At 46.5% G+C, this 51,237-nt stretch overlaps 1 protein-coding gene across 2 annotated transcripts; it reads right to left on the reverse strand.

Annotated features, from left to right (window-relative positions):
- Nucleotides 1–2,252: 2,252 nt before the first annotated feature.
- IGF2BP1 (insulin like growth factor 2 mRNA binding protein 1) lies at nucleotides 2,253–38,908 on the reverse strand. 2 transcript variants are annotated; one of them, XM_057715830.1, is made up of 15 exons: nucleotides 38,734–38,908; nucleotides 37,484–37,544; nucleotides 15,759–15,807; nucleotides 15,190–15,241; nucleotides 12,040–12,103; nucleotides 10,486–10,767; nucleotides 9,216–9,350; nucleotides 8,599–8,721; nucleotides 7,690–7,825; nucleotides 6,911–7,033; nucleotides 6,433–6,552; nucleotides 5,540–5,614; nucleotides 4,663–4,794; nucleotides 4,264–4,377; nucleotides 2,253–2,691 (listed from the first exon to the last, which is right to left on the reverse strand). In XM_057715830.1, the coding sequence occupies exons 1-15, from the start codon at nucleotides 38,906–38,908 to the stop codon at nucleotides 2,599–2,601; spliced, it is 1,734 nt and encodes a 577-aa protein (XP_057571813.1). In that variant the 3' UTR covers nucleotides 2,253–2,598. The 2 variants fall into 2 exon arrangements, with proteins under 2 accessions (XP_057571813.1, XP_057571814.1); XM_057715831.1 differs by lacking the exons at nucleotides 9,216–9,350; nucleotides 10,486–10,767 and having other exon boundaries at nucleotides 2,599–2,691.
- Between the last annotated feature and the right edge of the window lie 12,329 nt (nucleotides 38,909–51,237).

A 51,237-nucleotide genomic window follows, 5' to 3' on the forward strand; every position in this document is an offset into this window, starting at 1 on the left:
TGGGGGCTATAAAGGAATGTCATGGGGAGAAAGTGACAAGACACGAATGAGGCAGGAACCTATCCCCAGTCACATTCCCGAATCCCTGCCCCTCCTTGCCACCCAGCACCCTACATCAAGAAGTTGGTAAGTTTGGGTCCACTGTTAGGATCTATCAGATCAATCGAAAGCAGATGGGGAGGTGGGGGGGGGGGGCAGTTCTCTGTTTGCCCCTTGGTCTATTGATAAAGACCAACAATAGCAAGATGGGACCGAAACAAAAACAAAAGATGAAAAGCACCGCGACGACAAACCAGGCGGACCTCTCTGCGGGTGAGAGGATGGCTTTGTCTCTTCCACTAATGGAATCTTGGCTCCCATATTTTTACAGAGAAGTACAGACTTTTTTAAAGGGTATGTTTTTTTAGTTATTATTTCTCTCCTCGATAAAACGGAGGCAATATTTTACAATATCTCAACAGCACCACTGGCGGGAAAAACTGACTGGGATGCCCTTTACCCAAAGTGGGGACGGGGACCCACAGGCCAGCTGCTGGAGGCTGGTGCTCCCCTCCCGGGGCCACAGCTCTGCTGGGCCTGCTGATCTCATCAGGCAGGATCTTCCTGGGAGAGGCTGGTGGCTTAGAGATCAGAGCCTGGCCCTGGGCCTTCCCACACAGCCCAGCCTCCCTCCAAGGAGCAGCTCCAGCTGCCTTTCCCACAGGGCCTGTTCTCCATAGAGAGTTCCTAAAGGGTTACACTGGCTCATGTTGTAAGAAATTATGAAACATAACTTTCTCGTTTTTTTCTTTTCATTAAAAAAATAAAATATTCAAGACTATCAGCTTCTCTTTTGCTTTGCTTTTCTTTTTTATATAAAATATCAGCAAGCCGCAAAGAAAAAAAGATTAAAAAAAAAAGAGGTGGGGGGAACAAAAAGGAAAGTAATTGCTGAGGTAACTTCATACCTTGAGGTAGTTTACTTCGCGCACAGCATTACCTGACTGACTCCACCCACATGTCATGGTTGCCTGGTTGTTACTGTTGTTGTTGCAATGTCGGAAGGAGGGGAGTCCGAGCATGGGCTTTTCCACATGCAGAGAGGCCTTCCTCCCTTCCCAGCACACTTGATAGCATTGTCCAAGGTAGCTAAAGTGCACCACCTGGCTAATATGCACTGACACTCAGTACATCAGGAGGGGAGGCCTAACCTCATTTAACTGATGGCTGATGTCTTCCACAAGGGCTGAACTTAAAACGGGATCTTACTGAGCCTGGAAAATTAATAAATTAAGCTTGTTTACCCCTTTGTGCATAACGCTGCTGGTATTTTGAATTTTGTTTCTTTAGGCACACATAACATCATGCCAATGACTCGTGGAGGCAGAAGCCCTCAGTTAAAGATGCCTCTAGGATAAAAACAGAAGCAAATACTCTCTCCAATTTACTGAATAGCCATAACAGATGCCAAATGATGGACTTCAGCTTTATCAGGAGCTCAGGGTCGGGTTCCACGTCCCACCGCCACCAAGGGAACAGTGCCGTGGGGAGGGAGTGCCCCGCAACCCCTGCTTCTGGGAACCAGCCCTTATGGGAGCACATGGGCCGGGGTGAGGGCACAGTGGCAGCCTTTGGGACCACTCAAGTCCTCCATGGAACTGAGACTTTATCAAGGGGAGTTAGTGTCCCCTTCCCAGTGCTCGTATCCAATCATTAAAATAGACTTTAAAAAAATATAAAATCTGCCTGAGAATGACAGGAATCAGGGACAGTACAGTGGTCAGCCCCCATCCTGCTGAGCAGTCAGTACCACCCATGTACACCTGGACATGACGTGGGACTTACGTGGTTAGAGGGACATGAACGGGGCAGGAATCCTGGTGGGGAAGCCCCAACAGAGCGGGAAATTTGAACTGTGCCAATTTTTCAAGGTGGTGATCTGGAATCGATCAGCCACAAGGGCACTCCTTTTAAACGTGGATTACTATGTATTTTAATCATCTTTCCCTCCCATTCTTTATCCCTTGCTGTTCCTATTGGTTGGTTAGGAAGGGATTGGAATTAATCTACAGATGCCAATGTGTCTTCTCCCTTCGAATTAATAACGTAAGCAAAGCAATGCACTGGATAATCAGTGTGGATACAGGAAGTGGCTAAGTCAGGGCACAAGGATAGAGGTATTTTAATCAATAAACCAAGTAGGAGAAGGCTGGAAGGATTTTAGGGTCAAGAAGTAAACCATCCTTTGAGGTTGATCAAAACACCCCTCTGCATGTTTTAAAAACCTGAAGGAAATTTTATTTCTCTTCCCACTGGGGTCTGACCCACCGTGTCGGTGGGACCTGGAGAACTTAAACAATCCACGTTTAAAAGCACCCTGAGCAAGAATTTCCATGGTGACACCCTCAGGGGTGGGCAGTGTTGGGCCAATTGGTTGGGTGTTTGGGGCTGAGAGATCAGGGTTCCTCACTGGAACAATGTCCTCAAGCAAGTGGGCAAACCTGATCTACATCCCGGCCCAAGTGTCCCTGATTCCCACTCATTCTCAGGCCTGCTGGGGAGAACGTGCTCTTGATTTCGGCCTGTTGTCCTCGAGCCGACATGGTGGGAAGGGGCCGGTCACTTCCTCCGGGCCTGGGCCTGGTTACTCTGTCCCTTTTGGTGCAGCTGTTTGACTTGGGCCAAGATGTCTCGTATCTTCCGCTGAGCCATCTGCAGAAAGAACAGGTGAGAATGAGAATCTCCAAAGACCAGGAGAGAGAGCCCTATGTGGGGAGAGGAGCCATCGGGGTCTGGACACCACGGGCAACAAACAGGTCATGTTGGACTTAGAAGAAAGGTAAGAGAAGACTGAGGCTTGGAGTCACCATAAGTTTCTTTGCCTCCGAGCAGAGCCTGAGCGCTCACTGGATTCGTACAGAGGAAGGGAGGAGACACAGCATAAACTCACTCAATCAGAACTTAAAACATGACCAAGGTGACACACCTTACTGAACTCAAGATGGAAACTCCCCGAGTTTCCAGGAGCATGTGTTGTCAGAAGCTCAAAAATCAGCAGACCTCGTCACCAATCACAACTGCACTATGCGTGTAAATATCCCGGGAGAGGGGGTGAACTGGGATAACCAAAAGGCAGGGAAAGAAGCTCTACTGCGAAAGTGGACAAAACACCAAAGGACTGGTATCTTTACTCTTTCCTTCTTAAAAGTTTCTTCCCTATGAACAAAGTTTCATAAGGAAAGTCAACTGCAGGATGTGATTCACTTGACAGAAATTTACCAGAATGCTCCGCAGCATGTGGGATCTTCCTGGACCAGGGCTCAAACCTGTGTCCCCTGCGCCACCAGGTAAGTCCCCCCACTTTGGTATTTAACACACCCTGGATCTCTGCATCCCTGGATGTATCCTTTACCCTCTTAAACCTCACGTTCCTCATCTGCACAATGAGGATTACATGAGTTATTAGCGACCGCACAGAATAATGCTTGATGTAGCAGAAGCACCCATAAATCTTAAATATTTTTGTGGCTATTGATGGCTCCCAAAGGGCTGCCAAGAGAAAGCTGCCACGCTACGCTGGGGTCTGGGTTCCTGTTTTGCCCTTGACTGCGTGAGCAATCTCAGGTGGGCCACAAGCCTGCTGTGACACGCTTATCACCTTGAAGGGGCTGATTCCAAGAGTCTCCACATCCTTTCCAGCTCCAACCCTAGGGGGTTTTAGGAAAACCCACTAGCTTCCAATCATCCTATAATTTGAACGTGATACCTGCCCTCCTTTCTAGACCCTGGGGTCGTCCCGATGCTGGGCACTGCTAACTGGCTCACTGGAGGCAGTGTGCAGGGACGGATGGGCAGTTTCAGCATGAGAACAGGAGGGTGGAAGAACTGGAAGCAAGGATGGAGCACTGGTTCTGGGAAAGGTGAAGGAACTGCACTGGAAAAGACAACCCGGACGTTATTCCATGAACAAGGCTGGGTGGTGGACAAGACCCACTTCTCTTATCCAGTGCAAAAGAGAAGGCCTAAGGCTCAACGACAGGAATGGCTACTAACATGTATCACACAATATATAATAGTTACTATACATAATATATACTATCTACGAAAACTGTCAAATCCCTGTCTCTATAGCCTTAAGAGGGAATAAAACATCGACGCATCACACCCCAACACCTCGAAGAGAAGGATCACCCAGCCCGGAGGCAGGCAGAGTGCACGGCACTTGCGGACGTCACGCTTCTGGAGTCCTGCCGCCTTCCCATCATGGGGCAGTGACATATGTACCTGGCTGGCATAAAAATGCCCAATGATCTTGACGATGACCTGGTCGTTCTCATCAGGGGTCTGGTCTCTTGGCACCACCACCTCAGCAGCTGTCAGATTCTGCAGCTCATTCACCTGGGGGCGGGGCGGGGGCGGGGAGGACAGTTCAGAGAGGAGCGCGGGGTGCTGCTGATGTGGAGCAGGGAAGGGACCGGAGGGGCAAGGGGCTGGTCACCGGCAGGCAGAAACTGCAGGGGTCGGGAGCTGGGCTTGGCAAGCAGAGTCAAGTCAACGGGCAAACTGGGAGCACCAAGGCTGAGCCGGGTGGGGGCAGCTGGGGGCCAGGGAAGAGCTGCTGGGCCCGGGGACCCCATGAAAGCTCTTATGGCCAGAGCTTCCAACCCGACCCTCACGGCTCACCGTTTTGCCACCTTTGCCAATGACCCGGCCAGCTGCCGACGCCGGCACCCGAATATGGGTCTCCAGCTTTACTTCCTCCTTGGGACCAAAGAAGTTCTCCTCCTTGAGTTTTCCATAAATTCTTCCCTGAGCCTGAGAAGAGAAAGTCATTGTTAAATCAGTGGGCCACGTGCATGTGACAAAGGGAAGCTCCCCAAGCTCCACCCCCTCCTCCTCTGGTCCGCAGGCCCACCCCCGCTTGGGGCTGGATCACCATCTGGGTCAGGTGATATGAAAGGGCCACAGGACTGACCCGCCAACACCCCTTCTACTCACCTGTAACACTGGGGAGACTGGGCAGAGCAACTGAATATGAATACGTAACTCCCCAAAGGAATATAGTCCCTAAGCTACAAACCAGACCTATGGAGTCTGGGATGCTTGCAGGGACTTGGACAAGCTGTGGCTGGCAAGCCAAGGCCCTGCGTGGCAGCTGGTGGTGTCACCCACTCAGAGGGCAGGCTCTTGGTCACTACACACAGCCTAGAGAGCTGTCCCCGTTCCCCATCGCCCCCTAGGTCACAATAAGCTGTTATATTAGCTCTTTGCCCGCCCAGCAGTTCGAGAACCTGGGCACGTAGTAGGGACATAAAGGGTCTTCCTTGGTCACTAAGGCAGAGGGTAAGGAAGGAGCCCTCAGACTGCCTTCCTTCCCATGTGCCTAGTCACTCTCAGGAAGCAAAGAGGGAAAGCGACAGAACTTCAATTTGATGCCAATTTGAAAGCAGACTCGCAGCCCTGCATTTTTCAGGGAATCTTAAAAACGTGATGCAGATTTGCACTCCCACCCAAACTTGACCCCTGGGGTCCTACTTGGAAAAACAATGAAGATCAGCACCTTGAACTGGGCCTCTGGGGGGCCAGTGATGATGACCATACGAACTTTGGAGTCCGGAGTCTCGGGAGGAGCGATCTACGAAGCGAACACGGGTCACAGAGCGCCCTCTACCTCCACCTTCTCCAGACCCCGGCCGCCACCCTGCTTCCACCCCCCACTTCCGACGGCCAGGGGAGTGAAGAACAAAGACCCCAAACCCCAAGGCTATTGCCCCTGCACCCAAACTCTTGCGAGGGCATGGGTGCGTTCGTTTCTTGACATCTTCTAAGCAGGGGCCTCCTACCTACATCCCATCTCCCCCCGCCCCCCCGGGAGGTTTCAGTAGAACTCTGCCAAGAGGGAGGGGCAGAGGCAGATGACTAGTGGCGGGAGGGCAGTGACCTCCCAGAGAATCTCCCATGCACTGTATCTGATCAAAACCCTTCAAACCACTGAAGCCAATGGCTTGAGACTTGTGACATTTAACCAAACATTTGTTCACTGTGACAGGTTCTCCCTGGCCAGGGAAGGCAGAAAGACTGCTAACATTTATTGAGCAAACACGGTGCACCTGGCACTGAGCCAGCGGCTGTGGCTGCATCACTTCAGAGTATTATCATCCCTACTGTACTGACGAGGAGTCGAAGGCATGGGTCCTACACCTGAGAAGGTGAGATCTGAACCCAGTCGGTCTTGCCTGAACTGAAGCTCTCCTTCTGTGCTACAAGACTACCTCCTCCCTTAGCCTGAAAGCCCAGGAGCCTGGAAGGCACCCCACGGAGGACCAAGAGGTCAAAAGCAAAGTATCTGCCCAACACTGGGCAGACGGGGTGTCTGAAAACAAAAGCAGAGGGTGATGGGAGCAGGGCACCTGTCCCCCCACCCCTGGAACCGGAAGGAGACAGAACGGTCACCTTGATGGAGGCGCTGGCGAAGCGGGAGAGCTGTTTGATGTGCTGGCCCTTCTTTCCGATGATAGCGCCCACTGCCTGGGCAGGAATGAACACCTGCACCATCTCCTGCTCTGGAGCCTGCTGCCAAGACAGGACATGTTGTTAATGCAGGTCAAGGGACACAGCCCAGAAGCCCTCCATGGCCTTGTCCTGCATCTTCAAGGAGGAAGGGGTGCAGGCACCCAGCGGCCACCCTGGGCTACGCGCCCTGTAGCTCTCCCAATGCCCAGCAGGGACAAATGGGACAAATGGAAGAAGCCAGGCAAGACAAAGAGGAAGAGTGCCGCCAGCATCCGAGGCTGTGTGCACAGGGCTGGTGCTCTGGAGGGCTGGCGCCAGTGGCTGGGAGCCCTTCTCTCTCCCTGCAAATTCCCAAGCATCAGGCTGCCACAAAGAGTTGGTGGCCCAGGGGTCCCCGGTAATAAGACCTTGCACCTACCATAAAGGAGCTGTAGGGAGCAGCTCCAGTGACGCTGCTGGGAGGTGGTGGGACTGCACTGGAGGAGGCTGGAAAAAGACCTACAGCAGCCAAGTTCAGGCCAGGGATGAGATGAGACTGCAGCTGGGGAAGGAAGGTGAAGAGAAAGAGCTCAGCTCATTCTGATAGGACTTGATGGCCCTTGTATGCGGCCCCGGCTGAACAGGAGGGTGAATGGGCCAAAAGAGGAGAATGACATGCTTTTGCCCCGTGACAGGGCCATGGAGGGCCTGGTTTTCACACACACTCACATGTACACTGAGGGTTCTCACTGGACTAAGAATCGGCATCTCGGAAAAGAAGGGCAAGCGTTATACCCTCAGATGTCCTTCCTCTCTAGTGGTTTACTCCACTCTGACACAGAGACGTACCTCGGACTCAGCCCATGACAAGGAAAGGGGGACAGATCTCTGATTTCTAGGATTCGCCTTTTTGGTCATGTGCCCCACATCCTCACTCCCCTTTAAAAACCAGATAAAAATCATGGACCCTCTCCCCACTAAAGTGCACACAAACACAAATTTTACAGGGGGATCACAGACCTCAAAGCCCAAGACTGGACCCCATTTGTACCCAGGAATCAAATGAAGAATCCCTATTCATTTAATTTAAAAAGGATTCTGATGAATCGAGCTCCAAGAGCAAAGTAAATGCTCCAAGGCCCCCCAGCCTGTGAGTGCCCACTCCACATGGAGACCCACTTCCGCCATGGCTCAGCCTCAGAGGTGCCCAGCACTCACACTCATGGCCGCCACGTCGTTCTCGTAGGCTTCCCGGACTTTCTTCATGATCTCCTGCTCGGCCCTGCAGCAGTTCTCGATGGCGCCCTTCACAGTGATGGTCCTCTCGGGGTTATACAGGGTGAGGTCCTGCAGGCTGCGGCGGGGAGCAGAGCAGCGTCAACCTTCCACGGACAGGCCAGGACCAGGAAACAGGCCCTGGCTGGGGCCGAGGCACAGCAATGCCATTTCTGCAGGCTGTTTAGTTTGGGGCAAAGAGCTCTCTTTCCCTGGCCTTTGGTTTGTAACCAGAGCAGGAATTCTCTACAGGGAGGGGAGGATACTCAGCACAGACTGGTAAAGCAAGGAGGATGCTCGTTACTGGAAGCTGCTCCCCAGTGGTGCCAGGCAATCCATGTCCTGTGCCCTTTAGGAACAGAGCAGTGACTCTGCCCACTGGCAAGTCTCTGACAGAACCAAGAGGCACAGCGCTCACAGAGGTGCTGGCACAGCCACGCAACTTTGGTTCCCCCAGCAAGGCAAGCCCCCACACAGAACACGCGGCTCGGGGCTCAGACAAGGATCTAGGTCCATCCACTCCCCATGCCCTGGCAAATGCTCCCCCCAAAGCCCTGGCTCCTGGACACAGGTTCTCTCCTGCAGATGCAGAGCAAGAGAGGGGCTGTGGCAGCAGAGGACTGAAGAGGCAGCACACTGACAACAGCTCTCCAGCCCACGGCAGTGATGGGAGCTATGATGAACGCTCCAGCCCGTACAGGTAAATGCTCTCTACCGCTTCTTGGATTATTCTGCGATAAGCAGAAATTGCATCCAACTTACGGGGCAAGTATGAAGGCTCAGTAATGAAATACTGCCACCCTAGGGAACACTGCCATCCCACTAGTAGAGGGAGATGAGAGAGCGCCTTACGAGGAGATGGTGATTTTCGTTTCTGTGTCCTGCTCCACCTTCTTCAGGTTGCGCCCCTCCTTGCCAATGAGACGCCCCACGAAGTTATTATGGGCCAGGATCTTCAGGGGAACCTCATCGGCCCTGGGGAAGAAGTGAGGGACGAGAGCTTCTCAGATGGCCGGCCACCACAGATGGGGGGTTTCCAGGACAAACCCCAGGACAAAATAACGTTTTCAAAGAAAACCAGCAGATCGGTAGTTGTTTAGGGAGAGAAATGGGAAGTAGGGACGGGTGGCCAAGGGGGCAAGCTCAATTAGGGTGATGTTCTTCATGCTAACTGTGATGATGCTTTTACACGTATACTCACAGAGGGAGAAAAGCCAAGGAGAGAACAGCATGCTCACTATGATCCTATCTGTGCTGAAATACACCCACAGGCCCACGCGCACACACCTGCGAGGGCCCAGCATGGCTAAGATATATGGCGCGGTATTTACAAGAAGGAGGATTCATTTCTCAGTTTATATCCTTTTGTACAACTTTTGTGTCTCCTATTTTCTCTATTCTTGCTTTAAAACAGTGTTAGAGTCGAGGAGGCGGCAGTCCCCACGTGCCCACAGAAGCTGAAGCCTTACGTCTTGGTGTCCTTTGCCTCCTTGTGCATAATCTCCAAGATCATCTTGCAGGCAGAGGAGCAGCCCTCTGGGGTTGAGTGGACGCTGATGGCCTTCTCAGCAGCACCTGCGTTCTCCTTCCGGTGCACGTCGATCCTAAGGACCCAAGCACCCGGGTGGTTAGCTGTCCCTCATGAAACTCAGCCAAAGCTGCAGACCTGCACCTCTTGGAACAAGGCCAAGTGCAGAATTGAGATGGGCAGAGAAAGGGCCAGCCTGGTGGTACGGACTCTGTCTCAGTCAGGAGGTGGGAATACAGCGTTGGGGATCACCAGCCCTCAGCTCTGAAGCTGCATTTTCCTGTGAATTCTGGATTTCCCCCTTGAAACAACTATAAGGAGAAGGCACATTGTTCCAAATTAAAAGTAGATAATAAAAGGATGCATTAAGAGTAAGGACACAACGTGACCTGTTCTTTTCCACAGAGCACACACTGATCAGCTATAAAAATTAGAGAAGAGGAATGGCTGTGGTGGAATGGGAGACGGGGCAGAACTATGACCTCTAACTGAGGTCCCTGACTGGCGTGTCCTGTTGCCACCAATAAGCGGTGCTGAAATCACAGAGCATTGAAGAGTGGCTGCCTTACCGAGACTAGGTTTGCTCAAAGAGACTTTCTATAAGAAATAGAGAACTTCCGAGGTGGCACAGTGGGTAAGAATCTGCCTGCCAACGCAGGGGACACGGGTTCGATCCCTGCCCCAGGAAGACACCACATGCCGTGGAGCAACTAAGCCCGTGAGCCACAACTATTGAGCCTGTGCTCTAGAGCCTGTGAACCACAACTACTGAGCCCATGTGCCGCAACTGCTGACGCCCACGCGCCTGGAGCCCGTGCTCTGCAACAAGAGAGGCCACCGCAACGAGAAGCCCGTGCACCACAAGGAAGAGTAGCCCCCGCTCGCTGCAACTAGAGAAGGTCCGTGTGCAGCAACGAAGACCCAACACAGCCAATAAAATAAATATAAATTTAAAAAAACCAAGGCTTAGAGTATAAAAAAAAAAAAAGAAAGAAAGAAAGAAAGAGATAGAACCCTTCTTACCACTGAAGGTGCGAGGCCCACCACTGCCACCAAACGGCACACTCCAGGCCTAGTCTACCTCCCCGACATTTCCTAAGAGATGAGTTGAGTTGAGGCCCCTGAGTGTGCTTCTGGAAGGGGCCTCACCTCCTGGGCACTGACCACTGTTTCCCGGCCCCCCCTCCACTCTCCCTGCAGTTGAGACTCACTTGGACTGGGTCTGTTTTGTGATGTTGCGGATGGTGGCACCCTCCTTGCCAATGATGGCGCCCACATACTGGGTGGGCACCAGGAGCCGCAGGGGGATGTCCACTTGCTGCTGCTTGGCTGGGGCCCCCGCTGCCACAGGGGAGCCCTGCCGGGGCTGACCCCGAGAGCCAAAGCCTCCACGACGCCCGTTCTCAGGACCCTGTGTTATCTGCTCGTCAGGAATATAGGAGACCTTCAAGGCGTGGTTCTCCAACTGGTGGCCATTCAGCTTCATGATGGCTCTGAGGACAGAGGGAGAATCTACCGGTCACTCCAATCCATGTCAATCACACTAAATGCCCTCCAGGTGTAAAGCACTCGGCTGGGTTACAACATGGAACATGCCAGAAAAAAAGGAGATGACCACCTGCCCACCCCTCCCACCTCCATCTTAGAGAACCTTCCAGTCTAAATGGCATAAGACATCAAATAAGGTATTACAACACAAATAAGTTATTTCCATTGAATTTTGGGATTGACTTGTTAATTTTGACCAGAACTATCTGCCATATAGGATTCACGTGAGAATCACGTGAGTCACAATAAGTGAATAATAAATAAAACGTGTGAGAACAAGAAATCTGTTGTTTTTGCACCTATTGAGAGTGATACCGTCTGTGTTTAAGCAAACGCCACGGAAACAGAGGTAAGAGGTGGAGACAGAATGGCTTGCAGGACTTTGTCTATCTGGAAAGTCTGAAAACGGGACTGATGGACGCTGGGGGGGGGGGGGGGGGGGGGCGGATGAGCACCGTCCATTCCCGAGGCTGGTTAGCAACGTTAACCAGGCAACAGTTTGCAGCAGGAAGTAAGCAAGTGTTGACTTAAAGCCAGGTTAAGGCCCAGAGATTGGCCACAGGGACCTCCAGAAAATTCTGAGTCCGGCAGGCCTCTAAAAGAAAACTGAATGGTTTGAGAAAGTGATGGGATTTTACACCAGGTTGGAGGAAACAAACGAGATAGAGGCAATGTGTTGAAGGAACAAGGAAGCCATCAAAAGAGAAATGTGGCAAAAGGCCTATAGAAGAATATAAAGGAGTACACAGAATTGACAGGTCTGTCAGTACCAGTGGGTGGAGAAGTGTGACTCAACCAAACAGGCTGAGGAGCCAGAAACTGTGGGTGTGATGAGATAAAATGTCTGCCTCCACCACATCACAACATATCCTTTAGGTCTTAGTTCCCTCTCAGCACCACTAGATGGCTCCATCGACACAGCAAAGGACCCTAAGGGTTCTCTCGCAACCTGAGACAGATTAAAAGCCAGTATTTCTTCCCAAAGAGGATTTCCCACCTTCCAAAGGTCTTTGAATCCCTCCCTGCAGAGTATTTACTATCAATTCTGGTGAGGTTTCTGAACCTTTGGGATTCCTGAACCAAAAGACAAGAGTCTGGAGTTGGCTGCAACCAAATCAGAGGCTAGGCCCACCTAGACCCCATCCCTGCTCAAGCAGGGGCACCTAGCTCCCAACACCCACAAAGACCCTCCCTGCCCCATTTTTGGGTCCACTCACTGCCTGGTCTGTTCCCGGTTGGAATAGGTGACATTCACCACTGCCGTCTCACTCTCGGTGTTCACTGGGGACGCAAAAGAGAGGTCAGGGTTAGAGGGGGGAGCTCTGGAGGTGGCACCAATGATGTTTAAGAAGCTCATCTGTGCCAATTATGAGGTCAAGAAGGAAATACTTGAACGACAAAGCAGAGCATTTCCCCTATAGACCCCTTTCACCATAACTCCTGGAAAATTCAAATTAGCCTAGCATTTTCCTTTATATGCCTTCCTTTGATTTCCCTACTAGCCCTCAAGAGAGCCAGGCATACAAAAAGGTGTGCAGTCAACATATTCAGCAGTTATGCAGCAGGGAGCAAACAAACACACACACGTGCGCGCACACACGCACACGCACCACCACCCCCCCCCCCAACCTGGAGATAAATTTATTCTTAGAAAGAAATTTAGACTAGTTAAAAATCACACACTTAGTGAGACTGGACCAAGAAATGGTCTTAAGGACTTGGCTGAAGAGATCTGGGGATACACTGATCAAATATAAGTGTATCATGACCTAGCTAAATGAGCTGACAAGAGTGGCTGCCATGGAGTCTGGCGGGGAAGGATCTGGGAATGGACTTTGGTTGGACATTAGAATTCCAGGCGATCTGGGCACATACTTCTCCGCCTTTTTGAATTGATAAAATTAACCTCTGTCTTATGCATCATTGTCTTGTGATTTGGGGTCCCCTAGGCCTGCTCGGCCCTGGCCTGGGGGACTTAGACAAAAAAAAAAAAAAAAAATCAAGCTGCTGCCCCCACAACACTGAAGGCACTTAGCCACAGAACTGCAATGCAGACCAGTCACAGCCCTCTGGCCTCATTAGTAGAGCTCTCCCACCTCAGGAGAGAGGAAGATTCTGCAAGAATGATCTACCAATTAAATGGAAATACAGGAGTGAATGAAACCAACAAAACCTCTGCCTTCATGGAGCTTACAGTCTAGTAGGAAGAGACAGCAATAAGCACAAATAAGCAAATTCTAAAGGATATTAAAAGACAGTGAGACAATGGGCTATTATATTACTCAGCTATAAGAAAGCATGAAATTCTGCCATTTGCAGGAATGTGGATGGACCTAAAGAATATTAGGCTTAGTGAAATGTCAAAGACAAATACTGTGTGGTATCACCTATATGGGGAATCTAAAAAATACAAATGAATGTATGTGCAAAACAGAAACAGAAACACAGATACAGAAGGCAAACTAGTGGTTACCGAAGAGGAGGGTGGGGGAGAATATTAAGGGTATGAGGGTATGAGATTGACAGACACAAGCTACTATGTATAAAATAGACAAGTGCTGGGAATTCCCTGGAGGTCCAATGGTTAGGACTCTGCACTTTCACTGCTATGGGCCTGGGTTTGTTGGATTCCTGGTCAGGGAACTAAGATCCCACAATCCATGTGGTGCAGCCAAAAAAACAAAACAAAACAAAAAACAAAGAAAACTTTTAATAAAATAGACAAGTGACAAAGATATATTGCACAGGGAATTCATAGACATTATCTTGTAATGACTCTGAATGGAGTATAATCATTAAAACTACTATGCTGTATAACTGAAACTAATATATCATAAATCAACTATCCTTCAATAAAAAAATAAATAAAAAATAAAGTCTCTCTCCCTGAAAAAAGTAAAAGGGTGGACAGAGAGGACTTTGCTTAAAAAGTGGCATCTGAGCAGACTAGAAGACTATTGTTAAAAAATCAAACACTTCCCACTCTGTTCTCTCCAAGCAGCAGGTACTGCCCCCAGATCTGGTGTGTTAGAGCTCCCTGGTGAGCCTTTTAACCAGCGGTGACTCCTGCTGGGCACCCCCAGTGAGGCTCTCCCACGTGCACCCAAGCCACTGCTGTCTGTCTGTCCAGGAGTAAGGGAGTCATCAGCCTAAGCTGTGGGCAGGACTGGGTGATGGTTATCAGTGCTTCCAGCTGTGTCCTGGTGTTTATGATAAAAGGCAAGCTTTGGGGTCAGCAGGAGAGAACCTGTTTGATTGATTCAGCACTTCATACCTTTGTGCAGGCAAATATTTTAATCATTTATAATGATTTTCACCCTGCCCCTTTCCACAAAGAATTTGGAGATGAATATTTAAGTCTTGTCTCTGTTTCTTAAAGATCTGCAAACTCAAACTGTTTATTCTGGCTACCTAATGACCAAGCTCTACTTTATGGCCAACCCAAATCACTTCAAATTTTATTTTAGCTTATTTTCTCTGAATAATCTTAAGCAATGGAGAAACTTCAAAAATCGTAGCAAACTTTTTATGATCTACAATTCTTTTTTTATTATTTCTCCTTCTGTGGGCTTTAAAGCTCTTTATTGGAATAATTGCTTTACACTGTTATGCCAATTTTTGAGGTACACCAAAGTGAATCACCTGTATTTATTTATACATATATCCCCAAATCCTCTCCCTTCCGCGACTCCCTCCCACCCTCCCTATCCTGGCCCTCTAAGTCATCACCCATCATGAAGGGTGTCTCCCTATGTTATGCAGGAACTTCCCACAAGTTATCTATTTTATATTTGATAGTGTATATATGTCAATGGGCCCACTCTTGAAAGATTCTGTCTACCCATCAATATGTACAAAAATCTTGTTTTTTTTTAATTGACCAAAGACATGTAGCTGACAATCAGAGATTCTACCAAAATACAAAACAAAACAAAAACAAACAAAAACCAAAAAACAACCTGCTGATTATTCCAGACAAAAACAAAGAATTGTGATGCTTTTAAAGTAAAAGGGCTACAGCTTTACTCGCGCTACATGCACAATTTCCATTCTCAATCCGTTCCTAAAACCTTGGGACCTCTATTTCTACCTTGGTTGGCCCCAAGAGCCTGGGGACCCCGTACTGAGAATGACTGATTTTATTGATTCTCTCATGAAACAGAGGAGAAACCTTCCACAGAAGCAAGAAAGCCGAAGCTGGGACCACACATCCCAAACCCCAGCTCCAGTGTACCTCCCTCCACACCACACTCTGGCTGTCTTCTTTTGGTGCTCCAGAGTTCCACTTCTCCCCGCCCCCGCCCCCCTCGACTCTTCCAGCACCCACCCCCCTACCCCGCTGCCCCGCCTCCTTCGCCCACTCTTACCTTGCTCGCAGTTCTCCACTGTACCATACTGAGCCAGCAAGCTGTCCAGTACCTGGGAGCAGGGAGGAGGGAATACGGCTGCTCTGAGCATCCCAGGAACTCAGCAAGCCATCACTGGACATCGCTTGCCCCCAAGCACTGGGGTGCAGGCAAAGTCTTTGGTGGGGACTGAGCATGTTACCTGCTCACTTTGCCCTTGCTCAGCTACTAATAACTGGCGGTAACCTGTCGGGGTTTCTTTACGGAAGGTACTTGAGCTCAAAACAGGCATTTAAGGGCCTTTTTGGAAGCAGACCTGTGCCACCTGGGTCCCTAGCTTATCCTCTGTCATCACTAAGTTTGGGGTTCAGGAAATACGCTTCCATCCTCCCTAATGCCTCTCACCGTAGGGACAGCCCAAAGGACTAACACTGGAAGTCGGGTTAAGGCTGTGCCCTCAGCACCAGCATCTCTGGCCCAGCCCCAAACCCCCAGGACACCTCCCAGTCATCTCAGCCAACTCAGGCTGACCCAGACTTCTTTCCCAATCTCCACAACCTTATGCCAGAGAGTTTCCCCCAATCACTTACTTCCCATCGAAGCTGGGGTGGAATATTTCGGATCTGTATCTTTCGACTCCTGAAATTAGAGAGAACAGTGTCAGTGACAGCTCTGGAAACTTTGGGGGCCTGTGACCTTGCAGTTTTTAGTCCTTGTTCCAATCTATCTTTCCTACCCCTGCTCAACACCAAAGCCTTAGAGTCTAATAATGATAACCTTTGGGAATGGAAATTTGGCCTCATTTTCAAAAGCAAAATACAGTGCTACCACAGATAGGAAAGCCAAAATCAGATGCCCTAAGCACTAGGATAATGTAATTCCCCCCCAGTCACATCTGCTTTGTTTATCTCTCTTAGGTTCCTCACTAGTTGTCTTACTCAGTAACCATCTATTACCACCCACTGGGTTTTTAGGATTTTTAATAGGTGTTTCAGAATTTTTAATCAGTGTCGACTTCAAGCTGGACTTTGTTCTACAGGCTGGGGATAAACAAAACAAAGTGCCTGGCCTCAAGGTGCTCACAATTTATTAGGAGAAACATATACACAAACAAATGACAGCAGGATAAACGGCAGCAGCCAAGCTCTTTCTTTGTACAGATGTGGATTTAAACCAGTGCTCCACTTAACAGCACTGATCTTTAAAAGGTTATTTAATTTCTTTGAGGCTCCGTTTTCTCCTTTGTAAAACGGGGATAATACCTATTCACAGGGAGGTATAAAGTGACCTTAGATGATATTATCAAGAGCTTAGCAAAGGGCTTAAAATGTAATAATAGACGCACGTGTGGATACTGAGGTGGAGTGATTAACACACACACAACCCAGCATCATGACCCACCCCCCCTTCCCTCCTCCCAGCTCACTAGGGTTTCTCCTTTCTATCTTTCAAATACCTCTTAAAAACAATTTTCCCTGAGGAAGGCTTGCAGGTTCAAGGTTGACTCCCAGGGCGATTAACTGCTCCACCACCCAAATCAATGTCCTAATCTCTGGGCTTAAAACATTTCAATTGACTTGATCTGCATTGGTCAATTGTCACTTCAGTCTTTGTATATCCTTGATCACATACTCTTAGTTCAGGGACATGGTCCAACAAAATGCTAGTGGCACAGAGGGAAAAGGAAACTAGGAAGCAAGAAAGTCCAGTTCTAGCCCTTAAACTGCCCCTGATAGGCTGTTCTGACTAAGCCACTCAAGCTTCAGGCCCCATATTCCTGGTTGACATGCAACAGGGCCCAAGTCAGCTCCTGCCAAGCTAGGGGGAAGGGGTACTCAAAACACACAAGGGCAAGGGAAGGGATGCTAAGCTCTAACTGTAAATGTTTTCATCTTGGCTCTGTCCTCAGCCAGGTCACTCATTTCACCCCTGTGATCAAGTGACTTGAGATGTAAAATGGAAACAGAAGAGTTTTTAAGATCCGTCCTAGCTCTGCAGCTTTGAGGATAGAAAGTCTTTATCAATGAAATACATTAATGAAATCTCTTCCCGGGTTGAAATAATTTAAGGGAAATGCAGCGTAAGTGTTGGAGAATCTATGTCCACAGTTCTCTACTTTGGTTGGTTCGTGAACCTGATCTAAGGAAGTTAGACTATAGCAGGACAAGAGAACGAGGGTCAGAAACAAGTCCAGTTCCAGGTCCTTGTATCCCACACCAGGCCAGCTTCTTGGGATCCAATTCACTGGCCAAGAGGGAGCCTCATGGCATCTGCATCACACGGCACATAGCATTTCCAATACATGATTCATTTCGCGATGAACGGGCAAAGAAAATGCAGGGACCCTCACAAACTCTTGGCGAACTGAAGAGATGATTACACCACTGGAAGACTGAGAACACTGGTCTACCTTAATGCTAGTGACAGGGGTCACCCAAGTGGAGGGACAACCTCCTTCAAGCAAAAGCTCCTGGAAGGACTGCAAGGAGACAGGCAGTGCCTGTCTGGGAGTTCAAACCAGTAAGAGCTTAAAGCAGCCCCCTGAAAAAGTTTGGTCTGAAGGCACTCTTTCAAGATGGTCCCCTACTATAATCTCAAGTCAAGGGTCAAAAATACCCTCTTCCTACTTCAAACTCCAAGTTTTAGGGGCTTTCCTTTCAGAGTAGTGAGGAGGTGGGAGGGGATGGGGAGGTGAAATCAAATCTCAGTTTGGGATGTTAATCCATATCCTGAAAGCAATGGCAGTCTGGAATGTCTGGAATGTTCCAGGAGGAGGGGGAGGAGGGCAGGGACACCCAACCAATGAAAGAAAAGACATCCTGGCAGTCCTCCCCCACCCCCACCAGGCAGGGACTCACCCACCCCTCCAGGGCACACACAGCCAATCGTGGAAACCCAGGCCAGGCCCCTTCAGGCCTCCAAACCTGGCCAGCAAAGGCCCCAACCCTGACAAAAGCACAGAGACCAAGAAGAACCTCTGTCTTTTAAGCTCTTGGCCTGGTTTGTATTAAGTATGGTGCTACCTAATTTCTTTCTGGCCCAAAGCACATGGGGCCATGTTGAGAACTGGGCCCAGTACCCCCTTCCAGGAACCCATGGGTAGCTCATTCACCCTACTGGTATTTCCGGATGCCCAGTGTGAGCTGGTCCAGGGCAGCATACTGAGGGCTTGGGGGATCAGGATGGGAGCTAAAAGACTTCAACTGCTCACTCCTTTGCTCAGTATCTTAGTTTCCTCCTGTGCAAAATTGATAGGGCTTTTGTGAGGACTTCAAGCAGGCGGGGTGCCTGCGTGGCATGGTGCTCAGTCTCAGTCCCCAGGAGCCTGCAGGTGTCCAGACCAGCATGGGAAGAGGCTGCGGGGCTGACAGGGAGCCGCTACCTGTGATAGTAAAATAGTTAGGCTTCTGCACTGATGGGGAAATAGTGGGAAATACCAGAGCCTAGAGTCCCACCCCCGCACCCTCACCTCCCAGTGACAACCACAGGGCCCCACTCCAGCACTCCTGTTGACTGGCTTCCACTAGGCAACAGGGCACTGTGCTCTGAGCAGGACCCTAAATTCCAACACCCATTGTCCAGAAAAGCAAGAGAACTCCCAGAGGTTCAGGAGCTGATAAACCTGTTGAGTGAAAGAATGAAGCCTCCAGCCGCTTGCAGTGAAGGCGATGGTTACACCAGTCAAATTATTTCCCTGGATGCTAAAATCCTGTGGCTTCTGACCCCCTCTGCCTGCCCTGACCAGCAGGGCAGTTACCAGGCCCTGGGGCGGCTCCCCAGATACAGAGCAATCACAGGGGATGCTCCTTTCTAATGCTGCTGGGGACAAGCTGGGGACACGAGGGCCACAGTGACCAAGTGAGCTTTCAAGCCTGGGGAGAGTCCAGGGGACCAGAGGGAGAGAGCATCTGGGCAACAGCATAAGGAGTTAAGTAGGAAAACAAGAGATTCAGGAAGCACAGGAGCTAGGTCCCCAGAGGAAGTATGGCTGGGAGTTCTCCCTGGGCAGGAAGCTCTCATCCTTTTCACCTTTTTAGAGAAGTGTCATTGACTTAGACTGAATGGGAAGGAAAACAGTTAAGGAAGAATCTAACATTTGAGAAGTGCTTACCAGGCTCAGATTCAGCACCTCCTATAAGCCTTCCACTACCCTTGACCATGGTAACCATAGCTCCACCTTACAAGGCTCCACCTTACAAACCGGGGCCCTGAGACTGAGGGGTTGAGTGTCTGCCAAGTCACATAGGTTCTAAGAGCCAGAGCCAGCATTTGAACCCAAAGACTGTCTGGTTTGGGGCTCTCTGCACTGTCCCCTGTGCTGCCTTTTCGATGGCAGAAAGGAAACAAAAGCCTTTGCCAAAATACAGTCAAGTTTTGGCTTGAGGACAAATTTAAAATCCTCAGAGTTCACACAACAGAGTGAACAGCGGGCCTGCTGAGTGGGTGCTGCTCTCCAAGAAACTGAAATATCCCACCTGTAACTCCTTAAGACGCTTATTTCCACAGTTAGTTGAAAAGTGATTCTATGGTTATTGAACACTGACTAGACAGATAATATTGTTAATATTTTAAAATCAGGGAATTCTCTGGCAGTCCAGTGGTTAGACTCTACGCTCTCATAGCTGAGGGTGCGGATTCAATCCCTGGTTGGGGAAGTAAGAGCCCACAAGCCGCGCAGCACAGCCAAAAAAAAATAAAATAAAAAATAAAATAAAATCATACTGATTTTTAGAAATACATACTGAAATAGTTACAGATAAAATATGTCTAGGATTTGCTTTAAAGTAATCAGGGGGAAATTAATACAGATTGGATATGATTTGGTAATTTTTAAAGGTAGGTGATGGGTACATGGGAGAATAATTCTCCTTTCCACATTTCAAAGTTTTTTTTTCCATAACAAAAAACCTAAAAAGATAATTCCAGCTCACCCAATTTTAAAGTCGTCACAGATTCAAAATTAATGGGTCTAAGCCAATGAGATTTTCCCTTATTTAATTTTTCAATATTTATTTATTTATTTATTTAGGCTGTGCCAAGTCTCAGCTGCGGCACACGGGATCTTCGTTGTGGCATGCATGCGGGATCTAGTTCCCCGACCTGGGTTCAAACCTGGGCCCCCTGCATTAGCAGTAAGGAGTCTTACCCACTGGACCACCAGGGAAGTCGCTCCTCTTTTATTTTTATTAGCAAGAATCCAGGCCCTGGTGAGAAGCCTGCTGGAGGCAGGGAGGATGGGCCTGAGGTCTAGCAGAGAGGGGAGCAGATGCACAGATAGGACATTTTTCAGAAGGGGGCCTCTCCAGACGCACACCCAGACAGAATGCACCCTGGGAACAGTCTCCAGGTCTTCTGGAAGACAGTTAAAACTGCCCCAGGGAGTGCTTTTTTTCTAACCCTTTGCAAACCAGCTCCTTCCTCTTTCCACCCCCATTCCCAGAGGGTAGGTGCCATCTTCACTCATGCTGGTGGCCTCACCCTGCCCTAAAGGGAAGAATTCCTTTAAACCAGGGCGGAGCAAGCCAGTTGTGGGGAGGGAGGCAATAGTAGGTTTTGGAAGTCTTTTCAGACTTGGGGCCCCAACCTCCAGAGGCCCCTATCAGAGGCAAACCTGGACTTTCATCTCTCCAGAGAACTAGGATTAAGTCAGGATCTCCAGATTAGACTCTTCACTTCACCCCTCCCCTAGGCTGTGATTCTCTGACTAGCAGGCTGCTTGCTCTTGGGCAAGTCAGGCTTTCTACTCTAGAGTTTAGATTCTCACATCAGGGAAACAAGGATTAGGATTAGTCCATTTTACTGGATCTTGTGTCCCCAGACCGAAATCAACCCTGTCCACCTATAGAAATACACTTTCTTAATCAGAGTGATTTTCTGTGCCTTAATGGTCTGCATAAGTGGTTTTTAACCCTTTTCTCCCCCTGGAGACTAGGTTTCCATTAGGAAATATGATACAAGGTAAGAACACTCTCCACCAGAAAAATCCAAACATTTTGCACACAATTTCAAGATTTCAAGGGTTAATGAAGGCTTTGGAATCCATCCACAGCCCAAACTTAAGACACTGTCCCACACATCCACACATAACTTCATCCCCAGTGATGTCCAAATTCACTCCAGCCTGCAGGCATCTCCTCAGAAAGGTGGGAAGAAGCTAGCCCAAGGCAATGAGAAAACTAAACTTGACTGGGGATGGGGTTGGGGTTATTACTTGGCAATTTTAAGAGGCAGCAATAAAGATTTTTCAAACTTGCAGTAACACCATGCTCTTTTAATTCTAATCAGCAATCAAGAAGGTCTACCACTTCCCCAAGGTTTCCGGTGTCCAGCTGCTGGAGTCATTCCAGATCTTCTTGGCATCTACTATGCACGGGGCCTGTGCTGTCCACACTACAGTAGCCATTAGTCTACATGTGGCTACTGAGCACTTCAAATCAGCAACTGAATTTTTCTTAAAATTAAAGTGTTTATATAATTTAACTTTTTCTAATGTAAATTTTATGAACTCTAAATACAGATTAAATGTTTCCAATGAAAATTTAGCATATGAGTTGAACAGGCTTCTAATAGTAAAATAAAATACACACTGGGTTCCTAAGACTTAGCCCCCCCAAAGTAAACGATCTTATTGTTTATACTGACTGCATATTGAACTAGTAATCTTTTGAATTAACTTTAAAAATAATTTTTGAATTAATCTTTACATTAATTTCACTATTGTGAAAATTAATGTGGCTATTAGAAAATTTACACTTACATATGTGTACCTCACATTTCTACTGAACAGTGCAAGGCACTGAGCTGCAGTAGAGAGCAAGGAGGGGGACGAAGAAGCCAGGCAAGCCTCCTGCCCTCCAGAGTTTATAGTCCAGCAGGGGACCTCAGTTTGGTTTGGTGTTTTGTTTTTTGGGCTTTGGGGTTTGTTTGGGTTTTTTTGGCCATACTGTGGGGCTTGCTCCTGCAAGGATCTTAATTCCCTCAACAGGGATCGAACCCATGCCCCCTGCAGTGGAAGTGCAGAGTCCTAACCACTGGGCTGCCAGGGAATTCCCCCCAGTTTGGCTTGGGATGCGAGAAGGCAATGGACAAGGTTAACTGGGTTGGGGAGGTGGGCTGGCCACTGTGTCCTTTCAGAAGCAGGTGATCCTGGGACTTCCCTGGCATTCCAGTGGTTAAGATTCTGTGCTTCCACTGCAGGGGGTGTGAGTTCAATTCCTGGTCGGGGAAGTTCCACGAGCCGGCAAAAAAAAAAAAAAAAAGTGGGTGATCCTGTTGATTCCGCAACAAGAGTCCCATGTGGCTGACACCAGAGAATAAGCACCACCCCCCCAAGCTGGCTCCCATCCCAGTTGTTTTTCCCAGCTGGAAATCAGACATAAAAGATGTCCTAACGTGCCAACCTCTGCCCTTTCCATAAGATCACCACTGACCTAGTCCTTCCCTCCCCACCCTGCCTCCTTATCCCTGTAGAGTGGAGAGTTGGAGGAAAAAATAATTGTCTAGGAAAGCTTCTGAAAGGGGCGGACCTGGCACACTCCAAGCATGGCAGTAGCTGAGAAAGGGGGCGGGGCTGGGGAGGGGAGGAGAAGCTGGCCCAATGCCCAGGGCTCCGTGCCAGGCCGATCCAGAGGCAGGGCTGCCAGACAGGCGGGCAGTCGGGTGGGCTGACCGGCAGGGTAAGGGCTGGAAAGGAAAACACTGACCTACTGGAAGGTGCAGGACCAAGCAGAGCAGATGCCACCACCAAAGGGTCAAAATATGGGGTAGGGGGTGGCGGCTGGAAAGCAGGGACACCACTGAAATGTACCTGTGGTCCCGTGAACATGGTCTTTTAAAGGTATGCAGCACACACGCACTGTCCCAAATGTGCTCCTGAACTGATGCTGAGGACAGGTAGGAAAAGCAAATCTCGGGGAGAAGCTCTGGGATGAACCATATTCCCTCTTTGGAAGGCTCTTGTACTATGTTTAATGTGCTCCCGGCCTACCTGGAGTCAAAGAAGAGGGGGATTCACTAGGCTTCTTACACGACCAAGGACACACACACACACATACCATTAACCTGGCAATCGGAAGTTCCAGTTGAAGGAAATCAGATTCCTACATTGAGGAAATCAGATTCATACACTGAGGTCTGAGAGAGTCCCCCTCATTTTACAGATGGAGAAACTGAGGCTCAGGAAAAGGAAAGAGACTTGGCAACTTTGAGGCAGGACTAGAACGCAGCTGGTTTATGCTGAGTTCTAGTCCTATCTGGTTTACGGTGAGTATAGTAAACCAGTCTCCTCCCAGGCTGGTTTACACTCATCTCACCAAACTTCACTTCTTTCTCTCTGACAAGAAGTGTTAACACAGCAGAAGCCTGTATAGCCCCGATGTCAGCAGCAGGAAAAATGCCCATATTCTGTATGGCTAAGTACATGCCAACTGGCTTTTACTACATGCGGCTCCAATTTGGGCACAGGATTTAACTTGCAGAAGAGCTAACTACACTATAATACCGCTGGATGACTGTCAGAGAGATTTGCTAGCAGGGAAAAAGTGCAGTCACCAAATATTCTTCTTGCAAAATTTCATCTCAGTTTGGGATAGGCAGGGGTGCAAAGGGAAAAGGCAGGTGGGGAGGTGCTGCCCTGTGTTAGAGGGCAAGCAAAAGAGGAATAAATCCTTTGCTCAACTCACTCATCTCAAAAAATACATGGTTTGACTAGAGAGCCCACGTTTTTCTTTTCTTGCCCATCTGGGCAGCGCCAGAGAAAGCCAAAACAGAAGCTGAGACAGTGCAGCTCTTTCCAGACAAATTCCAAGTCAGCCTGGACCAACCACCCCTCCTTCCCTCCACTGTGCTCACTCTGCCTAGAATCAGTGCTCTTTCATCTGAGGGGTTCCTAGAGCCAGAGCCAGCCTCCTGAGCCCTACAATGTGAACTGCGAGGTGTGAAGAAGCCACTAGACCAAATCTAACGCATGGAGACAAACAGGAGAGGTGACTCAGTGTGAGCAGCGCAATCCTGCTGGTGGAGGCAGCGATGGTGTGGGTAAGAAATTCACCGTTGGGGGACACGACTCACCTTTCTTCTCCGGCCAGCAATGGGAAGCGTTTCCAGAATCTTCCCTTGGGGGTGGGGGTGGGGGGTAATTTGCTCTGACAGAGGGAAAGGTGGAGGGGGACTAGAAAGACCATTTCCTGCCCCAGCTTCACAGGAGAGGTTGGTTTAGCTCCCCCACCCCCCGTGGAGATGTCAGCATCTCTCCAGAAAGCTTAAGAGCCAAAAGGCCTGGCACTCTGGGGCCCAGAGACCTGACTGAGGGTGGAGCTGACGTTCCGTGGAAAGCACTAGGGGGCATGCCTCGGAAATGGAGCAAGGTGGAGAGTCTCTCCTCAGGAGGGATGGCAAGCTTGGAAGCACAGCTCCAGGCCAGGATTTTGAGGTGGAGAAGCAAAGAAAAGGAAACTAGACCAGACTCAAGAGAAATCAGCCTTCCACAGCTTAAATCTGCACTGAGAGAGACCGTAGTCGAGTTTGGGTACTTCTTGGAATTCACCCTTTTAGCAGAAAGGCGCTCTGGTTGTGTCCCTCCAACAGGAGGTTAACAACCTCAAGGAATTCTTGTCTCCCTTCCAGCTGCCAACACAGACCTGTTGGTGGCTGAAAACTTCAAGAAGCTGCTGTACGTTTCTTTCTAGTGGGTAGTTCCTCATCAGAACACCTCTCCTCTGACATGCACACCTACCCCGAGTTCTGCCCTGGCTTGTGCAGCAAGAAAATGCCCTCCCTGCAGAGGCCTTTCTCCCGAGCCCCAGCCTCTGCCGGGGCGTCCCAACAGCGCCATGCGGGATGATTCTCTGCCATCCTGGGCCAGGAGCAGGGGCAAGGTCTCTAACAGCCTTTCAGGAGGACGGCGGAAAGCAGGCGCGGGCAGAGCAATTGAGAAAGAGGTGCCTGGGAAGGGCGGCAGCAGCTGAGGGTGGGGGAGGGCTGGCAGCAGCTGGGGGGGAGGAGGGGAGCCCTCATGAACGGGCGATTGAGAAGCGCCGAGCAGCTGAGCGGCCGGGTCGGCGTCGCCGGGCCTGTGCCCCACGTGGGCCGGCCCCTTCCCCCAGCCCCTCTCACCTCACCCAGGGGAAGCTGAGCGTTCAGCCTCTCACCCCGGCCGGGTGGGCCGAGTCGGCAGAGCACACGGAGGGGCACAGAGGATGTCCCTGGGGGCCCCTTCGGCTGCAGGGCCCGGCGGTCTAGAACGTTCTGCCGCCAGAACCCCTCGGCATCCCGACTCTCCCCAGCCGGTCCCACCCGGCCCGGGGGGCCCTGGGCTACCCGCGCAGGGCCCGGAGGGGGAGGGGACACGCGCCAGGGGCTGCCGGGTGGGGGTGGGGACCAGGACTTTGCCCTTTGTCTCTCTCTCCAGAGCCACCGGCCGAAACCCGACCCCATCAGCGAGCCAGGCAGCCAGCGAGGGGCAGGCTCCCCCTCCGGGGTCCTTTAGTAAATCCAGACCCGACCTCCCTGTGGTCAGGGCTGTGACTGAGGTGGTCCTGTGGGGGAGGGGGCTTCCCGCCTGCACACAGGCCTGCAAGCGTTTAAGTGGGAACCGGTTGGGGGGAGGGGGCTGGGAGGGGGCTGGAAGTGGGGCCGCAGAAGCAGGAGGGGAGAAAATGGCCCGGGAGGCGGCATTCCTTAGAGACCTCGGCTGGGCTGTGGGAGGAGGCAGGACCCGGGCCGCGAGGCCTCCCACTGAGAAGGCAGGAACTGAGGCCTTGGGAGTGGGGTGGGTTGGGGGCGCGGAACCAAGAGGCCTTCCGGGCCTCCAAAAAAAGATCCTCCTCCTAGGGCGTTCTGGAAGCCACTACAGAAAATTTATAATCGAAGAGTCACACCTCCAAGCGGAGCAGGGCATTTGTCTCAGGGTGCGAATGACCTTTTGTCCGCCCTCTTGGGGTGTCAATTAATGATAGTCATTAAAAACCTACGTTTACACAGTACTTTAGGGTTTACAATCTACACTCTCCTATGAGCCTAGAACACAAGAGCCTGGTTTGAGCCTCTAAACCACAGAAGATCGAGAATATTTTTATTTCCATTCTGCAATTCAAAAAGAGGCTCAGAGAGGTTAAGTGCCTAGTCCCAAGTTGACACTAGCCAGCAAATGTCACCATACCATGAAGCCTGCTCATCAGGAAGACATAACTGGGTTCCCGCTCCTCAAAAACATGTATAAGCTATGAATTATGATTCTATAGGCTTGAAACAAAGGTCAACTCTTTGTCCCTTCCTGCTAGGAGGAGGGGGGATGGGAGGGGAAGCCACTCGATCCCTGCCCTTCCCCCCAACCTCCCACACTTTCCCCAAGTTTGAACCCAAACAAAAGGAAAGGGGAAGGGAAAAAAAAAAACAACAGTCAGCCCAAAGCCCCAGCCATGGCACCTACACGAATGCCAAAGGATGGAAGCTCTGAGAACTCAAAATACCTACCCAGCTTATTTTGCGGGGTTCATGGAGATGGCGAGGTTTCAGATGAGGATATGAGGCCCAGGGAGATACTGACCCCAGATCCCAGTGTGCACACATCTGGCAGAAGAGCAAGCTGAGATTGACACCTGAATCCTAAACCACTCAAAGTCCTCCTCCACCTCATTCAGCTCCATTTCCATGGTTTTTCATTAGGAGCAGAATCCCCATTTCCCATCACAGCTGCCTAGACAAGGGGAGAATGTTCTTAGTTTTCTTCAGCCACTCAAGATTGCCTAAAAATCCCAATGGTGAGAGGAAAATACAATGCAAAGCAAGTATGAACACCCATGGAGGAAGGAGGCTCAGAGCAGAGAGAGATTACTGTTGGGCATGTTTTTATTTGCTAGCCTTATGCTCTCCCCCACCAAAACACTCAGCTTCTCTGAATGTTAGAGGATCAGCTAATCCCACCTTCTAAGAGAGCTCAGCCTTGAAGGTAGAAAGGCCTGGGTTTGAATACCACCACTACTATTCAAGGTATGACCCTAGCTAAGCTACACTCAGAGCCTCAGCTTCTTTTGTGGAATGAAGGGCTAATGCTAGCAGGGTTCTTAGGATTCAATGAAGGAATAGTATCTAGCTCTGAGTAGATACTCAATAAAGATTCCATATTATTGCAGAAGGAACTCATCTTTTGACCCACAACACGTTACACAGAAGTCTGGAGCAAAGAAGATGGTCAATAAGGGAAGTACCAGACATCTGCCATAGCTGGGGGCCTCTCTCCGCTAGGATGCCACCCCTCTCTTCCAGAAGAGTTGTCTCCCCACAGACATCTCCCTGCCTGTACACAGTGCTCTCCTGAATCCACTGCTATTTTTTTGTCTAACCTCCAAAACACAGCTTAAGCTCACTCAAAGCCTACCTCCTGTCCCTGTTCCTACCAACCTAGTTCCTGAGGTTGTGTGCCTCTCATTGCAGCCTCTCAGCCTCTGCTGTCCCACAACTTTTCCTGCATCTAAAGTGAAGATGCTGGAGGGCAGGAACTTTACCTTGTACCTCTTTTGTGCAGCTCCTTCTCCCAATGTCTCCCTTCCCTGGCCTGAAACAGACCCAGTAATGCTAAATAAAAACCCAACAAATAATCAAATGTTTAATGCAGGAGAGGGGTCAGGCAAAGACTCCCGTTTTATATAGAATGAGGAGGTGACCACCATGTGAGAAAATCAAAACTGCCAGACACTTTAAATATGGCCAGAGGGAGGCGGGGATGGGGTGTTACTGTTTGCTGGGTACAGTTTCAATCTTGCAAGATGAAAAGAATGGAGAGGATGGTTGCACACCAGTGTGAATGTTCTTAATACACCTGAACTGTACACTTAAAAATGGTAAGTTTTACGTTGTGCATATTTTACTACAGAAAAGTAGTTTAATAATTTCATACTAATTTTAATTTTTAACATAAAAATTTAATTTAATTAAAATTTTTAATTTAAATTTAAAACTTTTTTTGGTTAAGCTGTGCCACACAGCTTAACCAAAAAAAAAAAAAAAGGAGGCAAGGATAGACAGGGAAACCTAAAAGCTCCTGGAGAAAAGTGACCTGATAAATTATATTTCTCTGCCATCTCCACTTTAAAGACCAAGGTCTTTTGCTTGTTCTTCATTGTATTTCTAGTACCTGGCAGAGGGCATGTCAATAGTAGACTCTGAATAGATAAAAATAAGTGTATGCATGAATGCCTGACTAGAAGTACCAAGCTTTGGAGCAACATGAAAGCTATCAGGTGTCTATACCATGTTAAATATTTTCTTATATGATTTAGTTGTAAGTATGTATTTTTAAAATTACACCCCACTCCATTCTCCCAAAATGGCTAGTGACTGAGTGGCAAGTCCCCCACACACCCAGGCTACAGTGGCTGACCATGTGACGGTTTGAAGAGAAGAACAAAGGAACTTGGGCCTAGATAGGCATCTTAGTTAGAAGTTTAGGGAACTCCTGGCAGTCCAGTGGTTAGGACTCGGCACTTCCACTGCAAGGGGCAGGGGTTCCATATGTGGTCAGGGCACTAGATTCCACATGCCCTGCAGCACAGCCAAAAACAAAAAAAAAGTTTAAAGGAAACCAGCTACTCAAGATGGTCAGGGGCAAGGGTGGGAAAGTGAAAGAAGGATGATCTGAGAGATCTGTGAGGTTACGAGGTTTGTGGAGATCATTTCATTCCACCTCTTGCCTCCCACAGCTTATTCTGGACAGATATCACTCCACTCTATTCTCAAAAGTCAGCAGAAGCAGCTTTGAATCAAATGCTAATAAACACTGAGAGGAAACCCCTCTGTATAAAATAACTTCAGTCAGCTATTTTTTCCCTTCTTCTACATTAAATAACAAGTTGCTGGAGTGGACACTCTAGAAAAGAAGTTGAAGAGACTGTTCTTTCGAACCCCGCTGTCTCCCCAGCCAACATCCTATTCACATCTAGTGCTCGCTCAGAACACACTGGCTGCAGCCACCAACAGCCACGTCTGTGAAGGATCATCTCTGCCCTGTAATTTAGGGTTCCGTCTCCAAATCCTGCCAAAGCAACTGCTCCCTATTACAGTTGGACTTCTCCTCTTAGAGACTGGAGCAACTTAGAGACTGGAGGAGGAAGCGACATAAATACGTCTAACTCAACAGGTAGGTATCCTCAACGAGTTTACTCCACCCAACAGCCCCCCCTTTCGTTCCTGTCTCCCCTTATTTTCTCCTCCTCAGAGTAAGTACCTAATGGAAAGTTGATGAGCCCCAAGCAATCCCAAATGCCACTCCAGAAAAGAGGCAACACACATCGCTCCACATAAACTAATTGTAAAACCCTTTATAGTAACTGATTAAAGTCACAAGCCTGTTAAATGGCCTAAAACCACATCCGGATTGGAAACCCTTCCCCTCCCCACCCCACTAAAAGAAGAGTCAATCCTTATTCCCTGGACTGAGATGTGGAAAGGGGCTGTACGTGTGTGGGTTTGTGGGTTTGTACCTTTCCAGCAGGGAGGGCTGAAGAAAGGAAGTAGACATGAAGGTGGGTACTGAGCACACCTTTGAGGACTGTTTCCAGACCAGGGAGAGAAACTGAGATCACTGTAGCTTTGCCATCTAAGAGGGCACAGGAAGAGGAGCCATGTATGCAATCACTTCCTCCGCATCCAAGGGTCCCCAACTCCTGAATGCCTACTTTGTTAGCTTAAGCAAGAGCATAACTTCAAGACAAACATGCCCATCTCCTACCAGGTAGGGGAAGCTGCTCATTTCTTCCTTCCTCAGATCTCCAAAAGGACTTACACAGTCCCCTTCATCCTGAATTCTTACAACACCTCATCTGCAGAATTAGGATAGTTCTCCTCTCATCCATGTCCCTACTCTATACGCACCTTTGATAGTAGCAACAAAGTGTGAAGTTTCAGCGAGGAACCTGGCCCAGGTTGAGGGCATCAACAATGGAATATATGCTCCATTCTCCTAAGAGGATGTCCTCCATGTCCTAAGAGGGTAGGGTCCATATTTAGGGGCTCTTGGGGACTGCCCTGATGAGCTTCATCTCCCTCTCCCAAAAGATGGCCTTTCCTTTCAGCACACAGGTTATCAAAAACATCCTACACATAAATCCCCTTCAATATGCCTATCCATCAGTGTTCCACATAAAATACATGCCATATTCACCGAAGTGTACTTGAACACCGTACTTACTGCCTTAGATACATGGGCAAGCCGTTACACACAGTCCAAAGACAGGAGGCACAGGCCTATATTGAAAACAAAGACTAATTATAGCTAATGTGTAATAGCACCAGTTTACAGTTAAAGCAATGGAGGCTCAAGGAGGTTAAGTAACTTCTGGTTTCCCAGTCATTGCCGGATTCCAAAACTCTTGTTTTTGAGCACTGAGCTCTCCTGGAGAGACCTTTCCTCCACACTCCTGTGGGACTGAGTGAGGGACCTAGGGTAGGTCATGAGACTCTGACCTAATAATAGAGCCTCCTCCCTCTTGATCCTTAAGAATTCTGAAAATGATTCCTGTCCTCCCTGCTCCTGTTGCCAAAGAGCTCAGACTCCACAAACAACCTTTACACAAAACAATTTTTTTTTTAATTTCTAAATTCTCTGATTTCGCCTCTTAAAGATTCTAACTATATCCAATCAACTAAATTAAACTATCCAATCAAACTTCACTCAGACTTAACATTTTCCATTTCAAGTGGCCAAAACATCTGGATGAAGGACTAATTTTTTAACTGAAACTAACTCAAAATGAATAAGAATTGAAGCCTTCCTTAACCCACTTTTCCTAAGGAAATGTTGAAAGGATTGACTAGAATCCACAAAATAGATATGCTGGAGAGGGAAAGAGAAAATGAAGAGATCCTCCACTTCTCCTGTTTCCTCTCTAACAGAGATTTTCTCCACAAACCTCCTCCTAAACTATGACCAAAATTCCCACCCACCCTGTTGGGTCACTTACATGCCTTTAGCCACCAAAATCCAACTTGTCTAATAATCAGACTTGTCCTAGGGGTCTTGAAAATATCTGGACAATCTAGTCAAAAATTCTTTTACTCATCCAGCTGTTTACTCTGTATTTCATACAAAAGTAGTTTACTGGTGGCTTGCCATGCTCTCTGCTCTCTGCCACACGACCAGAACATCAAATCCTGGAAGCCTGGACTTCTGCACTAGGACTGCATTTCTGGTGGTGTTTGTTCTGTATACAGTTACATTTCAGTGTTTCGCAATCAGATTTTCTCCAACTATATTAAAATGATGAGGTCCAGACCAACTTTTCTCTCCTGTGATTTACCCATAATCAATACACATTTTATTTCAACAGTCTGCATTTAGGGTGAAAGCTTGTTCCAGCCTGTTGTTCCTTCATTCCATGACTATTGCAAACCTACTGGCTGCAAAGAAGCAAGTCTTACAAACCTGGTTCTGCTTGTTCAATACTAGGATGACCCCTTGGACCCACTAAAAAGTACAGAGCCTCCTCTGAACAAACTCCAAGCTCTTCTACTAAAATGCAGTTAACCACCTGGGGACTGGACATCTCCCTGCTGGCGATGCGCCCTTGAAATGGTTTGTGTTATCACAGGCACTCTCCTGGATGATCACTTTCTAGCTAAACCAAACTTTTATCAGTAACCAAAAAGCATACATTTTGATTCCACGCTTTTTGAGGAGAGACTTTTTCTTACCTGTTTTGACAGACATTTAAAAAGGTGTGAACTGGGCCCAGGTGGAAATGATATTACGCAAATTGGACATTAACATGGAGCCAAACACTGGCTGAGACCCTGAGAAAGATCTTCAAAGCCCCACCAGTGGCCAGCTGGAAGACCTGTTGTCAGTCTTTTACAACATAAATAAAACCCATCATAGAACCTCTGGTTACTATTACTCCCTTTGTTATTGTTTCAGTCAGCCTTTGGGACACAGAGACACACAGTCCATCTACTAAAAATTACAGATTATGCAACGCTGTTAACTCTCCAAGGTTCTATGCCCCATGGCCAAGGGGCCTCAGCTCCTGGGAGAGGGCAACCGTTACATGCACTTCCATTTTCTCTCCATCTCTCTCATCCTCTTACTTTCCCCTGACCCGTCTTTTCCCCTCTCCTCTGCCTCTTCGCTCCACTTTCACCCACCAGCTTTTAGCTTTTGCCTTAGAATGCAAAGGTCTTGAGCCAGCGAGGGCGCTGGAAGGTCTACACCGCGGGGCCTGGGACCTCTCCGGGTGGAGAAGGCCGGGGAAGCCGCGGCGAGGTTTGGGATCTGGGGGCTCCCAGGACGAAGGCGAGGCTGTTGGCCGGCGTTGCCGCAGCCAGGGGTCTCAGCGACCCTGGGAAAGGAAGCCCTCCTCGGAGACCCAGGCCTGAGGATGTTCCCAGGCAGAGGCCGGTTCAAAGGCAGGCGAGGGCCCCTGCACGGAGCGGCAGATTGCGAGGCCGGTGGCGGGCTGGGGCTGCGGCGGGCGGGGAAGGGTTAGGGCGGCGGGGCCCGCGCGGACTCTCCAGGAAGCGCCTCCAGCGCCGCCGCGACTTTCTCTGCTTTTTGAAAAAGCGAAGGGAAGGCAGGCAACTCCGAAAGTAAAAATCGCCTTGCCCTGGGCTGAATTTACACACCCGTCTTCTAAAAGTGGTGTCTGCGACCCCCTCTCCCGTGGGTCGCTGTGCGCCCGCAGCCGCTCCTCTTTAAAAGGGAAGCGGGCAATCCACCCCAACCCCCATCTCTCTTTCTCGCTCTTTTTTTTCCCCCGTCTGGAATTTCCAACCCAGGACTAACTTGTCTGATTTTTCCAGTCTCCCCTGCTGCTTTTTCCTCCCCTTTTCTCTCCCAAACACTTCCATCCCAAAATCTAAGCTGCACTTTCTGGAAGGTATTAGCCACATTTTAAGAATCTTTTAAGAGGATGGGGAGCGAACAAGACTGAATTTAAATTCTAACAGCTGGCAAAATGTCTGTTCTTCAAATGCTTTTGCTTCATACATTTATTCTAATGACAACATCGCCAACACTACGCCCCCCCCCCCACACACACACACAAATCAACACAGGTACAACCAACACATATCTCTTCAACACAAAAACCCTTAAACTTCTACAGATAGCACTTAGGTCTCCCTCTTTTCACTTTAAACCAGATCTGAAAAAAATTTTTCAATCTTTTAAATTTATACTCACTAACCTATCTCAATAGTATCTTTGTCAACTGATTGTGACACATTATAGAATAAGCTCAAAAAATAAAGCTTAAATGTACCCAAACACATAAAATATGATTCAAATGACATATATTAAGGTAATTTTAAAAGATTAGACGCTCCGAACCTTTGAATCAAGAGTCTTCCAATGGTTAATATCATGTATTTCGTCTCTAAAACATAATTACAAGAAAGAATGTTTTGCTCTTGTTCCAGCAAAATCTATGGCCTAAAAACTTTACATTCAAAACAGTTAACTATACTTTGAATAAATTAGTGATGGGAATTACACTTCCCCCTCTTTACTCAAAAGTTCTCCACCTGGGAAACCACTGGAGTAAAATTTAATCTTTCTACTTTGGGTTAGAAAATAAAGGGTTCTGGAAACCTACAACTCTTCCAAAGGATAGTCCTATACCACTGTCTTTAGGAAAGTCATCTTGAAATATTGAACACTAAATGATAACACGTTAAAGATTTCTCTAGCAGTGAAAAAAAACCTTATTTTATGAATTTGTAAACATACACTTTCTAGGTAAAAATGGAGCGTGAATTATTTCCACCTTTCCTCCAAGCAGTGCAGAAAAATTAAGAGTCAACTGGTTTTTTTCAACTTATTTAAAGCTCAAAAAACCTGACATTAGTAAGAAAACCTTTTTACTAAAAGTGCCATACTATTCCTACTTTAAACTTACTTGTTGAATACCTGGGTCAGATGTATCTTTCAACTATAACCACTAAAGCAAAGTGCCTGCAAATACTCCCACTCTAGTACTTTTCCTCCTTTATAGTTGTTTTTTTTAAAGATAGTCCCTTGTTTCTTAACCCCTCCCCCCTTATAACTCATTTTCAGCCCCTAAGGACAATTTTCCTTAAAGGCAAACCCATTTCTGAAGGCAAAATTTTTGTGTGTTTTGAAAACATTTAGTGATCCAATTATTTCTTCAGTCTCCATAAATTACTTAAAAATATTTTTGCCATTTACAAGACATCCCTTTGCAGAAATTTTTAAAGCGACTAACTTTAGAAAATTAAACCGTAAAATCAGGAGAAAGTTTGAATGCTTTCTCTTCTGAGAGTTCTCACACTTACGTGGCTAGGAGACCAATTTTTATGTGCTTTTTGATAGTTAGAAATTCGAGAGAAAGTGTTATTAGCCCACCTCATTTTAAGTCAGAGAAAACAACCATTAACCTGCCCAAGGAAATCAGTCTTTAACTAGAACACATTTCACCCAGAGAAATGCAGTACATCTGTTCTTTTTTTTTTTTTTCTTAACAGCAACACCTTTTATTTTGATGACACCAGTTGACAGGAGGTATGCTATCTTTAGGCCACATTCCTCTAGAAAAAGGCACACACAGTGGTAAATGAAACAAAATTTTAAATTCCCTTTTAAGGAATTTTGAGGAATTTCCTCCCAAAATACCCAAGTCTCACTGAGATCATACCCCTTTCTTTACCTTAACTACTTGTGTCTCAATTTTTAAAAAAAAACACATACAAATCCTTTCCACAACTGTTTTTAAAATGCTTTTGGTTCTCCTCCTTTGTCCTAATACCTGACAGTGGACATATACAAATTCTCAACAATTTGAGAAAAAATAAGCTAAAGCTCTTGACCAAAATTCCAACACTTAAACTAAGAGTTTGGGAAGGTGATCTCAGAGAAATTTAATGCTACCCATTTTAAAAATTCAACTTAATGTTTTCAATTTAAATGTACAGTGTTCAGTCTCGAGTTCTTAAAAAGGAACAAATTATATGTCAAATAGATACAAGGTTAAAACAAAATATTTTAATACTTGGAAACCAGTTACTCAGAGGTAACTGCTAAAAAATGTATCTTTTGCTTGATAACCCCCCCCTCCAAAAAACCAAAAACAAAAAAACTCAGGAACATTTAGGTTGCCAGGTTTTTATGAATCTCTTAGAAATGTTTAAAATCATAATTCACTTGGAACTGAGTACATCAAGAAGAGTTCTCTATTTTAACCAGTGAAAACAATATATATACACACACACACAATATATATATATATATGTACCACTATTCATTTTGCTTAAAATATATTAGTCACAGTTAATTAACTAGTTCCTCTTCTGTACACCCATGAGACTGAAAAAGTCAGGAACAAACCAACTGAAGAAATACTTTTCAGACAGACTAAAAACACATACCACAAACATGCTTCCTCAAAGAACACAAAATGATAGAGCAAACTGACTTCATGAAAACAAACTTTCTTTTTTTAAATCCTAAAACTTCAAAAATTGATTCATTCTAGAAAAACGAAGTGCCTTACCACCACTCAGAGAGAAAAATAAAACACAACTGACAATGTTTGTGCTCAAAAATTATTTCAGCAAGGGGGGAAGAATACACAAAAGATTGAGTATGGGTGTGGAAAAGAAGATTTTGTACCCACTCCTCACAAACCCCACCCCTTCCCAACTCAAAGGAGCCCTCAGTAATATATTTTGGAGGGAACAAGGAGCCTAAAAATGGCTTTAAAGCAAGCAGATGGCTTAGGGGGAAAGATCCATAAACACAGAGCACCATGAAAATTAAAATATAAATGTTTTGAGTTCCATTTCATCACATTTTGCTATTTTCTTGCTTTTGATTTCATTCCCTTTAAAATTTAAACCATCTTTAAGAAAAAAATTCCACCTATTTCAGAATTCCAGTTATTCTGGTTATTTCCCATCTACATGTTTCAAACACTCAGCTTTCAGTTCGAATATCCACAATCTTCTCAGTAAATCTGATGTCAGTGTACATATTTCTCTTATTCCCATCTCCAGGAAATGCTCCCAAATAATAAATACGACTTTTTTTTTCTTTCTTCAGGTTTTATTGCCTCTTTACTCCTAATTGCCTTTCCAATAACAGAGTATTTCAAGCACTTGAGGTTAAATCACAAGCTCTATAAACATAGTTACAAGCCATATTGATCATCTATAGAAACAATAGTTCCAAGTTACTTAAATATCTCAAGCTAAACCACTGGGCAGATTTTTCTCACATTAAACTTTCTAGACTCTCTTAACTACCTTCAAAAAAGCATAGCCACCCACCTCCACCTTTCCACCCACAAAAGGCCAGCAACTATTCTAAAATGCAGCAAGTTTGCAGTTGAAATGAGGGGAGAAAGGGAGAAGATCAAAGATTTACTGGGGGCTGCAACATGAGAGAAAACTCCGCACTGTCAACATGTTTAAAGTCAGGTTTAAGAAAGCAGAAAGATTCTTCCCTTATACTTCCCAGCCAGAGTTCAATGAAAGATCTGAACCATGAATCAGCTTTGGGGATAACATGATAGAGGTATCCTCTTTGCTGAAGCAAGGATGGGAAGGTATTGGAACACAGTCTCTCTCTCACACACACTCCATTCATCCAGGGAGTTCTAGACCCTCCAAAGAGCCCCAGCTCACAGCCTGAACACAAAGCTCTCACCCCAGATGGTCCCCTTGTAACAATGGACTGAAGGAGTGGGGGTGGAGGGCTCGGAAAGGATAGTACAGCCAAAGCATATTTGCAAAATCCAGTTGGGAGGGGAGGATGTGTGATGGGAGGGACTAGAGGTAGGGATCTGAGAAAAAAATAATGTCCTTGCCTGTTGCAGAAATATAAATAAAGCACACGCACAGAATTCTTTGGGGGGGCAGGAACTCATTCCACTTCCCCTAGGGAGTCAAAGACCCCCCCCCCAATCCACTTAAGAATTATGGTGAGGGAAGGGTGGAAAAATAGGCCTGCTATAAAGTTGCTCAATATCCATGAGTCTAAAATCTTTAAAGATTTTTAGCTTCCCCACAAAAATGGCCCCACACACCTTGAACAAACTCCACAAGTCTTCTCCTCTATTGATCTTTTTCCCTTTTACTTCTCCAAGAAACATCTCCTAGCCCACCCCAGCCTCAGCTATTTTTTTTTTACAAGCTGTAAACCACCCATTACTAGATCTTAGCCAATCTTCCCTCCCTGCCCCCAACATCCGGAGTTGGGGGTGGGAAGGCCAATAATGGGTTTCTTCCACTGGAGACACTATGGACCCCTGAACACAGCCTCTCAGCGTCCGCAGGCTGACCCCCTCCCCAGAGAAGACCTCTTTCCTACCTTTGTTTTTTGGGGACGGAGTGTTCAATCTCTAGGCGTTTTCCTTGCAGCTCCACTTTCCCTAAAGATTAAATTGAAAAAGACAACATGAGAGCTCGGACCGGGGGTGGGGTGGGGGGACAAGCGGGCGGGAAAAGGAAGGAGAAAACATTAGGGTAATTCAGGAGTTACTGGGATTTGAGATCTTCCTAGGAATCCAGGTAGTGGGTTCCGCAGCCGGATGCGAAAAAGGTCGCTTGGGGAATGGTGGACTCCATAAATTCATTATTACGTGTTCGGAGTTTTTGTTTTGTTCTCTCCCTGCGGCCAGCTGAGTAGCGGCCGGCTCTGGGAGCCGGATTTGGGAGAGGCGCGAGGGCGTCCGTGTGGGCCGGCCGCCTTTACGGCTCCCAGCTGTGGGGAGCAGGGGCCGAGAAAGGGCTCCCCGTTTCTCCCAAAGTGCTGGCGGGGGGTGGGGGTGGGGTGCGGAATGAAACTTTATTTTCCTGTGGAGTCAGGGCGAAGGGCTTCGGGCGGCGGGGCGGTCACCTGTCGGGGCCGGCCGGGAGGCGAGGCCAGGGGGAGCGGAGCGGGGCCCCGCAGGGAGGGCCCCGGGCGGCCGCGGCGCGCCCCTCTCGGCCCAGCCTGGGCGTCTCGGGAAGCAGCATGGCGACCCGCCGCCGCCGCCGCCGCGCCACCCGGCTCACGCCCCACTTTCAAATCAAAATGGCTCAAGCCCCGGGTCCTGGGCGGGAGGCGGGACCCCGCTCCTCTCAGGTCAGGCCCGAAGGCTGCCTTCCCCACGGAAAGCCGTGAGATCCGGAGCGGAGCGGGGACCCCCTTCCCCGCCCGGAAAGGCCTAGGGCGGAGGAAGGGGAGGGGGTGCGCACGGAGTGGGGGGTCCAGCCCCGGACCCAGAGGGACTGACGTAGAAGGACGCCCAGACTGAGTTCGCCTCGGTGGCGAGCCCCCCCCCCCGCGCCTCCTGCTAACAGGGGCTCCCGCCCCGTCGGTGGAGGGGCAAGGGGGTCACCTCACTAAAGCCTCCAGCTCTTCATCTCGGGCTAGGAAGAAGGGGCGAGGAAAAGCCGAATATTTCCGTGCGGAGGGACGGAGAGGGCGTCGGAGGCGGTGGGTGGGAGCTGGTACCGACGCCAAGCCCTGCAGGCCAGGGGCAGAGAGGAGTTGGCGGGCAAGAAAAGAGGAGGAGCAGGTCCCTGTTGTTCAGGCATTTCGCGGTGCTTTTTCCGGGAAGGTGGGTGCACTCTTACCGGAGAAAGTTTCGATGGCTTTCATCGCCCAGTGCTCGTCGGGGCAGTCCACGAAGGCATAGCCGGATTTGACCAAGAACTGGCCGCTGTAGGAAATCTTGTGCTCCGCAAACACTTTCTCCAAGTCCGCGGGGGTCACGCTCTCGTTGAGATTGCCGATGTACAGCTTGTTCATGGTGGCGGTCTCCGGCTGGACGCAGTCCTGGGCAAGGCCGAGCGGGCGGGCGCGGGCGGCGAGCCTCCTAGGCCGAGGCGGGAGGCGGCGGCGGCAGACGCAAACTTTCTTTGCACCCCACCCCTGAAGTTGTCCGGAGCCGGGGCGGGGAGGGCGGCCGGAGGGCGCGCAGAGGTCGCGGGAGAGTTCGGGGAGGCCCGGGAGAAGTGCCCGCGGCGCGCTGGGAGGCGGACGACGCGGCGCGGCTCCTTCCCTTCTGTCCGAAACCCCTCCGAGAGGGCTGGTGTGTCACGTTTCTCCGCGGCCGCCCTGGCGCCGCCTCTAAATAAAATCGACTTGGAAAAAAAAAATGGAGCGGAAAAAAAAAAAAAAAAAGGCGAAGCCACGTGGTGAAAGCCCCCACCCACCCTACAGGGGAAGACCCCCGACGCCTCAGGGCCCTCGGGCCCTCCAACCCGGCCCAGCCTACCAAACTCCTGCCCGGTGCGGGGGGGCTCTCAATTCACCACCCCCCCCCCGGGTAAGTTGGGCGGCTGGGGGCTGCTTTCCCGAAGCTCTGCTTGCGCTCCCCCTTGCAAGAATCTGGCCCCTAGGGAGGCGCCCCGCCCCCCACCCATCCCCCTACCCGGGCCCTAGCTGGGGTGAGAGTGGTCCAGCCCAGAATCTCCCACCTCTTAATGGGTTGGATAAAATGTACGATTATTTTTTATTCAAGTGGTCGGGGGTGGGGGGAGTTTGCCCACCCTACCCCAGCTAACTGCTAGCGACTGACAGGCGGGGGACGGCCGAGAGAGACAAAGAGAAGCCGAGGACTCTGGGGTCTTCAGGAGGGGGTCGCGCAAGCCGCGAGCCGGTGATTTCAAAAGAAAGGCGCTTTTCCCCTAGATCTTTAAGTGAGGGGTCTCGGCCTCCCCTGCCCCAGCGCTAGAAGACTCCCTCGCCTCGGGGAATCTGGGACCGAGGGGCCCTGCGAGCGCGAGACTGGGAAGCTGGAAAAACGGGGGATCACGGCTGGAAACCAGAGATCCGCAGGAAATCATGTTTCGGGATTACCCCGGGAGAAAGGATGGCTCACACCCCGGGTTCGGCTGTTGAACTATAACGTCCCGGGGTCCTGGGGGAAAGCGCGGCTCCGGCCCAAGATGACCCCGAGAGAGAGAGAGGGAGGGCTGGAGAGAAGGAAGAGGAGTGGTCGCGTGAGCAGACCCGAACTAACCGAAGGGGGAGGTCTCAGGGAGGGAGTGACAGGGTGGAGATCCAAATGATCCCCTTCTCCCTCCCTGACGCGGGGGTTGACAGGTGGAGTCCCCTCTGCCCGTCCCACCCGGGACAGCGACGGCAGCTTTCACAGCGCTGGGTTCGGGTCTCGGAACTTTGTTTGGGGTGCGGGATTTGGATCCCGGCGGGAAGGCGGGAGACCGGCCGAGGGCCGGGGGCCGAGCGCTAAGCCCCGCCCCCGTCCCCAGGTCAGACCCGCGGGGGGAGGGGGTAATTTCCGCTCGGCGCTCGGGGAAGCGAGGGGCGGGAGCTCAGCTCGGAGGAGGGGGTGGCGCCCCTCCCCCGCCCGCCTGGGGAGGGGGAAGCGGATCCGCCCTGGTCCCTTCCCTCGCCTTTGACCAACTCGTTCCGGATCCTCTGGCCCCGGGAGCCCGAGGGACGGACCCGACTGGGCAAGGGGCGACACGTGGGCGGTCGCACCCGGTCTCCGCGGTGGGGGAGGGGGCAGTTGGCCGCGCGTTTCGGAGTCCCGGATACGCGGCGCAGAGCCGGGCGTGCGGTCCACGCGCACCCGGGATCCCAGGCCGAGGGGCGACCGAGGCCAACGAGTTCCTACCGGCGGGGGCTGGGACGGCGCCAGCGGGGCGTGCAGAGCGCGGCCCGGGGACCCTGGAGCCCCCTTACCCAGCGAACCAGGGAAAGAGGAGGGGTGGAACCCCAGTAATTCTAGAGTCTCCCCGAACTGGGCGGAGGCTGGGGTTTTGCTCCGGGTTCTGCGGGAGGGAGAAATAATTCTGCCGGGGGCACGCGTGCTGCGAGGGCAGGTGAGGAAGGGGGTCACTCTCCCTTTCCCGGTCCCCGACCCTATTGTCTCAGTCGCCTGCGGCCCGGGCCGACTCCTCAACACGTGTTGGCTGCACCGATATGAATGCCTTGGGTTTTTTTTTTCTTTTTCCTTCTTGTTATTATTTTGTGTTTGCAGAGTCCGTGAGCCGACTCCGACTTCGGCGCAGCGCCCTTCTGGCAGACGATTTTCTACCGTTCAAAAGTCGGGAGTTAAAGGACGGCACGCTGCACCTTTGTCCCCCTCCCGGTTTTCCCCGCGCGCTGAAAAGAAATGGGGCTTGGGCGTGGGGGTGGGGGAGGGTTTCCAACTCGGTTTCTCCATCTCCACCACCTTCAAAACCCACCCTCCAAATCCGCGTTTTGTTCTTGCCAGCCACGTGTTTGTCGGATTTTTACTTTTGTGATTTTTTTTCTTTCCATGGGTCTACAGAAACTAAAATACTATAAGCCGTCAGTTGCTGAATAGACAAAAAATGTTTTCTCTCCAAGAAGGTGAACGATATCTGTATTCCACCCCACACACACACCTCCTTCGACCCTCCCCCCTGTTTCTGACTCTTAATATTTAGTCAACTCTTGACCATAGCAATTTTAAACAAACCAACGAGCTGGAAACTGCCTGCCACATAGTAGGTATTCAGTAAATAATTTCTTAAATGGAAAGCAAGCTAATACAAACTGTAGAGCAAAAACCATTCAGAGGAAAATTAAGAGGCCAGGGGGAAAAAATTATCTTGGCCAGAATGTGTAGGTCTGTTGCCCGGGGACTCTTCTTGGTGCTGTGAGTGTACTTTTGAAAAGGCTAAAAGATGGTCTCAGAACGGCTGTTGTGTTCCTTGGCCTTTCCTTAAATTGGAACCCCAATCTCCTGAAACCTTTTCTGTTATATTTGGGAACAAGGAAGAGGGTATTTGGCAAGGCATTCCAGTTCCCAGAAACTTTAAGTGCTGTTTCCTTCATTTAATTTAAATCTTTAGGAATTAATAGAATCACCTCTCAGGTTTTCTCCCTGGGGAACAAATCCACTACTCTCTCTCTTTATTCCTAAAACAAAAGCAAGTTACATCCCACAAAAATCTCCATTCAGATCTCTAAACGCCTGTAAAATGCAGCCCACCTTTTCCTAACCTAAATTCAAAGGGAAACAAATTTAAGGTAATAATTGAATTTAGTTCACTTTTATGTTGATTTTTTTCCATTTAAAAATATAATAGAACTCTAAATGTTGGCTGAAATTAGTCATTTTTTAAATGTTTTAAAATGACAGAGGAAAAATATAAATGTATTAAATTAAAAATTTACCAACTACTAAATTGAAACTGATTAGTTCTTTTTAAAAATCAGCTGTTTCACTGAATTCTAATCCTCCTCCCCACCCCCACCCCCCCACCCCCCAAGAACTTCTGTTGTATAGTCAGAGGCTGCAAGAACACAAGAGAGGGGAGACAGCTGGGGCAAGATGCAGACCTTTTTGGCCCCCAAATCATTTTTGCCTCAGTGACCAGGCTATTTTAGGCTGACGTTGGGGGGACTGAATGATGTGGATTGGTGCTTCATCTCTCCCCTCTGAGTCCAGCTCTAAAATTAACCTGAGAGAAGGGTTATTTCTTTTCAAGACTCACATTCCCAGGTTAGGGCTAGGAATGAGATGACTTGGGATACCATAATTTATCATCATCATTCTTTTCTTTGGCTTTTAAAAAAAAAATAAAGACAACTGGTCAACACTGTATTTGTTAAAAAAAATTTTTTCTACACAACTTTGGAAAATTTAATCTTCAGTGCGGAGTTAAGTTTAGTTTGTGAGAGTTGAAATTATAGCTGCAGGATAAATTTTCTTTAAGAATAATGATTTTTAAAAGTATTATCATTATACTTCTTGCTGTTCTCCTCCTCTTCCTCCTTCTCTGTTTCTCCTGGAGAAGTGTTTGGTCTGGTTACATAATTCAATTCTCTGAATTCAGAAACACTGAAACTTGACTCCATTTTAAAGATGGGATTCTGATCCATTTTCCTCCAGTGTGAACATACAAATACTTGCAGAGAGAAAAAAAAGGAAATAAAACAACTTAAAATTTTAAACACAAAGTTAAAAAATCAACATTTCTACCATTGTCATACAAAATTAATTTTAATATTTCTTTTCAGTGTTTTCCCATTTGTAATCATTGTATACTGTGTCATCTCGTGTGCATCTTGATTTCCCTTGCTGTGGTGCCCTAGGTGTTCTCCCATGCTGCCACAAGCTTTGATAATGCTCATTTTTCGCCAACGTGTTCTCTTCAGCCCAATAGATGTAAGGTCATCATTAATCACTGTTCTTAGATATATATTACATCAATTTTTTTTACTTGTATTTGTAGTGATGAATAGGTATTTGAGGGCATATAACTTTTTTCTCTTTGGATAACTCCCAGAATATATATTGCATTTTAAATCTAACAGTTATCGATGACTTTCTATTTTAAAAGCTTCACATGTTTTACAAAAAAGAGGACATACACACAAATTGGGAAGCAGTTAGGAGGAAAACACATTAAAATATAATTGCTCAATTTTTTGTTTTCTAATGAATCATAATCAATATTGAAATAAACTTATGGTTTCTATGAAACATAGAAAAAGAAAATTTCACATTTCCTAACATGGCCACTTTGACTTCAAAGATTTTGAAAGAATTTGTCTTTTGTTTGCTTGGTTTTTGTTTATTTTGTTGCTGTTTGCTTGTTCTTCATTATTATTGTTTTGAGATATTTTATTTCTTCCTGCAATTTGAAGCCTTAGTGTGGTTCTTTTAAATGCCTATAAACTTTGCAAAAGTGTAACTTTGTCCCAATTTTAAAGCACATTCAGCATTTTCTCCTGTCAAATAAATAAAGATAACTGTATTTAAGATAACTCATAAGATGTAAGAGAATTATAAGCAGAAAAGGAAATTTCCTCCTTCAAATTATTATTTAAAACTCTTCAACGTTTAAAGCCTTAAAAAGAAATATGTTTATTCCAGAGACAGAAGAGATTCAAGGAGGAAAAAGAACTTTAAAAACAATCATTTGTTTTTCTATGGGTCACACAATGTGTGTGACAAAACTGCTCAGTTTTGGGGTTTGGCTCAGGTTTGCAGTGTAGAAACTTTTTGATAAGGGAGGGAATAATTTATTTTATTAACTTTAAAAACTGGATGTTTCCAAATTCAATTTGTTAGTCAATTAAACTCCACCACACTAGCCCCTATTGACACATGTAAAAGAAATGGTTGATAACATTCCTCAGATTACACTAGTACTGCATTTTGCATTTTTTTCACTCCAAAATCATTTGGTTAAAAGATAATGCACAACTTTGTTTAGTCCCTATTTTGCACAAAATGTAAAATAGATTACTGGTTTGTTTAGGGGGAAATTGTACAATTGAAGAAAAGACAAGGAAATAAATGTTATTTTTCAAAATAAAACAAGTCGTAAAAAGCAACAAAAGTGAGGGAATACGTACCTCCATGTTATTTAAGTGGGAATAGTAAAAAGACAATTTTGTACTTGAAAGCTACATCTCTTCGAAGTATTTAAATGATTCTAATTCAAAATGAATCAGTTACAACATCAAGCTGCATGGAGTTTTAATTTGACTTTAGCTGTGTAACTTCTATGCTTTTTAAGACTGAAAGAATTTTTCTATCTGGAAAGCAAACTATTTTTGTTTGCTTCATTAAAATTTTACTTCCAATGATAAAATTAATTGATTTTACTCCTGTTTCTAGTTAGGACTTTTTTTTTTTTTTCCAGGAGGTGTCTTAAATGTTTCTGAGTGCTTAAAAGGGGATGCTACTATGTGGGGGGGGGTTTGTTTTTGGTTTTTTTTCAGGGTGATAAAAGTAATACATATACTATTTCACTAATATTTCATCACCAAAATACTCATTAAAAACACTTCAATCTGTCTTTGTAAAACAAACCTTTCCTTTGTAAAAGGAAGGGGACCCAAGCTAACAGTAAATTATTTTTTAAAAACTGGTTGTTTAACTAAATTGAGATACAATTCTAAAAGTGATTTCAATTTTCATGGTTAACAATCTAGAAAGAGTTTTGGTCCACCCACTTCTCCCATAAATACTGAAAAAAAAATTTAACACAACTTGCATTCTTAAACATAACCTGAAAGTATTTGATCAGCATATGTATGGGAAATGATTGAATAATGTTTACGAATTTCTTTTCATTTCTAAAATGTTCTTACAAAGTGTGTAGGAGGCAAATATTAGAGTTATTTCTAAATTGCTTTGAAATGAGGTTCAGGATCTCTTTCCCTATCTTCCTCTTCCTCCCCGCCCCTCCCCCCGCCCCTCCCCTTTTTCTTCCCCCCTCCTCTCCTTTTGTTCCTCCATTTTTCTTCCTACTCCCGACACTGTCAATTCCTTTCCTCCTCCCCTTTTACCTTTACCCTCTTTTCAATTTTTCTTTTTTCTTTGTTACTTCTCTACTCCCTTTTATTATTCTCTGACTCCTCTACCCCTCAGCCTATTTCTTTCCTCTTTTTAATCAGTACACCCATTCAAACTTTCTGTGCTTTTCTTCATTCCTTCCCTCTTCCTTCTTCCTCTCCCACTATCACTGATTTGTCATTCAAACTATTTCCGGTGAAGCAGAAGGATACAGAGATGCTTGAATTATTTTATACAGCAAAACGGGAAACTTGTTACATTTTTGAGGAGAACTCCCGGGTAATTCAGACCCCAGAGCTCCTCCACCCCTGTACTCCCAGCGAGTGTTGTCTGAACACTCACTTGACACTTACTTCTTTGCATCATCTTCCTGTGTCTTGTGTTGCTTGTAACTAGTTTGGTTATTAGCATTTTATGTATCAAATCCTTGGGAGGCAAAGACTGTCACCCAGAGAGTTGGACACACTGCTAACAGGTGTCTGATTATATATATTAAGTTAGTATCTTTTGATACTACCTGAGAAGATGAAGAGGTCAGTGTGGTCAGATAAAATGCTGTGTTCAGCCTGTAAGTGCTTTTTCTTTCCTCCCTTCCTTCCTTCCTTCCTTCCTTTTCTTTCCTTTCATTTCCCCTCCCCTCTGCTCCCCTCCTCTTCCTTTCTTCTTTAAATTCAATACTCAACAATCAACAGATGAAATACAGGTCAGTGCAGCCATCCAAAAAACTGATTGGTCTACATCAAGAATAGCAACCAAGGGGTATCTCTGGGCTTGTTGCTCTCTAGTCTTTTGCCCGTGACTGTGCCTAATGCCCACTGAGAAGCATCCTCTTTCCACCCCTGGTCAAAGGAATAGCCTCGGAATTACTCTCAACTCAGTGTTTCAGGCAGTCATTGGCAACCATCAGAGTTAGTTGTTGGCACATCTCTTTGCCATCTTGATCTCTCTTGATGCCACACAACCAGCACGACAATCTCAAAGGACAGTCTACACGCACCTCCTGCCAAGAGCCCTCTTAGGGTCTTCTTGTGGGAATGCCACTAGCACCCTATTAACCATGTAATAATTTATTATTTTGTACGTCATCCAAAGCAAAAATGTCACTCCAGGACAGCCTTCCATCTTGGTGAAAGTCTCCCAGAATGTCTGGCACAGCACTCACCCATAGTAGATGTTTATTGAATTTCCTAGCTTCAACACAGCTATGAACACTCAAGGAGAAGGCAAAACAATTTTTATAGCAGGTTAAATTAAAAAATTAAGCCAGTCATGAAAGTAGCAAAGTGCTTTGTTTTGTTTTAAATTTATAATACTCATTACTGGCAAGAATATAGTGAAATAAAACATTCCATGTAACTGGGGAGGAAAACAAGTTTAAAGCAACAAAAGCCTTTAAAAATTCATGCCTTTTGACTAAGAAATTGCACTTCTGAGTAACATTTCTACCAAAAGTCCAGTGTATAAAACATTTTATTCAGCCTTGAAAAGAAATTAAATGAAATTCTGATACCTACTGCAATATAGATAAACCTTAAAAACATTACACTAAGTAAAATAAGCCCGATACAAAAGGACAAATATATGATTCTGCTTACATGAGATACCTAGAAGAGTTAAATTCCCAGAGATGGAAAGTACCAGGATTGGGGAGAAGCAGGTGGGGTGGGTAGTTAGTGTTCTGAGGGTACAGAGTTTCAACTTAAGAGGATAAGAAAGTTCTTGAGATAGTGTGATGGTTGCACAAGAATGTAAATGTAATTAATGCCACTGAATCCTACACTTAAAACGGTTAAAATTATAATTTTTGTTACATATATTTTACCATGGTTAAAAAGGCAAAAACACCTTTTTCAAAATTAAAAAGAAAAAACAAAAAAAAACAATGAACACGATGTGTTATGTCTGTCAAGAAAAAAAATGTTGGCAATATAAATGCTTAAAAACAGGGGAATCTTCAAGTAACTTTAACATAGCCACTTCGTAAAATATTATATAGCCATTAAAAATTATGCCCAAGCAAGGCCAGTGGGGCTTGTTTTGGGGAGAGCTGGGGGCCTATTGGAAACAGAAACTCTGCCCTTAAAGGATGTGCACAAAATCCCACGCACTGTAAGTCACTCTCTTGATTGGGGTGGTGATTTCTTGTATACATGTGTCGAAACTTATCAAATTGTACACCTGACCTATATCTTATATTTCCTACCATCCTTCACAATAAACTCTCCATAGTTCCAGATCAAACCTGAATGTATCACTGTAATGCAGAGGAAGAAATGTGATTTACATTGAGTTTAAAGTTTTAAATTAGACTAAATTTTAAAATTAAAAAATGTGAAATTACCAAATTTAATCAGTTTTTCATAAGTGATGATCTATGGAAAATGAGATTCCATAGATCATCACTGATGATTGTGATTAGAGAGGCATAAAACTATCTCATGTTACCCTCTGCTTGGTTTAGACAGCTCAAGAAACTGGCCACGTGAATATAGTAGCGGATGTATGTCTGTATGTTGTTTCCTTAATTAAATACAACAGAGGTAATATTTCAAAGTGTAACCTCAGTAATATTAGTTTTACTGACAAAAATAGATTATTTATTTCACTGCAAGGCAAGGCATGTGGGATCCTAGTTCCCCAATCAGGGATGGAACCCATACCCTCTGCCTTGCAAGTGCAGAGTCTTATCCATTGGACCACCAGGGAAGTCCACAAAGTAGATAATTTAGCATTTGTTATAGAGTTAAATTTGGGAATATTGTTTGGAGTCAGTATTTTGTATAAAATTCCTTGAATACAAAACTTTTACAATTTTGAATTTTCTCCTTTATTTTACCTTAGTATACAAATTCTTAGCTCAGTTACTAGCATAAATCTGTAATAAAATAAAACTACATTTGTGTTAACACATCAAAAAAATTATGTTCAAACAGAGTTTAGAAAAACGTGGGGGACATTTATAAAAAAAAAAATGCATGTCCCAGAATTGAGTATTTGTGCTCATGTAGTCTGTATGATTAAAAAAAAAACTATATGTGCATAAAAGACTAGAAATAACCTTACAGAAACTTTTGCATGTGGATACCCAGAGACATGTACAAGAATACTTTACATCAGCATTGTTTATGATAACAAAACCTAGAAATCCTAAAAATGCTCAGCAACAGGGGAGTGGGTAAGTCAAGTCAGGTATAGTTATGCAATAGAATACTAGTGAGCAGTGGTGATGAGTGAGTTTCAGCAGTGTGTATCAGCATGGGTGATTTTCATAAGGTTAATTTTTAAAAAAAGGAAAAGAGAAAAGCCAGAGACTGAGTAATATACACATTATGGTTCAATTTACATAAGTTCAAAAATATGCAAAACCAAACAATATAGCGTTTAGAGATGCATCCAGAAGAGGTTAAACTTTAAGGAAAAGAAAGAGAATGATAAGCAAACTTCCAGAATGTGGTTAATGTGGAGAAGTAGCACAGGGGCGATTGTAGAGAGGCTCACAGGGCACTTCAAAGATATTGGGAATGGATGTTCTAGTTCTTAATCTGAGTCATGGCTATGCAAGTGTTTGTTTTATTACTCTTGAAACTGTACTTGTGTAGTTTGCATTATTTTCATTCAGTATAAATATTTCATAACAAAAATTAATAGAAATAAGAAAGTTTTGGAAAAAATTGTTAACAGTACTTTTTTCTTCCAGTTTTATTAAGATGCAGTTGATATACAGCACTGTATAAGTTTGTGTACAGCATAATGACTTACGCACATCGTGAAATGACTACAATAAGTTTAGTGAACTTTCATCATCTCATATAGATACAAAATTAAAGAAATAGAAAAAAAATTAGTTTTCCTCATGATGAGAACTCAGGATTTACTCTCTTAACAACTTTCATATATAAGATAACAGAAGTGTTCGTTATATTAATCACATTGTACATTACATCCCTAGAACTTATTTATTTTATAACTGGAAGTTTGTAACTTTTGATCATCTTCATCCAATTCACCCTCCCCTCAGCCCACATCTCCAGTAATCACAAATCTGATCTTTTTTCCATGAGTTTGTTTGTTTGTTTGTTTGTTTGTTTGAAGTAATGACCTACAACACTATGTTAGTTCCTGGTGCACAACATAGTGATTTGGTATTTCTATACATTTCAAAATTATCACCGCTAACAATAACTCCTTGGTTTTGAGACTATTAGTGGATGTCTTTGTTTCCTCCCTCTCTCTCTCTTTCTCTCCGCCATGTTTGTTTCACTCTCTCAACTCATATTTTTCAAGATTTCTAGACTATTATATTTTTACAACAAATTTTTTAAAAAGGTAAAATGGATATTCAAATTAATCATCCCAAAATAGCTTTACAAGCCAAATAGGGAGTAGCTTTGGATCATCCGCTGTTCCAAGATTTGATGCAGCCAGAAGTTCTTTTTCCATTAGCAACTGGGGTTGAGGGTTAAACTGCAACTCACCCTGATCAATCACGGATGTGGCTTGACTTTAGCTAAAGGTCTGATTAATTATACATGTATTCATAATAAACTGAGATGGTATGTGCTATAACTTAGGACCAGCTGGTGAACAACAGGAAGCAAGCACTCAGATTCACACCTGCCCAGTCTGTTCTGGATCTTGCAGATGCATTGCTCCTTTCAACTCCCAGGCTTGAGTCATTTTCGTTTTCATTTGCATTCACTGGAAACCTGTAAGGATGAAGCTTGTTTCTTCTTCATTAGCCTGGGAGTTTCTTGCTGAGGGATCATGTCCTTCAATACACTGGAAACCACATGGCAGGAACCACGTTGCATCCTTTCTCTGAGTAGGTTCATTATTTTTACCACCTAAGATCTCCTTTATTATTTCCCCATAAGCCCAATATTTTGAAAAATATTGCCTATCGAAAAATTCCACTGATCAAGTAATAACAAATATTAGGTGGCTAAGCAGAGCTTCTACACAAGCGGCAAGAGTTTATCCTATTTCCACCAAAAGCAAAGGGACTTGGTATTGGAATTCCATACAGCCTTGTCTGGAATAATGTCTGATTTGTTTAGTATCCTAACTGGCTGAAAATAGCTCATGGATACACTGTACCCATTATACCTTCTTTCCTTCCTTCTTAGAGCCCTGGATCTGAGGCCCCTAGGGCTTGAGAAACATTAGTTAGGACCAGCTTTCTTAATTTAAGCACTTTGCCTGGGAGGAGAGCAGAAGAGGAAAGAAGAGCTGGAAAAAGAACATTGTAAAATGTGGTAGATACCCTGAGGTGGTAGTATCATTGTTTCTATTCTATGCCCCAGGTAGGTAGCAACCCAACTGTGCCTGGACCCAAGACCTTACATTTGCCATTATACCAGTGGGGCATTTAAAAATCCCAATGCAACCCATGCACATACCACAATTTATTTTATAGAAAGATACAAAGACAATTCAATGGGGGAAAGTACATTTGTTTTCAATAAATGGTGCTGGAACAATTGAATATGCATATGCAAAGCAAAAAATATCCTTCCATTCCCCCATCCTATATACAAAAGTTAACTCAATCATATACCTAAATGTATGCCTAAATTTAGGTCATGTAATTAACTGTAAAACCAAAAACTATAAGACTTCTGAGAGAAAATCTTTTTGCGACTTTGGATTAGGCAAAGCTTTGGTATGACACTAGAAGCAAAATCCACAAAAAGCCAAATTGATAAAGTGGACTTTATCAAAATTTTAAAAAACTGCTTCTCAAAAGATACTGTTAAGAGAAAGAAAAGACAAGCCGTAGTGGTGATCATCTTGCAAATGTACAGAAATATTGAAACACTATGTTGTG

This window comes from Hippopotamus amphibius, chromosome 17 (assembly GCF_030028045.1).
Source record: "Hippopotamus amphibius kiboko isolate mHipAmp2 chromosome 17, mHipAmp2.hap2, whole genome shotgun sequence".
In the NCBI taxonomy this organism is placed as follows: Eukaryota; Metazoa; Chordata; class Mammalia; order Artiodactyla; family Hippopotamidae; genus Hippopotamus; species Hippopotamus amphibius.

Excerpts from the sequence above, each read along its gene's own strand:
- IGF2BP1 (XM_057715830.1), bottom strand. The coding sequence starts at position 38,908 with ATGAACAAGCTGTACATCGGCAATCTCAACGAGAGCGTGACCCCCGCG. Across the intron at positions 15,242-15,758 it reads CACCCCAGCTTCGATGGGAA|GTACTGGACAGCTTGCTGGC; the intron begins GTAAGTGATTGG and ends CCCTGCTCCCAG. Across the intron at positions 10,768-12,039 it reads AACCGGGAACAGACCAGGCA|AGCCATCATGAAGCTGAATG; the intron begins GTGAGTGGACCC and ends CTCTGTCCTCAG.